This window comes from Anomalospiza imberbis, chromosome 17, assembly GCF_031753505.1.
Source record: "Anomalospiza imberbis isolate Cuckoo-Finch-1a 21T00152 chromosome 17, ASM3175350v1, whole genome shotgun sequence".
Lineage (NCBI taxonomy): Eukaryota > Metazoa > Chordata > Aves > Passeriformes > Viduidae > Anomalospiza > Anomalospiza imberbis.
This window is the reverse complement of record NC_089697.1, coordinates 14,099,051-14,167,715: the sequence shown is the minus strand read 5'-3', so window position 1 is coordinate 14,167,715 and position 68,665 is coordinate 14,099,051. Positions and strand designations below refer to the sequence as shown.

The window sequence follows — 68,665 nt, the reverse complement described above, 5'->3', positions numbered from 1 at the left end:
AGGGACTGTGGTCACACAGCTGCACTGGTGATGAGACAGGGCAAGGCCCAGCATAAACAGTCTGGAAGGAATTGTTCCTGCTCCTCAGCACACATGCAGTAAAGGAGAGAACTGGCAAAGCTTGTAGCATTTGATTTCCTTCAGATCCCTGGCAGGTCTCCATCCTGCAATACATCAGGGGAGCTGCAAGTGTCCTGTGAGATCAGGCTGGAAAAAAGGACCAATAATCACAGGAGAGGAATTTCTATTTCTGACATATTACTTACGATAAATCCTATTTTTATGATTGTGCTTGAGCTGCGTGTAAAGCATACATCTCTCATTCTAATACAGAACTGTTGAAAATGCATCTCTTGCTCTGATCAATGTGCTGATGTCACTGACACACAGATGATAGATCAGTTTTATAGAAATATGGAGAGCTATCCCTTTTGTGTCCAAAGGTAAATCATAAATTGGATCCTCCCATCAAGGCGCTCCCTCAGGTGAGCATGTGATGGGGGATGCCTGCACAGGCACATCCTTTAGTGGAGAGTCACAAACTGCAGAAGTATCAGTGCAGGTACCAAACACATCCACAATGGTTTCTGACAGAAACAGCTACAGGAGTTTTCTTCTAACTCAGAAACATTCCAAACACATGACTGTGCTCAGTCAAGAATAAATCTGTGACTCCTCTGGGAGGGATTCAGCCCAGACTGTCCTCGGGGGTACAGCCAGCACAGAGCAGCCCTCTAACATCAAACTGCTCAGCCACGTATTCTCTGGACACACAGAGCTGCTGAATTTGATTTAAGCTCCATTGTCCAGACACTGTTCTGAGAAGAGACAGACAGTGAAAGCTCCTTTCCCCTCAATTTAATCAGACTTCAAAATGAGATGAAGTTTTCCAAGCAGCTGCTGCCACAGGTACATTACAAGGAAACCCTTATATTCTGCATCCCAGCCCTTATTCCTGTGTTCACAGGAAGAATCAAACCTAAACCCAAACCTACATCCCATGTCCATGTCTGGCACCTGGGAGGACACTGGCACGGCTGAACTGGTCTGATCACATGCACTCTGTCTACATGGAAAATCATGCTTTTAATTTTGTACTATTCTCAGCTTTGCCCTTTCCTCCTCCAGACTTGAACGGTTGCTTTTCTTCAGCAAACTGTGAAAAGGCAGAGTCTGCCTTGGAGAGGGGGAAGAAACCTCATGAGCCTGGAAACTCTCCTGATGTTTTCAACAGTCAACGGCAGGAATCAATTTCTGCAATTCCCAGCACAAGGGACGCTCAGACACTGTTGCCTACCTAGCAAATAGTGCAGGCTTTAGAAAGTCAGAGAACAGCAAAGGCGCAGAGCTGAGCGGTGCTCAGGATGGGAAGGACAGACAGCAGTGTGAGGACAGGCAGCCCTCGGACCCCTACCCGAAATCACAGAGTTCTCCTGTGCCAGGGCTGCCCATCCCCACCAGCTACCGACAGTAAAATCTGCTTTCTGCCTCAGTTACCCACCCGGGACTCCTGCAGTCCCTTTTAGGGGAGTTCAGCCCTGCTCACACCCCCGAGCGTGTCCCTCACTCACACACACCACCGGTGCCCAGGACAGGTCCGGAACACACAGCTCGGACCGCCGCTGCCGCCCCCGGGTCCATCCCCACAGCCCCGGGCCACCCACGGGGCTCCCAGCGCTGCTGCGCCCGGGGACACCCGCGGGGAGCCGTGTCCTGCCCCACCCGGGCGCGGGGGTGCTCGGGGCACCGCGTCCCTCCGGAGCAGCGCCTCACCTTCCCCGGAGGAGTCCCCGGCGCTGCCCGCTCCTTTCCCCGCCACAGGAACTTACCGGGGCTCCGCGGGGCGGCGGCGGCTCCGCCGCTCGCTCAGCACCGCCGGCGACGGACAGCTCCGCTGGGCACCGCGCTGTCCCTCCGCACCGCTTGTCCCTCCCGCACCGCTTGTCCCTCCCGCACCGCTCTGTCCATCCCGCACAGCTCTGTCCCTCCCGCACCGCTCTGTTCCTCTCGCACTGCGCTGTTCCTCCCGCACCGCTCTGTTCCTCTCGCACTGCGCTGTTCCTCCCGCACCGCTCTGTTCCTCCCGCACCGCTCTGTCCATCCCGCACCTCGCTGTCCCTCCCGCACCGCTCTGTTCCTCCCGCACCGCTCTGTCCATCCCGCACAGCTCTGTTCCTCCCGCACCGCGCTGTTCCTCCCGCACCGCTCTGTTCCTCCCGCACCGCTCTGTCCATCCCGCACTGCGCTGTTCCTCCCGCACCGCGCTGTTCCTCCCGCACCTCGCTGTCCCTCCCGCACCGCTCTGTCCATCCCACACAGCGCTGTCCCTCCCGCACCGCTCTGTTCCTCCCGCACCGCTCTGTTCCTCTCGCACAGCGCTGTCCTGTCCGCACAGCGCTGTCCTGTCCGCACTGCACTCTGTCCCTCCCGCACCGCACTCTATCCCGCCCTGCCCGCGGCGCTGGCCAGGCTGGGGGACAAGGGACACCGTCTCCACCGCCACCCCTCTCTGCCCCTCAGCCCGGTCACCCCTGTCCCTCTCCCCCACCCCACTAACCGACCTTGGAGCCGCGATTTTCACAGCAAGAGAAACTGAGGCACTAAGAGGGTGTTTTAAAGCGGCACTCCGTGGCCTCAGCATTCCCGGGCTCGTTTTTAGCTCTGCTTGGCCACCCCTCTCCTGTGTCCCGAGGAAGACAGGCTGGTCACTCACTCACCTGACCCTGCAGACACTGACCACCGGGCAGGACCTCGTGGCGAGCTCTGAGGTGCTCCAGGGATATGCTCAGAGTGACAGTGGGGACAAGGACATGGGGACAGTTGCACTGAGTCTCTTCTCAGTTGGAGCTGGGTTTTGTTTTCCACCCAAAGCATTTGATCTCTCTCTGCTTGGCAAAACACGAGTCACAACCATCACTTAATTTTGTTAATATCATCCACATCAAGAGCTTTCCTCTGGTTGCCAGTAAGAAATGGGAATGATATCAAAAATCCTAACATTAATTTTTAGACCTCCAAATACTGCCAGGACTGCTGGTCAGCTTGGATCCAGGTGTCTAAATTTGCTTCAGAAAGGAAATCCAAAGCTGGAGAAAGGCACAGCAATAGCTTTGTGTACCTACATGTATGAAAGAGAATCATTTATGGACTCACCAGCTAAGTAAATAGATGCATACTGAGATTGTTATAAACTGGAAGTTATTTGTTGTTTATGTTCCAGAAATATAAAAGGCCTCAGCCAAATCTGAGGTCCCATTGTGCAGCCTCTCCACATGTCCAGAGTTAACCCAAAAATCCCAACATGCCCCAGGGAATGTGCCCCATTTTCTCCCTTTCACCTGGAAGGGACCTGAGGGAAGATGTTCAGTAACAGCCACAGGACAGGGAATTCTCAGCAGTCATGAGCTCACACAGCAGCAGCAGCACTTTCCGCTCCACACTGTGCTGCCCACCGTCACTGCACTTTGTGGGTGCATGTGCACCACTGCATTATTGCTCTAGCATGGTTTTCCTTGGGGCCTGACCTCCATCACAGGGTGTCACCGCTCCTCCCCAGCAGCACTCCATCCATCAGCCCTTCTCACCCAGCCTGGGAAGAGGGACTGAAGCCCTTGAGATAATTTAGTTCCCACTTGGCTTGTGCAGCAGGGGAGCTGTCTGAGAAGGGGAGGAAGCCCAGTGGAGATACCATGGAGCAGACACAGACCCCAATTTGCTGCTTCCCTTCGTGTCTGCAAGAGTTTTCTCAGAAGAGATGGAGGAGCCAGCGGTTTTGGAGGTGGTGGCACAGGAAACCAAACCTGCAGGAAACCAGACTCCACACGCTTGGTTGTCCATGGACCAGCTTTTTCTTCTTAAGCCTAAGCACACGGAGAGCTGTGCTCAAGCCCAGACCCACCACCCTTTCAACATTGCTTTTTATGGCAGTGTTCAAGGCACAGGGAGTCTTCAAAGGAATCCTCTTGACCTAGGAATTAACCAACAGATTGTCTTCTGGAAACCAAAACTGACCTGAAGCAGAACTCTTTGCTGTGAATCCTAGAGATGCTGGTGTAGTCTTTGTTATCTCAAGCACCTAATTTTGTTTCTTAAGCTCTCCTTCTTCATCCTTCCAGCAGCTGGAACATCTCCTTGAACAATGTCAGTTTCCAGATCTAGGAGCAAGCATTCCAAATTCCACCTCTGAAATGAAGATTATGGACTTTTTTTCTTACAAAGAACTTGAAAATGGAAACAAACAGAATCAAATTACTGTGGCTCTTCAAACTGTGTACCTGGAGTCTTCTTCAGCCAAGAGAAGCTGGCAGGGGGATGAGATGCACATGCACACACAGATGAACACATGCCAGACCTTCCTGCTCTGCCCCAGGGCTGTGTCTCCTGCTCCCCAGCTGCTCCGTGGGGATGTGGTATCACTCCTGCACCAGGTGAGGAAGGGACAGTGCAGCCCAGCTGCTCCTGTCAGAGGTGCCACGTGGTGTCCTTGCCCAGCCTTGGCTTAGCATTTCTGAACCCCAGATGGTGGGAGAAACCTGAAACTCGTATCCCTCTGCCTTTGAGAAGCCACCAGACACAGGACCCTTTCCTGGGAGCACCCCACTGAAATGCTGGCAGCAAACTCTGGCAGTGTCAGGGAAAAGAAAATGGCACCTTGAGAAGCACCGAAGTCTGGCTGAGATTGCACCTCCTGCCCTGTGGCTCTGCCTGTGCTGGAAGGCACTGACCACAAGATTTTGTCAGTGCACCAGTGTTATGAGGCGGAATTTAAATTTCTAAAACATGTTAACATCGCTAGCTGGAGATCTGTTCTGAATGTTTAATTTTTATTTATCATAGCCTAACCAGAAAATCAGCCATCAACACACAAATGGAAATGGAGCCATTATCGGACAGTGCAAGAGAGGAGATGTTCAGCTTTTCCATTAAGGAGCAGTGACAGATACAGAGCGAGAACACATTCCACTGGCAGGGAGCTCAGCTGCACCTGAGGGACCACGGTCATGTGTATGCAAATGGCAGAGTTGAGACATGAATCAATGACAGCACAGGTGTGCAAAGAAGAGATTTGGAAGCACATTGCTCTGTCTCCTACAAAGAGGATGGGAATACTTTTCTTTCTTGCATCCCTGGTTTGCTCCTGATGAATAAAGTGCCATGTACTGCAAATTGTTCTCAGTAATCAAGCCAGGAGAGGCAAAAATAAAGTGACAGGGGGCAGGGATCCAGGGCTCAGGTGGCAAAACAGCTCTAAGGACATTGTGCTCAAAAAAACATGTTATCAAAACAGTTCATGAAAGAGAAAGGCTGGAATAATCACTGTGCTGGCCAGGGAAGGTGGAGACTCTGGGGGCAGCCTTGCCCTTCATGGTGTTTCAGGCCTGTCCCTTTCCGTCACCTCCCAAGCAGGTGAGCAGCAGAGTAACGGGGTGGAGAGGAGGAACTGGAGCTCACCTGGGAACAGGAGGTGTGGGAGCAGCATGAGGAGCCAGAGGAAGCGCCTGGCAGGGCACTCCAGCACGTCAGCAGGAGATGGAAATCCAAAGCCCTGTGCAAAAGGGACACAGTCATCAGTGTGAGGGTGACCAGAAATAGCCCAGCCCCACAAAAGGGTCCCACTGTCAGCACGGGAAGGGCACAGGAGCTCCAGGCAGCTATGCTGCTGCATCCAGCATTGTCCAGGGGCTGAAAGGAGTCTCATCCTTCTGCCAAATGAAACATTAGTCCATGGATGAATTCATGGACAAGGCAGCACAGGGACAACTGGGAAGAAGCTATCTCCATACCCACCTGGATTAATGACCCAGAGAACCATCCAAGCTGTGTCCAGCATCAGGAGATCTGCAGGCAGCGAGAGGCTCAGTGCCACACACAAATGTGTCTCCAGCGTGCAGACCAGCGGTGGCAGCTGCAGGGAGGGGAGAGCCCTGAGAGACAGCTCTATTTTGAGCACTGGTGCTCTGTTATGAGCAAGAGGGGCAGCTCCAAACAACCACATGTGGGGCAGAAAGGTCTGATGTGTTCACTTACTTGGCCAGCCACATCCAGAGTCAGAACCAAAGGGGGAATCCTGCCCAGCATCTTTGTAAGGATCCACTTTTGCCTTGTTTGGTACACTTTGTGCACGGCCAACAGCACAGCTACAGCCCAAACCCCTCTGAACTATGGGACAGACTTCAGGTGAGGCCCCCAGGAGGACTCACTCCTCTGTCAGCCTTTGTATGGGCAGGAAAGCCTCGTGAGACCAAAGAAGCCATCCTAAACCATCACTCACCTGCTCACAAACTGCTCATGTGGTGCAGCCCAAGTGAATGTCTGTACTGACCAAACACAGAGTGGAACTGAAGGGGGGCTTTGGACTCCGCTCACGTGGCTGGGGTTTGCCCCTTACAGAGAGGCCCAAGGGGCTAAACACAGCAGAGACTCTGTAAGTCACTTCCCAGCTCCACTGCCTGCATGAGCAGGACACCTTAGCAAAGTGTAATTGTCCCCACTTGGCAGAAAACCTGTGAAGATCAGTTTGAGAGGTCTCCAGGCCAGGCAGCTGCAGCTAAAGCATTGCTCAGTACCACCCTTGGCTTCCACTCAGACCGCAAGAGCATTGAATTCTAGAGAGCCAACAGACAGAGAGGCTGACAGCACCAATTTCAATTGCACTCATAAAGCAGACAGTGTCCTAAGCTTTGGAACAGACAGAGCTCGACATAATCAATGAGGGCTAAAATATTTCCCTAAAAGCATGCTCCTAACATTTGACCTCAATCACAGCAGATTGAAAGGTGGGCTAGGTCAAATTTATTAAGACAAAAATGATCACCATAAATAGGCACAGAGGAAGATTCTGAAAACAATTGCCTGAATGTAAAGTGAGGTTCTCTGTAAAGCCTCCTCCCCTCAAGGACCCTCTGGTTATTTGGCTGGTTATTTGGGTGTACCAAAGCAGTCACAGTACATCACACTAATGAAATTAATCTGAAAAGCATTACTTCCAGTTCTATTCACTCGCTTTTCATGAATCATGTCACCTCCCAGGCCTCTGTTCCCCACCTGCAAACAGCATTAACAGTATTTATTTCACACCGTGTGGTAGGAGGTTCTGCTCATTACCTGTCTGTGCACGGCTCTGAAATCTGCATGCAATGGGTTTTTCAGCACTCCAGTCACATTTCCTCCTGCGGCATCTCCCAGGCACATTTTGTACCTGCTAATCCAACCCATCAGTCTGCTGTGCCTCACTCTCAAGTGACTCACAGGTGTCTGTGTCCATCGCTTCCTGTGTCTGAACTTAAAGGGAGGGGCGAAACCCCACATTTGTCTGACAAGATTTAGGCCCACTGGCTGGTGTTGTCAGCCCATATTTCTCCCACTGCTTTGTGTTCTCATCTGATTTTATCATCACTAGATTCTCCCCTAGCCCAGCTGAGGTCACACACCCATAATTTCCTGAGCACTCCTGTGCTGAAGAGGCAGCTCAGCATCTTTGCAAGTGGGTCAGGGACGGATCTGAAGGGTGACATTTAGCGAGAAACAATGCTGGGTGATGGCATTCACGTAGGACAGATCCAAGATACACATGCTGTTGCCCAACTTCCTGCCATCTGTACGCCAAACTTTCAGCTCTGTGTTAAACAGACACTTATTCCCATGCTTGTATACTTAGCAGGAGGCATGAGGTAACACATATGTTGCTCTTGAGATGCACTTCCCCCCTCACAATTTGTGCTTGTGACTGTAATGGAAATATATATTAAATACATGTATTTCTGTTCGTGTATTTGGCTTTTCAGTGCCACCCACAATTCCCCGTGCCTGCAAATTCTGGCTTCTCACATCCCACTTGTCCTCTCTGCTTTGAATGCAGCCTGTCTCTTAAAGTCCAGCTGGCCAGAGCTTAACCCTTAACTTTCAGGATCCTCTCCAGGCTAAGCCAGCCCTGCTCAGCTCCACAGCCTGACAGGGCACTGCAAAGTATCCCTGGGAGCACCTGGGGCTGGATCCCACCCGACCTCGGCACAGCAGGGTGCTCCCTCTCCACCTTCCCCTGCCATGGAGGGAGCCTCACCCCTATAGAAACTTCAGGCTGAAGCTGAGGGGAGCAGGGAAATGTGTGGAGTAGCAAGCTGCAGGTCCTGGAGCAGGCTCTGATGCTGGGAATCAAGGGTTAGCCTTGGTGGTGGAAGCCTGGCTACGAACCTGGAGAGCAGAGGGTATAAACCCCAAATACAGTTAGGCAGCACTCAAAGCAGCAGAGGAGCACCCACAGAGCCTGTGGTTATCCCGCTCACAGCAGGACACCTGGCAGCTGCCTTCAAACACCACTGCAAAGCAAACTCCTCCAGCTCACAGCTCTCTCACAGCCAGGATAAGGCTGGCTGCTGTCAGTGGTGCAAAGGGCCCCGTGTTCCAGAGGTTACCTCAAAGGGACAGATGTGCTCAGATGGAAGAGCACTCTGGTTCGGCCTTTTGTAGCTCAGTATAGCACAGCCTCCTCCCACTGCGGTGCCTCCTCCATGCCACACCACAGCCCTGCCTGCTTTCCCCAGCGAGTCCCCAAAGAATGGCACTCCTCCAGGCTGCCACCAGACACGGGGCCCATTGCACCTGTAAGTCTGATTTTCTGCAAAATCCCTGCACGTGTGCAGCCAGATCCACCAACCTCCACCACGGCTCACCTGGCGCTGCAAAGTGGAGCCAGCTCAGCCTGGCACTGCCAGCCTCACAGCAGCAGAACCCTCTGGCCCCGAGCTGCACACAGCCTGTGCTCTCTCTTAACAACTACAAAGAATTCTCTGTTTTGCTCAAAACATCGTGGAGAGACACAGGAGCCTGCATCAAGCCCTCCTGTCTCCCAGCTCTGTGTGTGTTTCCCAGCCCTGAGAGCAGCACTGCATGCCTGATACCCTGGAGTGAACTCCTTTAATTTTTGGTTTATTCTTTTCTGATGCTCAAAGTCTACTTTGAACACATACATACTTAGTATCTTATCAAGTTATTTTATTTCCAAGTTATGGAAGATTAATTTCAATTAAAAATGCATCAATTTAAATAGGTCTTTAGCTAGACTTTCAATTTGTTCCTAATTAATATTCTCTTTGAAATCTATCAACTTTCTTTGCTGCTACCTAGCTTTTCTGCGTTAGGCTATAAAACTAGTATTTCAAGGAACAGTCACTTCTGTGTTTAGTAATCAGAGACCATTATCAGGCTCAATTTTTAAGCCAAGTTTTCCTCCTCTTCTCTGAAGGACTGTCAGGCCAATAACTTTCTCCCCTTATCTTCCTGCTCATTCTACTTTTTGGCACTGGTGTAATTGCTTTCCCACATTTCTTTACTCCAGGCTTGACAGTTTTAAATGAGCCTTCCACACCTGTGGTTTTATCTAGCATTAATTCTGTGCCCTCAGTTCCTCTCCCTGTTGCTCGGATCAGGTTTAACCACGTGCAGTCAGTGCTCCCCAGCACAAACCAGGCAGGTTTGGGAGCTGCCTTTGTTTTTGGAACGAAGCTCTGATCACAAGGCAGTGCCTGACGATGGGTGAGGCAGCTCGGGGTCCCAGGCAGGGTTGGAACTGAGCATTTTCCCTAAACACAACCGCACCCAGAATCCCCTTTGCTTGCTGGCAGCAGGGGAGCTCTTGACCCAACACAACTGGAAATCAGGCTCCTGGTGGGGCAGAGCTGCTGTCAGTGCTCCAGGGACAGCTCCTGCTGCCTGGGGAGGAGGGTGAGCTCTGAACACCCTGCAGCTGAGCTGGTGCTTTTCACAAGCACCACGTTCCAGGGAGTGCAAATGGAGAAACTGGGACGTGACTTTCAGTTTGACAGGGAAGGTGTCTGCTGACAATGAATGAATCTCCTTGTGACTTCAAGCTTTGTTGGGGAAAAAAAGACAAATTCTAAGTGCCATGGAAATAAAAATACCTGATCAGTTCATTTTACCCTGTCACTCTCAACAATGCAGTGCTTGTTTTTAGGACTACTTCTCACATGTCCATCTGATTTCTGAGCAGAAGCCCACAGTGCCAAGCACTAACACAAAAATCACAGCCCCTGGCCTTTATTTAGTCATATGGAAAATATTCCACAAGGAAATAACGTCCTTCTCTGGAGAGCCTGAGTGAAAAGCTGCAGGCAGAAAAAGCAGAATCAAATCAGTGTCAAATCCACATTCACTCCAAAGACATGTGAGCATCCTACTTGTGCTCAGTAAAAGTCATTTTGCCACCAGGCTTTGAGCCTGTTGAAAAGCAGGAAATACAACGAAGGGGAAAAGGATTTTTACATCATGCTCTGAAACACACCAGAAGATGCCTACAACCTGCCCTGAGATACAGACCCAGGAGCAGCCAGAAGGCAAATACAGGGATTATACCTGGGTTTGTACCACAGCAGGAACGTTTCTGTTTGATCCTGCTGAGCAGACAGAGCTCTTGGTGGCAAAATCCTCTAGGTTTTGCACTTCTGCAGCCATGTGTTACTTCCTAGGGCCTCCTACCTTTCCCTCAAATCTTGTTTATAGACCTCACAGTGTTTCAGCACATCTCAAAAATTCTTCCTCAGCTTCCTACTGTACTGCAAAACCCCCTGCAGAGCAAGACCAGACAGACAATAGGTCTCAGAGGTATCTGAGCCATTGCAACATTTAACAGGTTGTATTTTAAGCTGTGAGCACTGGACCAGGGAGAAAGAATTTAACTCCAGCTGCAGGCAGAAAAGCTACACCAAAGACAAATTTGTGCAAAAAGTTACTAACACCTGAATACTGCACCTTCTTTCATTATGACAGAAAGCTCTTGGACAGGAGCATCATTTTATTAAGCAGCACATTGTGCTCACTGTAGTACAGACGGCAGCACAGTTATCATGCTCTATTTCACAGCATTAAAAATGAGCTGTTCTCCAAGCAGGAGAAATCTTCATATCAAAGATTCAAACACCACAGGCTTCGATGCTGTCAAAAGAGATTATTTTAATTTTTGATATGTCTCTAAGGAGTCCAAGACTTTAGGAGTCACAATGGGAAGTGAATCAGACTGTGATTCCTGAAGGAGGCAGAAGCCCTAGAGGAGGCCAAGTGAAGGGAGGTTTGGAAGGCTCCACATGGCAGACTCTTCCCAGAGCCCAGCCATGATCCTGAAGGAGAGAACACATTTCAATGACTGAGTGCTTCCATATCTGAATATTTAAATGCAGGAGTAAGAAAGGTGGGGGGAAAAGGGATTTCTGAGACTGACCTTTCAAATTTGGTCTCTGAAGATGCAAAGGTAGGACAAGGACCACACACAGACCAAACATGCTCTTCGACCCTCCATTAGTCACCCATTCTAAGTCTCATTTCTGTTACTGATTTACATGGAGAGGTTTTGTGTTCTCAGGCTGAAATTCTCCACTGGAGACCTAGGAGTGGGTGACAGAGCATCCTCTGTCAGCATGCTCTGCTCAGCTCACACCTCTCCAGCTCTGTCCTGGAGCAGCACCTGCAGCCTGTCCCTTTGCTGCCGTGGGGCACCACAGCCTCCAGCACCACTGCTCAGGGCATGGGGAGCCTGGGCAGGAAGGAGGAAACGTCCCCTTAAACAAGGTACAAAGTTTCCTGAGATCCTTATCAACACAAGACACAAAATGTTAGCTCATCCATGTGGAAGCAGTGTCTGTAACAACCTGTATGGCAGGAAACACCATTCCTGGGTGAGGATACTCCTCTGCCACTCTGTTCCCTCTCACTCCTGGAACTGAGTTTCCTACCCTGCCTCCCTTGAACTGTAGCCTTGCTGACGCCCCGGGTTTGCTGCAGCAGCAGTTCATAAATCTCCTCCCGGCTGGCTGAGCTGATCCTGCGCCCCAAGCCAGGGTCACTGTGCTCTGGTCCCCAGCACAAAGCAGCCACGGGCAGTGACCAGCAGTGACCAGCCCCAGAGTGCTGTCCACGGCTCCTCACAGGACTTCCCAGCAGAGCAGAAACCAGACACCTCCTACTCGTTCCTGCCGTTGGAACTATCCCTCAGAGCAGCTTCTGTCACTGGGGTCTGAAGAAAGAGAGAATTTGGTCTCTAAGAGGGGTTTTACTTCTCCAGGAGCGAGAGGCAGAGCGTGGGGAACCAAGCCCCTCTCCCGCACTCTCCCCAAAAAAGGAGAAGCAGAACATATGCACACAGCCCACTGATTTCTGCTGAGGTGGCCCAAAGCCAGCGCATAAAGCAGGCTGGGAACAGCTCTGAGAGCACATCTCAATTAATGCCACGGGAAACAATGCCACAGACGTCTGCAGTTTGAGGGCCAGGAACAAAGTATAAAGCAAAAAGAGCTGGAAATAGCAGTGTCCCCTCAGAGCACATCCCAAGACCAATAATGAGCCTTCACCAGCACTTCCCAAGGGTAACTGAGCTCCTGGGGAGATGTTTCACAGCAGTGCTGAGCTCACCCCTCAAGACACAAAGGCTGACCCTGAGCTGAGGAAACAGGCTTGGAACAGGAGATGGGACAGGTGCTGTCCTTGTCCCCTTCTGCTTCTGCCACTGAGTCAGCCCGTGCCAGCTGTGGCCAGTGAATCCGTACAGCCCCTCCTCCGTGGGCACACCCAGGCACTGCTGTGGCCAGTAAACCCACACAGCCGTGGGCACACCCAGGCTCCCGGTGACACGCAGGAGAGGAGGAGGAGGAGGCCTCCTCTCCATCCCAGACGGCCCGCTGGGAAGGTTCACCAGGGATGCAGCAGTCAGCATTAGTGCACTGAGATGTGAGGAGGCTGCTCCTTCTCAGCCGTGCTGGATAGCAGCATGTCTTCTCATTAACAGTTCATTTATGTGTCTGGGGTTTGCACATGTGCAGTGGTGGAGCCTCACGGAGACTGCTCCCACAGCAAAGGCAGCCCACCACAACCGGCCATGCTTTAGAAAGGTGCCTGCGAAAATTCCAGGTAAGGCACTTAAATTCAAGCACCTTGACACAAAGCTACAGAGCAGATTTTACTTACTTTGGGAGAAAGCAGCATTTTTCTCTAAGGAGTTGATGAGCAGTTGTGGGTTGATTTTTTTCTTTTTTTAAAGCAGGTTGATGATGAAAAATCTCAGAACAGTATGACTATCATGAGAATGATTTCTAAAGCAGGAAGCATGACAGCCCCACACCCACAACAGCAGAAGCAGCTGCCACACACAAGTTGCCAGGGCTGCTCCTGAGCCACTTACAGCCATTGGAACTCTAACAGTCTTCAGGGCAGAGACCTGCACAGCGCAGAGTTAACTCAAAGCCCAGATAAGACAGGAAAAACAAATGGCAGCTATTACCCAAGTCAGAAGGTATTTCACATCCTCATCTCAAAGCCGGAGCTGTGTATGATAAAGCCCAGCCTGAGCAGAAGCTCCAGAATTGCCATCACTCACATTCAGGATTTGCAGCACTCAGATCTCATCAATAAGAAATATCAATAATTAAAGCAATATCTAACCTCGTGTAAAGTTCCCTGCAAAATTACTTCAGTGCCTCACAGGCTCTGAATGTTGGAAGAGAAATTTCTTCTTGATGCCAAGGGAAAAAAAAAATCAGAGCAGGTTGTTTCATTTTTATCTGGAACGTTTCCACCTGTCCACCTTTTTCTGCACAAAGCCTTTCCACGTTCACTGCAAGTCCGTGCCTGACACAGGAGGCTGCTGGGTGTCAAGATGACTTTCACAGCCCCTCTGCTCGCCGCAGCAGCAGGAGCCAGAGCTGCTGCTGCCAGCTGCAGGGGACGGGGAGCAGGGCACCCCACGGAGCAGCAGCGAGCAAAGCCCCCGAGCCTGCTGCTCGCGGGGCAAGGAAACGCAAACGCGGCTGTCCGGAGCCTGCGGAGCACGGCCCGGGCGGAATCGTTCTGCTGCTCTGGAAAAGCCCGGGCAGCTCTGCCCGACAGCCGGGCAGGAGCCAACGGGCAGCACCCCTGCCCCGAGCAAGGCAGCGCTGCCCTCCTTCAGAATCTCCTGCGGGAGCGGATCCCGTCCCCTCCGGAGGTCAGGGCAGCAAAGCAGCCGGTTCCAAAGAAGCGACAATGCCCGAGCTCCGAGCCTGTCCCGCTGTGCCAGCAGTGAGGAAAGGGCGGCAGGGACTGCCCGCCCTGGGCGCTGCTCCCTGCTCACAGCCCGCTCGTCCCACACAGCGGCCCAGGATTAGAGCTGCCTCTCCCGAGCCTGGCTCAGAGCTGGCGGCAGGCGGCTGCCCGCCGCTGCCCTGGCACAGGGACCCGCGCTCCGGGCTGCCCCACGGAGCCCCCCGAGCCCAGCGTGCCGGGCTGTGCCAGCGCAGAGCCCCGCGCCCGAGGAGCAGCCCTGGGCACACGCACAGTGAGAGCTGTGCAGCGAGGCTGCCCCGACAGCAGCTGCTCCGCCGCTCTCCCACCCTCTCCTCGCACGGAGCAGCCTCAGCTCTGTGGCTGGCTGCAGGATTTGGGAGGTGAAGGAGCTGCTGCCGCACCAGGGGCTTTAACCCTTTGCCTTCCCCCCGGCAGTGTAAGATGTGCTGCATCCTCTTCATCTTCACGTTGGCTCCCAGTCGCTTTTTCACAGCGGGGTGCAGGAGTACAAAACCACAAACCTACTCAGTTACTGATCCCCTGACCCTACATTTTCAGACTGGCAAGACCAGTTAGAGAAAACCTTTCCCAGGGGACTACGATCAACCGTAAAAAAGAAAAGTACTTACAAACACAGCCACATCCCATGACTTTCAGAAGGAATCACAGAACACCTTTCAGAAATAACAAACAGGGACACTTGCAGCCCAATCCAGTTGCTGCTGAGATACCATGGTAATGATCATGCTAAAAGGCCCAATTCACTCTGATTTCAGAGCCAAACCAGGTACATCAAGAGTCACCTCCTGCTTTTCTCCCCGTCTCTCTGGCAGTGTATCAGTTATCACCGTGCTCAGATTAGCTCCTGTTTCTAAACAAATACTGGAAAGGGGAATCTCTTCCCCTAAAAACTTTCTACTGCATAGTTAGCAATGTGCACTAAATGCTCACAACCTACAGCCATCTTCCAGAAAACAACTTTAAGGAGCTGTCAGTTCAAATCATCACGTCTAAACTACTTAACCCTGCATGGAACCTTTAAGCTTCTGTTGAAAGCCACAGATGCAGCAAACAAGCTTAGAGGTCTGTAATCAGAGATGTGAGGCAGCAAGACAGCTTACAGGCTTGTTTTATATGCACCAGAAATATGTCAGCTCAAGAAGCATCATGGTGTGAGGCAAGATTTCCTGCAAGAATATTTTAGTTACCTGAAGCCTGATTTTTATAATCCTCCCTGGCACTTCCAGCAACCACAACAGACCATAAAACACTTGTAGGACAGGCACTTCGGCATTCACCTGACATTCTTTTTAACACAAGGAACAAACAAAAAGAATGATCTAGTTTGGAACTTGAGGAGTTATCCTGCTCCAGAGCTAGCAGGATGCAAGAGCCAGAAGGCCTAATTCAAATGCCAAAATGTGCCTCAGCAGTATCACACATCTTCTGGGAGATGCAGCTTCGCTCGGGAAGCTCGTTAGGCAAGTGCCACAGAGAGCCAAGGCTGGATCCACGGAGGGAGCTCCACACGGCCCCAGAACCTGCTGCCACCCCACCTGAGCCTCTGCAGGCTGCTGCCAGAGCGGCTCACATGCTCCACGAACACTGAGTCATGCTGCTCAGGCTGCAGCAGGGGATTTGTTTCAGCGGCCCCAGGACGGACGGAGCCTGCGAGCAGCGGCTCACGGCATGCAAACGCAGTTGGGAACAGACAGCTACATGCACACGCCACTTTAAGAAAAGAGTGAAGCCTTTTCTTAAAGGCCTCTTTATTTTTAAATTCCTTCAAAACATGAATTAATTTAAACAAATCAGATGCAAAACACCTGCATTTTAAATTCGCATATATTTTACTGTATCAATCACAGCAACCTCATACAGTAAGATACACAAAAATAGAGCATGGTATCACTTCAATTCAACACAGGTTTTACTACAGGATTCCATGACATATATACAGAGGACTTCTCTTTTTCAGAGCAGGTGTAGCCCCTGCCCTGGTCACCATAAAAATTACGTGGCATCACAGTTTTAGTAATTCACTGTAGTGTGAGGAGCCATATGGAAATTGAACTGGTGAACTAGAAGATACACTGTAGAGCAGCCAAACAGGCATGAAACTTGCAGAAGGTGAACAAAACCCAAATAACCACCAAAATTAAAACCACCCTTAGACTGCATTTTAATAGTAAAATTGTTTTTAAATTCTTCACTATATACATAATGTATCTACATTTGTGTCATATTTATATATATATATATATTTATAAAAAACATACAAGATTTAAACCTTAAAATCATTCACTTAAACAATATTCACCCCAACCTTCAGGGTCAGCAAGGCAGTACTTGCCCTTGACATTCTGCTCAGTTGCAGTCCCTTGATTCAGAATTTCCCTGATTGTTAAACACACTCTGTTCACTTTGTTTCTTAGTGCAAACTGGACAGTATCGTATTTTGCTCAGCCCTCTGTAAGACCCAGGTTTCATCTTATTTCCATAATGCTTCTGACACGCAGTTATGGCTAAAATTGTTTTAGCTATTTTACAACACTAGCCTATGTAATTTTCCCCTCTACCTACCTGAAGCCCCCCACCCCAAAAAAATGTAAGACAAACAATCATTCATGCACGTTCCTGTCACACAGGGAGTGATGGACATTGAAGTTGAGAAATCTAGACTCTAACAGTGATTAAAAACCCCAAAGTGAATCATTTCAGTGCAAAGTGGACTACAGTTTACATCTCAGCTAGAGTGCTTTACAGATATTTCAAACACATTTAATTTGCACATCAGATTAGGTTGCCTGATACTTTGTGCTAACTAGCTATAGTTGGAATAAGGGAGTTAGGATTCTTAGGGGTTTTCTTTTAATAGGAAACTAAAGTCTATTCATAACCTGGTGGTGTTTGGGGGTCAAACTGTACAGAGCCCAACACAAGGGAGGCCTGGCTCTCAGGCAGGGTTCCCAAGTGCTATAGCAAGAGACAAAGGTTATTATCTGATTCACATCCATAACTGATGGGTTCACTTGAACAGGAGTCACAAATGAGCTCTGATTTTTAACCAGGCCAGTGCTTTACTTGCTGGACTACGTTACAGACAGACTGGCAGTGAATTTGGGAGCAAGCAGAACATTGACACCTACAATTTCCATAACCACAAAGGAAAAGCGTGCACTGAGAGCAAATCCTGCAATTCTTAGACAAGACTCCACTCAGATGAGTGCCAGCCTTATCAGAGGGAAATAAAATGTCAGATTAAAATCCAAGAACTGATCAGAGCCAAGAACATCATTCTGCCACAGTGGCTATAATAAGCTATGAAATACAGTACGAGGAAAAACAAAAAATCACCTGAACAAAAAACCCAGAGAGACTTCATAGCTATAATGATTCTACCACTTTTAAGAACTCAACATATTAAATATTTATTAAAAATAAACTGTTTCCAAATCACCTATTTACAGTACAAAGAACAGTACTTAAACCATGTGCAACAGAAAGAAAATGGACACTCCAGGCATCATCTGAGTGACACAGATACAGGACCACCTCTTTAAAATACCATACAGTGAAACCCAGAAGGATGATATTGGCAACACCGGAAAATAAAGCACACATTGTCCAGATTCAGGTTATATAAGCTTGAGATAAACAACCAGGAAAGAAGGGGAGAAGGAGGAAACAAAGACAAAAGGAAGAGAGGTTATGGTGTTTGCATTTTGGAGATCAAGAAATGCAGACACACATCAAAAAATAGTCCTTGTTGGCAAAATAAGCCATTCTCGTATTTCCTGCACATTTTGAAGTCATACTTTATCAAAAACTGGCAGTGGTTTCATCACTCATAGAAAATGAGAGTCTTAATTCTCTGATTTTATTTTCAAATACTGCCTGGTTTTATTTGGGCAAGATATGATATAATAGGAAGGTATGATGTCACATTTTAAAAATACAACAGCTGCCAAGTTTTAAGGAAAAATGTGCTCTTCTCCCCCATGTAAGTTAAAAAGCAATGCTCATTTAGGAGTTACCTAAATTATAGCAGCATGAAATCTAATGGATCTGCAGCATCTGTGAAGCCACAAAAATCAAGAACTGGCACCTGATCACTGAACCATGGTTCCAAATATCTGGACATGTGATTTTGGCAAGAGGTCAGTGTGGAGTCAGAACACGAGTTAGGATAGCCCTTTCCTCTCCCCCTTCCCTTCCCAAACGGACTCATCCGGTCTATCTGTAAACCACGTGGGACAGCTGGGATGATTTGTAGTTTAGCTGGTTGTTAGGCAGGAACCTGTGCAGGTCGCTCTTCCTGCAGCACGGGTCGTAGTAGTAGGCGTTGAGGCAGGTGTCACACGAGACCTTGGAGCAGAACGTGCACGTGTTGGCGGCTCCCGAGCGGTTGCAGAAGCCGCAGCGCGAGGTGCCCGAAGGCTTGGACTTGGAACCGAACTGAGCAGCTCTGTCTTGACTCTGAGTCTGTGATGTGTACTGAGATTTCTCCCTCAGAGCCGAGGCAGGAGACAAGCCATCGCCTGGGAGTGCTTTGATGGAGTAGGAGCTCTGTTTCACTGCTGGGTACTCCTGCCTCGAGCTGAACAGGCTGTCACACTTCTGGCAAACAGAAGCGCCACAGGGTATGCCACAGTTCTGGCACTTGGAGGAAGATGTCTCTTTGGCTAGGTGGGTGCGTTTGTGGTAAACAGGGTTGGCATCACTTTTCAACAGCCATACATCAGGCTTAATAGCGTCTTGTCTTTTAAAATTTAACACACTTCTAGAATCAGGGTCAGTATATAAATCTAAGTCCTCTTGAGCAGAAAAATAGGAGCTGTAAGGGACATTTGTTCTTAGCATGCCATTGTGATGAGAGGAAGCTGGCAAGTATTCATCTGAACACCCGTGTGGGGAGCTGGACATGGTCAGCAGAGAGGGAGACGGACGGATAATTTCATCTTTAATGTCATCTTCTGCATCGACCAAAATCGGCTCCTTCCTGAGGCTCAGCGAGCTCATCAGCGGTGGTTTCTTACTCTCCCAGTAACTGTCATAGGCATCCACTGACTTGGAAGGCTTGCTGACCTTTGGCTTGTAGTAGTCCTTGGAGGCGCGCTCGCTGGCCGATTTCTGGAGCACCATGCGTGCCATGGACGTGCTCAGCGCCTCCTTGCACTCCAGGCGCCGCCGCATGGCCTCCGAGCAGCCCCGCACGTCCTCGCTGCTGTTCTTGCGCTCATGGACGACATCCACCTCGGAATAACCCTTATCCTTCACCTGCAGGTGGATCTCCAGAAGCTGCTCACATTCCACTTTGGCCAGGAAGAGCTCAAATGAAATCATTTTCACTTGAATGGCGTCGACCTGCTCTTTGAGCTTGAACGTTGTTCCCAGTTCTTGGACATAGCCCATGTAGTTCAGAATCTGCCTCACGTCATCCTCCGCTAGAGCAGACTTCACATAATAAACAAAGGGTCCGGTGTAGGTCTGAGGGGGCCGGGGGGATAAAAGGAAAACTAGGTTACAGATTCAGTGGTGGACTCGATGTTCAGATAATTCAGTGACAGAGACCATATAATTAAACACAACAATAACGACTCTGAACACATGCAACTGCCTTGGCAAGATGAGCTCCATTTCTGCATCCCTCCTGCTCAGCAGATGGAAATTCCACATGAGGGAAATTCAAAGTAGGAGAGCTTTCATTCAATTTAAAATCTTGATTAGCATAATGTCCTCTCTGGTGATTTAAATCACTCTGCTCTGCACTAACATTAGCTTTAATGCATACCGGACATGTTTGAATTTAGAGAAAGTCTTACCATGAAAGGCAAAAAGGCCAGGATTTGGGAACCACCCCATGCAAGGACAAGCTGCAGCTAACAGGAACTCAGAATTACTGCAGAGTGCCATACTCCAACTTTAAATATGCTTGAGGTGCACCCTTCTTTGTGTACTGTTACTACACAGTTTCAACTGCCAGTTTTATTTAATTTAATATTAATTCAAAAACTTCCACTAAAAGAACCCCAATAGCAGAGACACGAGTTTCTGCAAGCTGAAATACCCTCAGCATCTGGCCCACCTGAGGGATGTGCTTAGCCCAGTCCAGGCTGTTCTGAGTGCAGGCAGGAGCAGTCTGCCCATCACAGGCAAAAGATAAACCACAAAACTCAACTGCAGAGGGCTCCCAAGGGGCCTGCAGCACCCAAGCCCAGCAGTGAGATCCCACCTTTCCCTCTGGGACCCTGCCTTAGGTAGATACATTTGAAAGCACCTTAAAATCAAAACATCAGGAACTGAGCACTGACAAGCAGATCAAAGATACTCTGAAAACAACTCTTTTGCAGAAGTTCCTTCACCATTATCATACAACTTGTGGGAACCTCGGCAAAGCATCCACTTGAACACACGCCCTGGTTTAATACTTGTGTCCAGTAACAGCTGTGGCAAGAGACAAGTCAAATTCTGAGTCAGCTTGAATAAATCCAGCTTGACCACCCACCACAGTGAAAGCCTCTCCAAGTAGAAATAAAACAGTGAAGCAGGGGAGGCTGAACAACAGCCTTAAATAAGCTCTTCTCCTACTTTATACACATTCTAATTGCAGAAAGTGCTTGCACTTCTGCTCTGGGGATACTCTCATCAGCACAAACTTCACTTATTTTACACAGGAACTTTCCTATGGCTTCTGTTTACCAACTGTATATCTATCTATCTATCTATATATAATGCTATAAATGGTAAAAAGAGAAGCCTTCAAAGGAAACTAAAGAAATGTGTTCATAAAAAGAAAAATAAATCATGTTCTCACTATGGCTACATAAAAAAAGTCTTACCTTAATGTTTCTGAACTCCTTTTTCCAGGGGTACAGAAAGAGATTAATTCCAACTGTCTCAAGCATGTTGAATGCATTATGGAGACAATGTAAACTTGAGGATTTCACAGATCTCAGCGAGTTTTCAGCCATCTCGTAAAATTTTATCAGCCGGAATCTATAAAAGGGATCAATTTTGGGAAGGCAAAGTAAGGCTGCTGCTGCCACTCGCAAGTACTCATCGTTAATAGGACGCTGCTTGCTGTCAGAGGCGTTCAGTTTGCATTCGTGGAACTGTACATACTTCCTAAATAAATCGTCTTTATATTTTGTATCCATTGAAATCAGATTTTCCCTCGCGCTGGGGGCAGCTACCTCCTCTCGTTCATGGTTATTTGGCAGTGGGTTGGGTATCTGGCATTAGGGATCTTCAGCAGTGGCAACTGTCCTGGAATAAAAACTGAAAACAAACACAAGTCATGCCAGGTGCACACAGCTCAGACATCCCCTGCCCCTCGGGGCTCTAACACAGCTCACAGCGCTGCAGCTCCCTCACAGCCCCTCCAGGACTCTGAAAAGGCCCAGGAGCCACGGAAACGCCACTGTCCTGCTCTCCAATGTCATTCCCCACTCGTTTTCCAGGTCCCTGCCCACTTGGCTCATTTTGTGAAAGCATCTGCTTTTCCCCTTTGCCTCTTGTGGCACAGGACTGTCCCCAGGCTGAGCAGGTTATTGACTTTGCCTTTTGATTTCTAACATTTTCACTGACATTCCTCCTGCAGGTACCTCCAAGCTGGGGCAGCTCTGCAGCCACCTCCAGAGGACCTGCTCCCGCCTGCTGCTAACCACAGCCCAAATTCCAGCTGAAAGCTGGCAGCTGCAAACCTCACTGGGATCTTTTTGGCAACAAAGCTACACCTGCCACCTTCAGCTGGTTATGGGAACCGAGTGAAACCATTGCTGTGCTTCTGCCATGTATGCTTTTGTTTGCAGGGATAGCTGTTTTTATGGATATACTGATCTGCATTTTCAGTGCACTCAGCTCACACAATGAGCTGAAATAGCTGGTGACAAAACAATCTCCCAAATGCTGCTTTACCAGAACCAAGGTAATTAACAGGCTGACAGACTCCATCTGCAATGCCTCAGGAACTTGTGATCACAAAGCAGACCACAGGCTTTGTTTACTACATGAAATGACAAACCAGCTCTTGACCCAAGGGGAGAGGAGTTGGAAGAATTCAGTGCACTGTTTCAGATACAGTCAGTCTCAAACGGCACTTCAGAAAAGACTTCTCACCCAGTATTAACTGCAGCTGCTGGAACACCGTTCAACACTCGTGTTAACAGAAAATAGCTGTTAAGAGCAAGACCAACTGGAGGAAAGGAGCCAAAACACAAAACACCAACAACCAAGAGGCCAGGGAAACAAACAAACAACAACATCAACAGCCTGGCAGTTAACATTCCTTGATGAAAGGCTGTGCTCAGTGCCAGCCCCGTGTGGGGAAAGTTAAGTAGCAGTTCTGCTTCTCCTCCAAGGCACACGCGCTCCTGTCAAGAGACAGCCTGTGAATCACAGGAAATGTGGAGTGCTAAATTAACATCTGAGCATAAGGGCCAGGAGCAGCCCCTTCCCTCCCCACGTTCCTCCGCAAGTTGTGCAGGATGAAGTCTGTGGACAGCGACAGCAGAGTCTGTTCCTTGGCAAGAAGAGCTGCACACGAGAATTGCAGAGAGAGATCTTTGTCTGGCACGTCAGCACAACACCCCCAGGACACGGAGCGGTCCTGCGCCGGCAAGGAGCTGCATTCAGCACGACAGCTCTGCCGTCCCCACTGCCAACACCCACTACACAAAGCGCCGGGCGGCGCGTCACACCGCAGGGTCAGCGAGCCCCAGGCGACGGGAGAGCCCTGCGGCTCCCAGAGCCCCTGCCGGCCCTGACTGCGCCCCGTGCCCGGCACCCGAGCCAGGGCACAGCGCTGTGCCGCGGCACAGCCTGGCAGCCCTGCCAGGGCAGCTCCGGCACAGAGCCGCCGGCAGCCCGGCCTCCCCGTGCCCGCAGCCCACCCAGCAGCAACATCCATGGTTACGGGCTCCGCGGAGCTCACGATGCGAGCAGGCACGGATAAATATAGGTTTTAGCAGCTCCCCGACTGACAGAAGGCACAGAGGAACAAGAGCGCTCTGCTGCGAGGAACTCAGCCCACAGGGCCGCGTACCCCGGAGGAGTGAGAGCAGCAACTCCTGAGCAGAGTCCAGCGCCGGCGGCGGGGACCAGAGATCGTTCCTGACCGGGAATGGGTCCGGGGCCAAAAGCTCACCCGGGGGCACCAGCTGCTCTGACCGCGCTGCGCCACGGGGTCCTACAAACCCCGAGAGAGCAGCAGGGCACGGACGGGGCAAACGCAGCCCGCTCCTGCGCTGCCCGCCCCCGCCGCGCCCGGAGCCGCCAACGCCCCAGACCGCTCCCGGACGCGGCGACCGCGACCGGCGCGGGAGCGGCGCCGAGCGCGGGCAGCCCGCGGCCGCTCCAGGTGCCCGGGACACTTGTTGCAGAGCCGGGTCGAGGAGCCCCGGGCACCGCCCGGGCCTCGGCGGCGGCACCGGCACCGGGAGCTCCCGCCGCCCCGACCGCCCCCGCTGTGCCGCGGCCGCGCCGCCCGCCCACCGTGGCCAAGCCCCCGCTCTGCGGCCTGTCCCGTCCCTCACCGTTCCGCTCCGCCGCCGGGGCCTGCCGCCGTTCCAGCGGAAGAGCCCGGCGCCCGGGATGCTGCCCCGCGTCCCGACGCGCTGCCCCGGCAGAGCCGCGGAGGCCCGGCCGGTGCCGCGGAGGGAGCGCGCCCGCCCTCACGGCTCGGGCAGGGCCGCGGCGGCAGCGGCGGCGGCCCGGAAGTGAACGGCGGGGCGGGAGCACTTCCGCCGCGTGACGTCATCGGAGAGGGGCGCGAGGGGCGGGGCGAGAGGGGCGGGGCGGTCCCCTGGGGCCGCGCTCCGGGAGGTGCCGGGAAAGAAGCGGCCGTGGAACGGCCGCGGGGCTGTGACACCATCGGCCGTTAGGCCACCGCCGTGCCCGGAGCGCGGCCCCGCCCGCCGGCAGCTGCCGCGGGCACGGCGGCCCCGCCCGCCCGGTGCGCCCCGCCCACCGCCCGGACCACGCCCACAAAGGGCGGGGCCAGGCCGGGCGGGGCCGCGCGTGCGCGGGCCGCCCCCTGGCGGCGCGGCGGAAGATGGCGGCGGGCGGGCCGTCGCGGGCCCCGGAGCGGCGGCCGGACCCGCTGTCGCGCCTCACCTGCCCCGTGTGCCTCGAGGTGTTCGACAGCCCGGTGCGCGTCCCCTGCGGACACGTGTGAGCGCCCGCCGCCGGGCCGGGGAGCGGGGAGCGGGGAGCGGGGCTGGGGCTGCGGGGCCGCGAGGGCTGCGGGAGGAGCCGCGGCTCGGGCGCCGCCGGGGCTGAGGCTGAGGGCAGGGGCTCCGCGCGCTGCTCTGCGCCCCGGCAGCGGGGCAGGGCGGAGCTGGAGCGGCCCTAGGGGGAGAAAACGAAAGAAAAGCGGGGGAAGGGAAGGCGGTGTTCTTCTACTTTCGCTTCCCGTCTCTCCTGAGGAACGCGGGCATGCGTGGCAGGACAAGGGGCAATGGCTTCGCACCGTCAGAAGACAGGCTGAGGTTGGATGTTGGGATGGAATTGCGCCCTGGCAGGGTGGGCAGGCCCTGGCACAGGGTGTCCAGAAAAGCTGTGGCTGCCCCTGGATCCCTGGCAGTGCCCAAGGCCAGGCTGGACAGGGCTGGAGCAGCCTGGGACGGGGGGAGCTGTCCCTGCCATGGCAGGGGTGATACTGGCTGGGCTTTAAGGGCCCTTGCAGCCCAGACCGTTCCATGATTCTGTCCAGAAGCTGAGGGCACAGAGCGCTGTCCAACAGCAAACAGTTCTGGGTGTGACAGCCTGGATCCTTCATGCCCAGGAGGCAGCAGCTCCTTCTTACCCTTCTTTATCGGGTCTCAAGCCTCTGTTACTCCTTTGGGCAGAGGCTGTGCAAGGGCAGTGGGCACTGCGGGTGCCCAGTGGGCTGTCTCACCACCTCCTCCTTTTCTCCCATCTCAGCTTCTGCACGCCGTGCCTGCAGGAATGCCTGAAGCCCAAAAAGCCAGTCTGCGGGGTGTGCCGCAGCACCCTGTCGCCTGGGAGCAGAGCTCTGGACTTGGAAAAGCAAATCGAAACGACAGAAACCACTTGCAACGGCTGCAATAAAAAAGTATGAAAGTGTTTGGAAATTCAGCACATGAGATGTGTCCACCTAGGGGAAAATAAACAGCTTCCTCCTCAGCTTTCTGCAAAATCAGGTCAAAGTGTTCTGATATGTGCTGGAGGTGTTGCATATAGGCAGCACCCAGATGTTGACATTCTTTCCACAGTTTTTTGTTGTTACCTCTTCAGGAAATGTATTTCAGATGAGAGATTCTGATTTTAAGGTTGCAGTGAGACGTTGCTGCTGTGAGCAGGGGTGCATGGTGACATACCACAGACAGCAGAGTTACAGCTTAACTAACCTGTAATCCAAACGTTTTCTGCTTGGCCAGCTGGAGTGATTGGGGTTTCTGCTTTCACACTTGTGCTGAAAGCTGCTGGCGTTTACACGGTTGCTGCTTTGGTTCAGGCGTGTGGCAGGGAGCACAGGTGTGCTGTGAGCTCACTGCCGTGCTGTTGTTGCCCGCACAGATGTACCTGTCCAAGATGCGCAGCCACGCAGCCTCCTGCTCCAAGTACCAGAGTTACATCATGGAAGGCGTGAAAGCTGTGACTAAAGAGCCCCTGCACAGCACCAGGTAACGCCTCTGCTCTGCAATCCTGCCCTTCTCTGTCACAGGAAAGAATTTTGAAGTAAAAGCGGACTTCATCTCTTTGCTCAGTTTGGGTGCTGATTTTTCTGTAGTTAAAAACTGAGCCTTGATCCTGCAGCTGGCTGTGCCTAGGTAAACTCTGCTGCTTCTGCTTGAACATCTCTAAGATCAGGGCATTCTGTAGATGCAGCTGGTTTTTAAAATACCTTGGTCTCCTGATTGTACTCACCCACAAAGGAGGAAAGTGGGGACTGGTGGCAGTGCGCTCTTGTGTGTGGCTAGTGGGTGGTACCCTGGCATGTGAGAAAAAGGTGATAAATGGCGCCTAGAACATTTGCAGAAAAACTGTGATTCAGTCTAAATACTGAGTTCCCTAAAATACTGTTGGGAGTTTACAAACCGATTGCTAAAATGAGCTACATAAATTATTGCCTTGAATAATGTGTATTTGTAAATAACCTTTTCTCCCCCACAGGAGCTTCCCGAATCGCTTCACCTTCCCTTGCCCGTACTGCAGCGAGAAGAACTTCGATCAGGAAGGGCTGGTTGAACACTGCAAAGCTTTGCACAGCATGGATGCAAAACAAGTGGTAATAAAAAGTCTTGGTGCAAGAATTGCAATGAAGTCTGGTCTTAAAGCCCTTTGAAACAATGAGTTAGAGACTTTTGAGTTAAGTATTTGTAATTTCTGCTGTCCAGAAATTACTGTGCTGTGCTGGTCATGCCTCTAAGCCTGGTGTGGTTCTGCTGTCACCTTTCAGTGGCTCTCTGGTCTCCACACCCACTGCATCTGGGCCACATCCTCTTTTCATCCTTGAAAAATGGCACACATTCAAAGTTAATTAGGAATAGCAAAGTAATAAAATATAATTTTTTTTAAAAGTCAGACATTTAATTTTCTCTTTCTTTTTCCCCTTGTTTTCAGCAAGAAGATACTATTAACTGCTAGGGGAAATGCTTGCAAAAAATAGTGTATAATTCTATCTGTGATACTTCCTCTTATGTAAGAGGAATTGCAAAACATGAAACTGAATTGGAAACTTCAATTTTTCTGGGAAGTTTTTTGGAATTCCAGATAATTCAGGAAAATAAGGCCCCTTTTTTCTCTTGGAGAGAATAAACTTTGCAGAGAAGACCAGGGAGAAATAAAATTTCCTGCCACGGTGAAATAAAGGCTGAAATCTTCTAGAGCAAGAGGATTTAATGAGTTCTGATTTTCAGAATGTGGGAGAAGAGTAAGGCATTCCGTTTTGGGGATCTAAGCCATGAATTAGAATTATTCAGGGTTATCTGAGGCTTTTGCATTAAATGTCCCAGCAAGTCATTGGCCATCACTTTGCATAGAGAACAGTGACAGCACAAGCCTTGAGCTCCACTCCCCCCGGGCTGCCCCTGCCCTTCTGCTGCCAGCATTTAAGCACTGAAGCATTGGACCTGACTGGCTTTTCTTCCTTGAAGGTTTGCCCAATTTGTGCCTCAATGCCGTGGGGGGACCCCAACTACAGGAGTGCTAACTTCATGGAGCACCTGCAGAGGCGACACCGCTTTTCCTACGACACCTTTGTGGTAGGTGTTCGCTCCCCTTGCGGCGCAGCCGGGGGCTCCTGGAGCTCCCTGGGCACTGCTGTGCAATCCCAGCCTGTCCTGGCGTGCCAGGGCTCAGGGACCTGCAGCTCCTGCTGCTGCCACATGCTCTGAGCAGCGGGGCTGCTGCAGAGAAGGCGTTTCTGCCTCTGTTCCAGGATTACGATGCTGATGAGGATGATATGATGGCACAGGTTTTGATGCGCTCTCTGCGGGAGAAGTGATCCAGCCAGAAGATTTACTGCAAACCCAAGCTTCCACGAGGGGGAAATGCCCAGCATCCTTGCACTTCTCCCTGCACATCCCAAGATTAACTCAGGCATCAAGAAGTACAGAAGACTTTAATCCTATCTCAGTTTTAAATCCTGGTTTGAGATTTCTGTATCATTCAGTCTTTTGGTATCATGGTCTCTGACATTCAGCCCTGTCAGCCCCATTTTTCTACTTGCTTAGACGCAGTTTCATTGTAGATCAACACGTGGGAACCAAGGCTTTTTCCTTTACCTATGCCTATAGGTTTCTTTGGAAATTGTGTTTATTTAACTGCCTAAAATCAAAAACATTCCAAATGGAATGGCCTGAACTAGTTAATAAATATCTTCCCAATCTCATTTACCTATCTCAAGTGATTGTGTGTGAGGTGTACTGGTAGCTCTGTTCCCCTTTAGTGAGACTTCAGGTGCTAACTGTAACTGTCAGACCAGCTGTCATTTAAGTGACCTCTGAGACATGTGATTCCATAATGTTTCCCAGTGTTTCAGTCCTTACAGGCAGCCTCCCGACTGTATGGAAAACATATCTTCAGTATGAGTGTTCAAACTGCAAACTTTCCTAGGAAATCTTTGCACTGCGTAAAAACTAGTTCAAAGTACTTCAGTTCTATGCATGATGATTACTTTCCTCCATACTCTTACTATAATTTCTAGCCTGGAAAATGATCTTTAGTGTTGGTCTTAGTTAAAATGCATAATTTTTTAACTATCTTAGCAAATATTAATCAAAATTGCTGGCTTTATGATTAAATTGGTGGGTTTGAAACTGGTTTCCTAGTAATTTTAAGCCTTATGCTGATAGGGGAATTCAGAAGGTTTTTTTCAATACCTCGGCTTTCTATTTAAACTAAAATTTTCATATGTATTCTTGGGTTTTCCATCTCTCAAGACAAGCTGGTGGGAAAACTTAGGAGTAATTCATAGCACTGGCATAGCACTTCCTTTCTGCATCACAGATTTTATCAGGTATTTTGAATTCCTGTTCTTCATTTAAATGTTCCTAAAGTGGCTGAAGCTGTGCTTGGATTGTTTGCCATCTGGCAGTGTGTGTGTGCAGTCAGGTGTAGCTTTCAAGGAAAAGTAAAATATAGCCCTGAAAGCAGGACAGTTCCAGCCCCTAGTCTGTGGATACTCAGTGCTCAAGCCTACGCTTTTACCATGAAGATTCCTTAATTCTAATGTGATGCTTTCGTGAAGTTCACAGTGGAGCTGCTGAGATCTAAGGCACCTGACCAGAACCTGTAAATCAGAGTGTTGAGATGTCCAATGCAAGCGTTGTAATTGGAGCAGTGGGCCTGCACCACCCCAGAATTGAGTACTAATTCATAGATTGGAGCAGTAAGCTCCTCCCATCGTGCTCTGCAGACGGCAGGATAGCCTTACCCTGAAAATAATGAAACGCACTCCAGCTAAAACCTCCTGATTCAACCTTGTGTCCAGCCAGACCTCTGGCACCTCTCCGCTGCCCTTGGGGTTAGTGTTTCTTCCCCGTGGTAGGAGCAGTTACACTCTCATCCCTGAGCCCCTCGTGGGGACTGGGACCCCAGTGCTGTGGGGCTGGGAGACGTGGAACCTCCTGGTTTTGTGGGGAAAGTGCTGTGTTTGGGGTGGTTATTGTAATGCTTGGCCTGCAGGGAGGTGGCGGGCTGTGGGGACTGTGGGGGTCTCTGGGGTCTGGTCACAGTGCAGTTTGGTGATGCCCATTGCCAGGAATGCAGATTCCTCTTCTGTTCTAAGTGCACTTCCATGCAATTCTGATAAAATGATTAAGGAGCAATTAGAAGCTTCCAAGCAATTACTTTGTCATGTTTTTGACTTTTGGAGACAAATTACAAATAAAGGCCGTTTAATTTATAAAATCCTACCTTTGTGTCAGCTCTTGTCATTTCTTCCTCGTGGTCCTCGTGTTTCCTTTGAGCACCCAGAGTGTTTGCACTCCCTGATTGATTTAAAGCCAGGGGCGAGAGGCACCTGTGTGCTGTGCTGTGCACAGCCTGCACTCATCTGGTTTGGGTGGTGGGAAAACCCTTAGTGTGGAACCAACTAGTTCGGGCTTCCAAAGGCCGGGAGCGTCCCTGGGAAGGGTGCCGTGCTCGGCCGGGGCTGCTGGCGCCTCGTCAGCAGCCGATCCTGCAGCGCATTGTGGGGATAATGCAATCGGGCCAGCCCGGACCTGTGAAATTCCCCTTGTCTGGCACAAGGAGTCCGCCCGAGGAGCGCAATTAGCGCAGAGAGACACAATGGGAGGAGCCGGGCTTGCAGCTGAGCTGTTCTATCAAATTTGTCTCCAGACAACGATTGCTCTTAATAGGTCTGATAAATTGTCAGCATTCATTTCCTAGTGCACGGGCATTGCTGCATGTGGAATTGCAGCGCTAAATCCCCATGCAGGATGAGATCTTGCCAAAGTGTAGGTGCTGTGTTCCAGGTCTTCGTGTCACCTGACTGAAAAGAGAACAGCAAATTTTCTTCAAGGCCTTTGCCCAGCCGTACTGGACACTCACTGGTGAGCCCACCTCAAAAAGGATTAACCAACCAAGGCTGTGTTAAGTCATGGAAAAGTGAATGAGGGATGTGTTTGCAGTCCTAAAGCTTAAATATACTGAAGTTTAAATATACTAAAAATTACAGTGGAGCATTTGCCTGTTTTGGGGGTGGGTTTGTGTTTGTTTTTCTGACACACAGCTTTGTGTTACAGTTGCATTGGTCTGTGCTTCATTCAATTTTATGGGCAATTTACATTATTATTATTATTATTATTATTATTATTATTATTATTATTACTATGTGGTACAAATGAGGACTGTTGAAACCACTATGAAAACTCGCTTTTCCTTCCTTACTCCTTCCCCAAAGCTCCAGAAAATACTCAGCACTTCGTGAAAAACAGATGTCATTGCTACTGGCTTAGATCTCTCTTCTAGCTCTTCTCACGTTTATTCTGTCTTTACAGATGCTGGGGTTTAAACAAATAATTCCGTGGAGCTTCTGGGAGCTGCCCGAGTGCCCCGTGCAGTGGGTGAGGCCCCTTGCCCAGCCCGAGTGCCGCGGGTGAGCCCCGGAGCAGCGGCGGTGGCTGCTCGGTGCCGCTGACGGCAGAGGGAGGTCTTGCATCTCGGAGAGAGCGGGGCTCGCTCCTCCCGGCACACTGCTCGGCCCCAGCCCCCTCCGCCGGGCTCGGGGGGCTGCCGTGGGTTTCAGGGAGCTTCTCCAGCCTTGCCGTGAGGGTTCACACCCCGTCCCACGGCCAGAGCTTCTCTTTTTCCCACCACAGCCTCCCTTGGCGGGAGGAGCTCTGCTCTGCAGCCAGATATTCAAGATGCTTCATGGAGACGTGGGGCCAGGGAAGTAAAAATAAGGTTTTTTTAGCAGACTTGTTGCTCTGGAGGTGGTTGAAGTGTATTCGTGAGCTCCTTGGGCCAATCCTTGTGCATCTGGAACTGGAGCTGTGCCAGGGGCTGGTGGCAGGTCTGCTCCGAGCACCTTGGGGTTCAGCTGATGCCCTCTCTGATGGTGAGGGTGGGGCAGTCGAGAAACTCACTGCCACTTCCAGCCCCTGAAGCACTGCCGAGCTTCCCCTCCCCTGCGTCCTGCTCTCTGTCCCCGTCATGCTGGCTCACGGGCACGGGTGGGTCAGGTCGCTTTCTCCCTTGATCTTGTTTTTTCCCCTAGCACAGGCAAGTTTCCACATGCAGTGGTTGGAACAGATCTGATTATTACCATTTCAGAAAGAACCCAGGAGTCGGCTTTGCTTCTTGAAAGAAAACCACCTCGCCGTGTTCCCCGTGCAAGTGTCCCCGCTGTAACCACATCCGCGGCAGGTGGAGGAGCGCGGGGGGGCAGCGGCCAGGGCCGGGGGAGGCACCTGCACAGCCCGGGGCTGCCGCCCCCGGCCCGCCCCGCCCCGCGGGAGCAGCACCTCGCACCCCCAGAGAACGGGAGGACCTGACCTTAGTGATTGGTATCCCCCGAGGCCTTCGGGGGCACTTTCCCCCCTGAACTTCAGGCTGATCCAGGGATGGGTTTCGCAGATAAACGCCTGCCGAAAGCCACGGGCAATTCGGCAGCAAAAGAGGGATGATCCAGTACCAGAGCACATGGCTGCAGGGGAAGAGTTTGCAAATGCGTCTGGTCTGGGCAGGATGCGCGTGGCTGGCAGGACAGGCTTTCCAAGCTGTTCCTGCCCTGAGGAAAGGCTGACGGTGAGCTCAGTCCCTGCGCTGCAGCCGTACCAGTGGAAAGCTTTGCTCCCACTTCTGCATTTCGTCTCGCTGTGGCTAAACAGTAAGATGCGGTCAGCAGGGGCTGGCGCAGCGATGTGTGACGGCTGAGTCACGAGTGGCCCAGCACATGGCCCTTTTCCGAGTGGCAGGGCCGGAGGAGGCATTCCCCAGCAGGACCTGCTCCTCCTGCGGCAGCCGCCAGCAGCTGCCTTGGCCCGGAGCTGAGCGCGGCTCTGCAGCAGGTGCCTGGAGCCGTGCCCCGAGCCCTTCCAGCGGGGAAACCCCCACGTGAGCCCGAGGGCCGGGAGGAGCTGGGAGCGCAGGCTGCGCTGTCTCACTGGTGCATCTCTGCTCAGCGCTGCCCCAGCACCCGCCAGCCATGCCTGGGCACCTTCCCATGGGCACGTGGCACCTGGGCAGCGGGAAGCCACAAGGAAGCGAGTGCCTCAGCGGGGCTATGTGACCCGCCCTGCCAGGGGAAAGGAGTCAGGGGAAGGCAGCAGGGAGGAGAACAGAGAGCTTGCTGGGGGGACGGCTGCGCTGCCCAAAACCTTCCCAGCAGAAAAGAAAATGTGTCGGGTGCTCCTGACCCCAGGTAGCAGGAGGGATTCACCGAGGGCTGTGCCAGATCCATCCCACTGCTCCAAAAGTCACTGCCTCTTCCCAGAGGACTATTAACCTGTGAAGCGTGCTTCACCGCAGGGCTGACCCAGCGGGCACGGCAGAGGCTTGTCCCACCGTGCCCTTTAGCCCAGAGCCGTGGGGAAGGGAAGGACAGGCAGCAGGGGGTGCGGGGATCACCGCCAGGCACAGCGCCTTCCTCCAGCCCGCACGGCCGCTCTGCCCGAGCTGGGCACGGGTTGTGGGTCAGTCCAGGCTTCCGCCCCCTCCGGAGCACCGGCCCGAGCCGCGGGAGAGCTGCCCGTGGAAACACCCGGAGAGAAGCCAGGAGCGGCTGATGCAGCAGCGGCGGCGGCGGCTCGTACTCCGGCACCGGGCGGGCAGCGCGGCCGCACCGTGGGAGCGGCCCCCGGGCTCCGTCCCCTCGGCTCGGCCCCCGGCGGCGGGGCCGCCACCTGCCCGTGCCCGCCCCGCCCCGTCCCGCCCGGCCCATTGGCTGCGGCCCCGGGGGCGGCCCCGCGCCCGCCCCGCGCCGCGCCCCCGGCCCCGCGCGCATATCAGCGGCGGCGGCGGCACCGCGGCCCCGCGGCGGCGGCGGCACCGGGGCTGCAAGATGCCGCGCTCGTTCCTGGTGAAGAAGCACTTCTCGGCCAGCAAAAAGCCCAACTACAGCGAGCTGGAGAGCCAGGCCGGTGCGTGGACAGGACGGGCCGCGCACGTGGGGTGGGGCGGGGGATGCGGTGCGGGATCTCCCTAAGGCTCCACACAGCAGCGGGCAGGGACTGACCGACTTCATCAGGGTTGCGGATTTGTTTGTTCGTTTCGGTTTTGTGCGTCTCGTGGCGCGCGATCCCGTGTCCCAGGACGCTGAGCCGCTCCCTGGTACCCCGGGGATGTCGGTGGCACCGGTAGCTCCCTCATGGGGTGCACAGGGGTGCGTGGGGAGCGCCCTGTGCCGGCAGCGTGCGGTTCTCTTCACCCCATCCCTCGCGGCAAGGCGGGCAGGGGCGCGGGGTCCCTGTGGTGTGAGGCCGGTCACCTTTGCCCCGGGGCGGACTGCGGCTCTGGGCTCCCGTGGGGCGAGCTAGGGTGGGTCCCTTTGCTCCTCCGGCTCAGGGGTGCGGCGCGGGGCTCCCGAGGGATGGGGTCCCACTCAGCCCGTGGGGGTGGGTCGGGCCCCGCCGCCCCCGTTCCGGGAGCACCGCGGGCTCCGCTGACCGCCGCTACTTCCCGCAGTGCTGGCCGCCCCGCTGCTGTACGAGACGTGCCCGCTGCCCGTCATCCCCCCGCCCGAGGTGCTCGGCCCCGGAGCCTACTACCCTCCGCTGGTGTGGGACGCGGGGCTGCTGTCCAGCCTGTTCCCGGGCGGCCCGGGCAGCGAGGCTGCGGGCGGCGCGGCCCCCGCCCTGGACCTGACGGCGCTCTCCAGCGAGGACGATGAAGGCAAGAGCTCGGGGCCCCCCAGCCCGGCCTCGGCCCCCGCCGCCGCCGAGCGCTTCCGCTGTGCCCAGTGCGCCAAGGCGTACTCCACCTTCGCCGGGCTCTCCAAGCACAAGCAATTGCACTGCGATGCCCAGGCCAGGAAATCCTTCAGCTGCAAGTACTGTGAGAAGGAGTACGTGAGCCTGGGGGCTCTCAAGATGCACATCCGGAGCCACACGCTGCCCTGCGTCTGCAAGATGTGCGGGAAGGCCTTCTCCCGGCCCTGGCTGCTGCAGGGCCACATCCGGACGCACACCGGTAACGTCCCCTCTGTCCCTCTCCCTCCCTCCCTTATCGCCTCCCGCTTCCCTGCTCCGCTGCCCCAGCGAATCGGCGGACCGGGTGTTATCTGGGAAGATAAGGGCTTCCCAGACCCTCTTGGCACATCTCTCTAAAATGTCCTTTAAATATCCTCTCGGCTGGAACGGAGCGCAGGGTCAAGGCCCAGCCTGTTAATCTGTGCTGCTGCTGCTGCGAGTGCAGGGCCGGCCCGCCAGCGACGGCACATGCTTCGCCAAAATGCCATAAAGTGGGGCTGACTGCTGGAGCCCCCCTCCCGCGCACTGCCGTGCCCAAAGCATCCCTCCCTGCCCACAGCGAGGGCTCCCAGCCGGGGCAGAACCTCACGGCAGCTGCCCAGCCGCCGCGCAGTCCCCGAGGCGGTGCAGAGCCCCGCTCCCGGCACGGCCGCTGCCGGGATGCGCCCGGCGAGGCTCGGCGAGGCCTCGGGCAGGTGCTGGAGGCACCTGTTGGCGCGGGGCCGGGCGCGCAGCTGCAGCCCACCCCGCTGCCGCGGCCGCCCCGACAAAGCATCTCCCGAGCATCCTTTGTGGGGCCGTGGGACGGTGTAATTGTGACTTGGCACTGATTTCACACCCTCTTAACGTACTAAAGATGATGGCTGAAGGAAGCCGGGTAGACTTAATTGTGCTTTCCAAATTGAGCATACACATTTGTTTCCTCCAAAAGAGTCTTTCTGGGAGGAATTCGCCCTGGCCGGGCTTTTCAATGCGAGCCGGGCAGGAGAAGGGGGAGCCCAGGGCTCGGCAGAGGAAATAGCTCCACTCACCCTGGGCTGGCGCCTCGCAGCCGCTGCCTGCTATGATATAATTAACACACAGCGCTCGGCTTTCCTGCCGTGCCGCGGGCTCCTCGCTTGGCTCCGCGCAGCAGACGAGTATCGTGTCTTCGTTTGTCCGTGCGACTGCCGTGCTACTTGCAGATGTTTCCAGCATTGAATTTCCGTGGTTCATAGGAAAGGTTTTTCAGGAGCAATCAATTCCCAAGCTGGCAGTTCTCCCCCCAAGCAATGCTGTACATACCCGGCTTTCCCCCGAACAATAACAGCCAGCACTTCTTTTCACTGTGCTCTGCACAAACTTTGGCTAATGAATGGCTCCTTCTTTGATATTCCCCATGTGTTGATGCACTGGTTAATTGGGAGCGTTTCTCTTTGTCCCATAGGTGAAAAGCCCTTTTCCTGTACGCACTGCAACCGGGCCTTTGCTGACCGCTCTAATCTCCGCGCCCACCTGCAGACCCATTCAGATGTAAAGAAGTACCAGTGCAAAACCTGCTCCCGGACTTTCTCCCGCATGTCGCTGCTCCACAAGCATGAGGAGACAGGCTGCTCTGGCTCTCGCTGAGGACTCCCCACGCCTCTCTCATCACAAATACCCATATCATAACTAGTTTCTGTAGGAGTTAGTTTCCTCCATCGCCATTGCAGTGTGCACCGGGCTGGACACTGCTCCTCTGGCCCTTGGGACCCTCACACTCCTCACTTGGTGCCTCCAGTGCAATGCAAGAGCCCGATCGTGAAGTTTGCTGGGTTGGAAGGGACACGTCAGGATCATCGAGTCTAATTCCTGGCCCTGTGCAGGACATCCCCAGAACCCCACCGTGTGCCTGAGAGCATTGTCCGAACGCTTCTTGAACTCGGGCTTGGTGCTGTGACCACTTCTCCCATCCTGGCATCCGGGGGTGCAGGCCTGCACTCTGCCGAGTGTGTGAAACTCGGGGGTCACGGTGCTGCCCCAGCCCCTCGGCAGGTGCCCCCCTGGCCAGAGGCACTCGGCACCTTGCGGGGCTGGACCTGCACCCTCACCCCGCACCGGTATGGAACACTGCGACCATGTAGCTTGGGGGGGTTGGGGGTTTTGGGTTGGATTTTTTTTTTTTTTTTTTTTTTTTTTTTTTTTTTTTTTTTGTAACACCATAACCACTTGGTAACATTTAAGAACCAGTATTTTTTTAATGAAGGACAAGACACTCCCCCCGTACCCCGAGTGTATATAACCCGCCTGTAGAAGGTGTAACTATGCAATAATACAGTATCCCAGTAGTTGTGAAGCAGCTGCTTCTCCCCAGCACAATGACAATTTGCAATGCCTGCGAGATTAACAGTGTCCATGAAAGGCGGGGGTAGCCATGTAGCCATTTCAAACCCCAGCCCTGTTTACAGAGCAGCTATGCACTCAAGCACCTGTTAATATGACTCTTAACAACTGCTTTTCAAGAGAACTGTGACTAATAGCAGGCACTTGTCAGCTGATACAATGGTGGCCTGTCCCAAGGCTGTCCATCGACAGGTGTGTGCCAAAAGCCCTATTTATGGGTATTGACAGGTGCCTCCTGAATGCATCTTTCTTTGGACATTGTTTTCATGGAATCATTACAAAGAGGATGTTTACATTTCAAAGGTACACTGGTATTTATATTTTTGTGCCACAATTTTGTACTGATGAAACTTTTTATATAATGATATACAATTTATTGATATTCAATAAAATCGTTAATTTATAATAGGGTTTTGTGGGTGCTGAATATGCAGCTGTAAGCGGGGAGCGCTGTGCGGACGCGGGCGCTGGGCTCAGCTCTCTTCCCAGCCGGTGCTCTTGGCCTCTGGCTGCAGGTGACCAGAAAGAGGCATTTGCCGGAGGCAATGTGTGGAGCAGTTGCCTCTCCGGAGAGGAAAAGTCAGTTCCTGCCAGGGCGGGGGCGGCTGTGCCGTGGGGCGGGCTGGGGGTGCAGCGATCTCCCAGGTCCTGTGTGGAAAGCACAAGAGCTTGCCGTGTCCCTCCCAGCCTGCTCGGGGGGGTGCTGGTGTCCCCACGGAGCTGCTGGAGCCCCTGTGGCTCTGCCGTGTCCCTGAGCAGCCTGGGAGCAGGTCCCTGCCGCAGCCCAGGGCCCCGTCCCTCTGGCGTGGGGGGGATGCCGCTGGCTCTCGGCAGGACCCCGAGCCTCGCCAGGGCCGCCCGCAGCTCCCGGGGGGGTGACCCGATGTGGGTGGTGCGGCAGCAGAGCTGACACATGCCATTGTCACCGCAGAGCTGCAGCGCAGGAGGGGCTGTCCCCCGCCCGGGGCACCAGGGGCCAGGCGCTGCGGGGTCCTCCAGTGTCTGCTCCGCGACTCCATAAGGAAGCTGCCAGCGCCCCAAACCACCTGCCTTGCACCTTCCCGGCCTGCCCCAAATTTGGGGTGCTTCAGGGACTGCAGCCAGGCTTACTGCCTGCCTCCCCGGGGGCTGGGATTTTGTCCTGTCCACATTTCCTCAGTGCCATCTCCCGGACACTGCTTTCAGGCGGGGGACGAAAGGACACGCGTCCTCAAGCTCTCATCCCCCTGCAGCCCGCGGGGTCCGCTCCCCGTGCCTCTCCCAGGGCTGTTCGGGGCAGGAAGATGTGTGTGGCTGTAAAATTCAGCAGAGCTGCTGCTCGGCCCTTCTTTAATTAAGAGCTCACCCGGTATAAACTGACTTTCCCAGCCGAGTTGGACTCATTACTCGATTATTAAGCAGGGCAGGAAGTTTTGGGTTTGCTCTTGTGTGTGCTTTTCTTCCTTTTCCCAACAGGAAGCGGGGGAGGGGCACTAATTACTTTCAGCTTTCTATCCATAAAATCCTGGAGCCGCAAAAGCAGCTAAACAGTTAAAAAAAAAAAAAAAAAAAGTAAAAAAAGACCAATTTTGGGAAGGGACCACCTGCAGGAGCTGGAAAGGAGAGTCGAGGAGTGGGTGCGCTGGGAGCAGCAGCCCCGCAGCCCCGGCCGGGTTGGCTTTGCAGCACTGACAGCAGCACCAGGGCCCCGCACCGGCCGTGCCCTGTCCCCGCCCACGTGTGCCCGGGCTGCCACCACACGGGGACCCCGACCCTTTCCCGTGTCCTTCAGGCTCTTGCTCCATCCCGCACTGGCACCCACCGGGGACCCCTGCCAGCTCCCTCTCAATGGGCTTCAACTAATATTGGTCAGGCCGGCGGTGAGAGCTGTGAGAAACCTCCTCCTCAGCAGGCTTTGCTGCTCTCAGTTGTGTTCCTGGCTTTGTCCAGCGCCTGGCTGGGACGCCAGGCTTTTAAAGGGAAGGTATAAACCGGGTGGAGAGCAGCCTCGGCTCGACTGACAAATCCCGCAGGCATTCAAACACAAATGCAGCCTTAAAACACTGGAAAAAAGAAATGCTGCCTGTTCTGAATCACAAAAGCACAGCCCACTGGCACTTGGGCTGCTGCTGCATCTGCTTCTTGCCCTGCCCAGCACCCTGTGCCCTGGGGACACAGCTCTCAGGTGATGGCCCGCCCCTTGGGCCAGTGCCTCAGGCCTCCCCAGGTGTCGTCCAGGTCTGGACCAGCTGCTGTCCCGTCGCAGGGTGATGAATGTGGTCCAGATCTCTCCTTTTCTGACTAGCTGCTCAATTTACTACTGCAAAAGTATTTATTTTTCTCTACCTGAGAGGTGTTGGAGTGAGCAGAGAGTCGAGGACCATGGCCAGGACACCTCTGGGTCCAGCTCAAGCCAGCTCCACACATGGGTCACCCGTCCGGCCTTCCTCTGCCCCTGCAGAGCTTTGGGGCTCCGTGATGGAGAAATGCACCGGGGAGCTGGGCCTGAGGATGAGTGGCAAGTTCTTTTTCATTTCATTTTCTGAAGGAAAGCCGCAGAGCAGCAGCCCTGGCAGCAGTGCCCTGCCCTTGGTCCCCTGCGCTCTCCCGGGCAGCCAGCGCCGCTCAGCGAAGCCTGGGGGGCCGTGGCAAGAGCTCGGCAATTTCCCCCCTCTCAGTCTAATGCCCCAGGAGCCAAGGTCCCCGTAAAGCCCGGCCAGGTAGCGCAGGCTGCGCTCTGCGGTGGGAGCGGGGGCGGGGGCAGCCGGCGATTAGCGGAGGAACCATTTGGTGACCACCTTGTGTGACCATCTGTAACAGATTACGGTGTCAGCGCTCGTAAAAGCCGCGATTCAATCAAGCGCCCGGCAGGTAGCGGGGCCCCGCTGGCCGGGCCGCGGCCCGAGGTGCGGGCGGTGCCGGCTCCGGAGCTGCCGCGCTGCCGAGCGTTTGAACTCCGCTGCTTCATTTCCACGGCTCTCCACGGCACCTTTAAACGAGCACGCACGTCCCCTCAGCTCCTGGAGCCCTTTCAAAGGCTCCAGGGAAACCACAAAGCGCCTTTTCTTCCCCGAGAGGACTGGTGTTCCCCCCCTCCCTGACCCGATGTAGAATTAAGGGTGTTGGGAAACTCACCCTGCTGTGGGAGCCCCCTGGGGCAGACCCATGTGGAGATACCGGGTTGAAAAGGGCTTTAAGGCTTCCATGCTGCCGTTTGAACTATCCTGTCCTGTCTCTGCAAGCAGCTGGAGCATCCCAGAGGCCATGAGAAGGAAAGCAGGAGGATTACGCATATCTTTGCAAAGACTAGGCTTCATCTCCTCAGTCATTTGGGAGCTGCAGTTCCCAAAATTTCCTTTTTCACCCCTTTCTGCCCCCATCTCTCCCAAGGACAGGCGTGAGGCACACCTGGTCCTTGCACTGTGAGGGTGAAGAGGAGCTCTGGGACTCCCAGAATGCCTCCTCCCACCTCCAGAGCAGTAGAAAGTAAGAAATTTCCACTTTCTTCTCGTGTGACTGCAAACCTATCTGACAGGAATGTTCTCATGATTCTGTGATCTCCTGCATGCCCCACAGCCTCTGCAGGAGCACTTCCAGCATCTGAGTGTGCAGCCCCCAGAGAAGGCAGCCAAAGCTCAGCCCTTCCAAAGTGCAGCAGCCTAATCCTTCCTTTGGCTCTTACCTTAGCTAGCAAAAGCTGAGCAAGCGAACGGGAGCCGGGCAGGATCCAGGGGAAGGCTCGTTCTTGAAGCAGTGGCTGGGCAGCCGTTCCTGATTTGGGGCAGGGAAGGATCAGAGCTTCGTGGCAGAAGCTGGGATGGCTCGTGGGGTGGCCAGCAGGGACAGCGTGGGTTTCCCACTCGCTGTAGCTGGGATGCAGGAGCCCTGGCGAGGTGGGTGAGATTTTCCCTGCCTGGCAGGTGCCGGTGCAGGGCCCAGCCTGTCAACAGGCAGTCCCGGTGAAAGCCTCTGTCCATTAGCAGCTCGCCATAAGGAGCTGGGCTCACAAACAAGCTGCAGGTGTAGCTATTGTTTTCCTGCCTGTGGGCTATTGACATGAGCAATAATCTCAAATTAATCTTTAATCGGATGATGAACTGAGAGCGTGGGGCTGGGGAGGTGCGAGCCTTCCCAAGCAGATAAAGCACCGCAAATGCAGAAGGAAGGGCCGGGCAGCCCTGGCGAGGGGCCATGAGGCTGGAGGGCTGAAACAAAGGTGATGTCTCCTGTGGATGCAGCTGGTCTGGGTGGCAGCTCCACCGTGGTCTTGCACTGTCTGCACTCACCTTTCCAGGTGAGGGCCCCCAGAGCAGGGGGGCAGGGGCACAGGGTTGGTGTCCACCTCGCCACAGGGCTGCAGCGGCCCCAGCACGGCACAGGCCACCTGCCGCAGAGCTGGTGTGGTTAATTCCTTCACCTGGGGATGGGCACTGGCACAAGGGCCAGCAGCACACGCACAGCAGTGTCCTCGCCACAGTCAGAGGGGCCAGAGCAGCCTGTGCCCGCTCTGCAATAGCAATGCTGTGCTGGAACTTATTGGAGATCTGCCTAGAAAATCAGCAGAAAGTATTTTAAATCTAGCATAATATACATCCGTATGGATCACCTTCTGTTTTACTGGGCTCCCCGAAAGCAATGTGAGGCCTGTTTTACTTTTCCCAGTAAAAAGGCTCACATTTCACATGGAGGAGATTGGCGGCTCCCGAGCTAATTAGCCCGGGTTTCCCTCCACCTCCGCATTTTCCACGCAGGGTTATGCTGGCGACACTTTGTCTGTGGCTGCTCCGGGAGGACGGTGCTGCACATTGAGCCTCCTTTGCCACGATGTGCCGGAGGCAGAGCGGGGCAGGGCGAGGAAGTGGCGGCGTGTTGTGGCACGGAGTCACGGCCCGGTATAAAGCGCTTCAAGGGCCTGCATTATGTCATTACTCAATTAGCCTGTTGGTAATAGCACTTCATTAGAGAGACAGCTCCTATTCACTGGCCTTAATCCACTTTCTAAAGCCAGAGCTAGAGCCATTGATCGCTTTTCCCGCTTTCCTGATGAGGCAGAAAGTGGTTTTGGAGAGTGGGGGGAGTGACCCTGCTGCCGTGGCCAGGAAGCCTCCTGCCACTCTGAGAGGGGTGGCAGCAGGCAGCCCTGGCAACTCGGGGATGGCAGGGAGGGCAGAGCACCTGCCCTTCTCAGAAATCAGCCTATTAATCGGGGAACAAGTGAGTTTTGGTGTCGAGCCATCGGTGGCCGCAGGACATGGCCTCTCCCCAGCCCATGCCAGGGATGCTCCTGTGGGACCAGGAGGGGATGGGCATTGCCCGGCCAGCCTGAGCCTCGCCTCGGTCCGCGGGGGCCAGAAGGAAAAGCTGCTCGTTTTATTTCGTTTTTATTTCCTCCCCCGCAGGCTCTGTGACATGCAGTCCTTGGGGGAGCCACAGCAGGGTAGGAAGTGGTGCGAGAGCCGCAGGCAGGAAGCCGAAGTGTGTCAGGAAAGGATGTCAGGGACCGAGGGACGAGCAGCTGCCGCGGAGCTGCCCTGCCCGCCGGCGACTCAGGGCTGAGCGGGGCAGGAAGCACACAGAGCCCTTCCTCTGTCTGTAAAGGCATCTGCTGCCATTCCAGGTGGAGCCAGAGCAGACGCAGAGGTGCAGGGAGCCCGCAGGGTACCCCCAGCCCAGGGCAGCACCGCAGTGCTGGGAAATGCTCCCTGTGTCCTGCCCGTCCAGTTGGCTTCAAAGCCTGTGGGGTCCTGCAGCGACCTGTTCTCCCAAGTCCCCCCACCACAGTGGCCAGAGCATCCTCAGGTGTGGTCCCATGGCTTGGGACCTCAGCCTACCACAGCCTCATCCACACACATCCACCTTCCCCAGGGCTGGGTGCCTCCTTCGTGCTGTGTTGCCATGGGAGGATCACTTTGCAGCAATAACCTTCCATCATTGCTTCCACAGAGCTGGAGGGCAGCAACGTGGGGCCCACACTTGCTGGAAAAATTCATAGTTATTGGTAGTTGTGACTCAGATGAGGACCCGAATGCAGACGCTCTGGTAGATGGCAAATGGTTTCCTTCAAATGGTCTTCAGAGCATCCCAGGAGCTAAAGCAGCAACTGGCACGTGCCTGTGGGACAGTCCCTGCTGGCTGCTGGGCAGAAAGGGAGGGCTGGCACGTCACACACCGTCACCCAGTGGAGACGTCAAATCTTCCACAATTTAAGCAAACACCTTGTTTTCATTCAGACCTTTCTGCCATTTCATACTGCTGGCTACTTCTCTCCAAAAGGAAATAGCTGTCCCATAAATAAAGGGTGGTGGGAGGGAGCGTGGGGGTGGCTGTGAGGAACCTTTTCCCGGCATGTTCCAGCTCAGGGCTGGAGAACACCAGGGCAGACATGGTCTCTGGTACAACGTGTGCCAAGGAACCGCTCGGGCACGGCCACGCCTGGGGCACCCCCGGCCTTCCCCTCCTCACCCCCTGCATGCTCCCCACGAGCCCCTCCCAGCCAGCCCAGCTGGGGGCTGTGCCGAGGGCCAGCCCTGCGATGAGCCCTGGCCTGGGGCTCCTGGGCACTGAGCTGTTCCTGCTGCAGCAGGAGCCTGGGATGGGAGAGACCTGCAAAACTCCACGTGGCACTGCGGGAGGGCAGCTCAGCAGAGCAGAGAGCAGCTGGGTGGTGCAGGTGTCACATTCCCACTCCTGCTCTGCATCCTTGGTCATGGCAATGGTCTCCACATGCACTCTTTCCATGCACAGTGGGGAACATCACAGCGCAGCTGCAGCCGTAAGGAGCTCTCCCTGCCTGGTGCTGGGGAGCTGGTGCACACAGCAGATGAGCCAGAAGATGAGCAGGGGCACCAGGACTCTCCCAGGGACCCTCTCCAGTCAGGGCGCAGCTGGCTCCTGGTGGAGGACAGAGACGAGAGGTGGTGCCCACCCCGGGAAGTGCCTCCAGCGGGTGTTTCAAATGGCCGTGGTGCCCGGCTGCAGGGAGGATTTCCACTGCACCGTGATGGACTCTTCACATGGGCCTGGCTGCTGTTGGGCTGTGTGGGATCTTGCCAATGTGATCTTGTTCTGAGGCAGAGACCTGAGCTATCCCAGCTGCTTCATGTTTGGCTTTTTGCTCCCTGTGCCCCATTTTGCCCCCATTAGAGGGGTTGGATGTGGCAATGTCTGTCAGCCAGAGCCAGACTCCTGGGGCTGGGATGGTCTGCCGAGCAGGATCTGACCCCAGCCCACACCACGGGGATTTGGCATGGCCTTTGGTGGCTCTGCAAGGGAGGGCAGAGGTGGATGCAAAGCATCCCCTAAAGCAGAGAACACTTTGATCCGTGTGCAGCCCTGCCTGCTCCTGCCTGTGCGTTTCAGGTGCCCCCTTGGGCTTTGCTGGCGAGGCCAACGCTGCTCAGTGCCACCAGGGCAGCCAGCCCTGCTGCTCCCCAGGAGGGACAGCTGGCAGCTGAAGGGCTCATCCCGCAGCCATCACCCCGTGCCTGCTTTACGACAAGGAGCCCCTCCCAGATCAAAGCGCTCTGAGGTTTGCCTTGAGCAGCTGAAGCGCTCTCAGAGGGTGACCTGCTGCTGTGAGCAGCCCCCGGCCATGGGGATGGGCTTGTCCCCACCGTGTCACTGCCGCCTCTTTGCCACTCATGCTGCAGGCAGGCACTCAGCTGGGCCTGTGGGCCCTTGGCATCCCCACACTGAGCTCCCCGGTGGGCTTGCAGTGGAGCTGGGGTTTGCAGCAGAACTGGGTTTGCAGCAGAACCAGGTTTACAGCAGAACTGGGGTTTGCAGCAGAACCGAGTTTTCAGTGCTCCCTGCCAAGGCCAGAATTGACAGCCTCTTGCTCGGCGTCACCCGTCCTTGCCTGTGGACAGGGGGTGATGGCAGCGCTGGCACCGTGCTGGGGATGGTCGCAGTGTGGGAGCTGAGGGGGTGACAGTGAGTGGCTTCTCTGGGAGAACATGAAGATCTTGGATGTCTGTTATCACTGAGGACCAGGGAAAACACTGTGATTAAACAGAAGGAAAATAATAATGGCTAATGCTTCCAAAAGTAATTTGGGGAGTCTCAATTTAGAAAGCCAAAATTGAGCTCCCTTGAAGAGACAGTTTTCCAGAGGCTTCTCCAAGACGTCTGGAGGAGTCATCCGTCGTCTGGCACCAGCAGAATTTGCCATTTCTAGGAGCTGTGGCTGGGAAGTGATCGTTAAGATTCCAGCCTGGCGCTGGGCTGCCCGTCCCCACACAGAGGAGCTGCCCCACAACCCCTGCAGCTTTGGGGCGCCCAGGCTGTGCCAGCGGCACTGGGCTGGTGTTACCCCGGGCTCGGCATGTTACCATGAGCGAGCTTTCCCAAAACAGTCCCTGGCAGCCCTCCACGCTGCTGTGCCAGGCCAAGTGTCCAAGTGTCTCTGAGCTCGCTCCCAGCTTCCCCGCAGCCCCGGTGGGAGGAGGAGCCTCTCTCCCTCTGCCCCACTCCCCCTGCCCAGGGCAGGGCCCCCCCTCCCCTGCTGCTGCCCAGCTCTCCTGATTCCCGGCTGAAGGAGCCTGTGTACATAAAATTAGCACCCTTGCAGGAGGCTGCCAGGGAGGCCTGCCCTGGGCCGCTGCAATGGGAAGCAGATGCTCTGTGATTAAGCCCACATGGGCAGGGCAGTGCTGTCCCCCGAGCAGGGCCGCAGTGCCCGGACCAGGGACTGGGGGCACGTGCCTGAGCAAAGGGGAGGGATGGCTCAGGATGGGAGCCAAGGCGGGGAGCAGATGGCCAGGGCTAGGAGGGCTGGCAGGATGGGCCAGGGGAGCTGCTGCTGTGTGCCCACGAGTGATGCCCAGGGGGAAATGGGCTCGTACACCAGCACAGCTCCCTGGGGGCAGCACCCCACGCTTGTGGGAGCCAAGCTGGACTTTTTGGCTCCATCAGGCTGAGAGAACTGGGTGAGATGAGGGTTGGGAGCTGCAACCCAAGAGCTCATGCTGCCAGGGATGAAACCCTGGAGGCTAGGAAGGCAAGAAGAGCCATCCCCAGAGCAGCTCCAGCACAGCATCCCCAGCTAATGCCATTTGCAGCCCACTTGTGGCATCTGGCTCCAGGCAGCAGCTGGAGTCCTTAGCTCAGCTCCGGCTCCTGAGACACTGCCTCTCCTCCCTGCAGCAAGGGCTGCAGCCGGGTTCCAAAGTCCAGGCCCGGTGACCCTGTCCGGGCCCCTCTGCACGGAGTGGAGGTGTGGGTTGTTCTGCAGGGAAAGCCCTGCACCGAGCTCCGTAACCTGAGCACCGTGTCCCAGATAACATCTAGGCTAAGGGGGGCGGTTTGCCAGGTCAGGTCGCAGGGGGCTCGCTGACCCCTCTGAACACCAGCCCAGGACCCCGGGACCAGTGGGCGAGGGAAAGACACTCATTGGTACTGCCAGCTTTGTTTCTTCTTCTTTTCTTCCCTTTCATGGTTTTGTCCCTGAAGGGGGGAAGTCCCCACTTATCTCCTGCCCTTTCCAGCCTCCCCAGTGTGGTTTCTCCAGCCTCGCAAGAAGGGATGGCCATTTCTGTTTCTTCTCAAGGCATTTTTCCACCCACCCTCTCTGGCCCTGGTGGGAATTGTCAGCTTTGAGATAACAAGAAGGATGGATTGTCGTACAGGATGTTGCATGAAGCCCAAGTGCTATTTGCAGGCAACTTTAATAAGTAATAATAAGGAGAGAGAACTCCAAAGGAAGTAACCTGGTACAGCAGACAAGGCAGATTTATCAAGGCAGGGAGGAAATACTCCCCAGAAATGAATCTGGCATGAGTTCCTGCACACCAGTCCCACGATCCTGTCTGCCACCACAGGCAACTCTTATCTGAAACAGTCCAGTGTTTAAAATAGACTGGAAAATAAATAGTCTTCCAGCACGACTGATCCTCCAGAGCCTGCAGTTCATCCCAGCAGCATTTACAGTTTTCTCTGGAGTGTTTCCGACATGTACTTCAAGACCTTCCAACTCTTTTCTCCTCCCCTGCTTGTGACATTAATGAACCTTTAGGGATTCTTAAAGCACATTTTATGTGGATATATTTTTAAGCAGGAGAAGGAGAGCGGTTCCCAGCCCGGGCTGGATGCAGAGTGGCTTTGTGAGGCGCCCTCCAAACAGGAATCCATCAAGCGCCAGGGCTAAGTGTGGCTGCGGCAGCTTGCTCGCGTGAAGTTGTTTAATGTTCATTGTTCACAGCTGTGTCACCCTAATAGAGTATTTTATTGTTTTTCCAGTTGTACTTAAACCCATCATTCATTATCCTGCCCAGCCAGCGAGTGCCTCACCTTAAATTGATGACACCAGACAAAATGCCTGGTCAGAGTTTCCAGTGTCTCCACCACAACTGGGACTGGCTCCCTGCCACCCCAGACCCTGCCAGAGCAGCTCAGCCCCTGTGAGTGACCTGGAGGACAAGGGGGACATGGCCACCAGGAGCTCTGGCTCCCCGTGGTGCGGCTCATGGGGAGCAGGGGCTGTGGCAGCAGACCTGGCACGGGGCACAGGGTGTCCCTGGGCTGGGACGTGAGCCCAGGCAGACACACCCCGAGGGACCAGGGTGCCAAAAGCCACCCACTGGATCATGGGGAGGACCAGGTTGGGTGGCAGCAAAGCCCCTGGGTCACCCCTGCCCTCCTGGAGAGCGAGTGCCCGGAACCATTGCCCTGGCTTGGCAGAAGCAGCAGTGACCAGTGACCAGGGCTGGCAGAGGCAGAGGGGAGGCCCCAACAGCCCCAGCTCTGGCAGCAGTGTTGCCTTACACAGGTACTCCTCACTGGCTCTGACAGCCCCCAGATGAACCTTTTTGGCCAGCAGAGCCACCTCCTCATGCTGTCCCTGTGTGCCAGACTGGCCTGCCCCACGTCCTACCCCGAGCCCCCACAATGCCCACCTGCCCACAGGCCCATACGTGACAATCTCGTGTGACAACAAACTGAGTGACCGACTGTATTTGCTGGAAAACAGCCTCTGGCAGGCAGGGAAGGTTTCCTGCTCTGTGTAAGGCCTGACAGACTCTCTACAGTAGTTAAAAGGGACAGCATTAAAGAAAAAGAACTTAAACAACCCCAAAGTGAAGGGCCTGTAATTTATTTACTCCCCTCAATGAATACTGGTTGCAAATCACTGTATAAAAATAACTCCTTTCTCCAACTTTTGATCTCTGATATTCCTGTATTTCCCTGGGGAAAATGTAAATCTATGAACTTATTACTAATGTTTCCTGTCCCTGACAGTGGAGCCAGTTGATATTTTACTTGAGAAGCTGAAGAAAAAAAAAGTAGCATAAACTTAATGACTGCAGACTGTTTCCAATCTTAGTTTCACTTTTCAGATGTAGAGTTTCCATCTTACAACAGGGAGAGGGAGATTTTAAAATAAAACATGATTTAACTTTAGCCAAACTTCCTCCTAGTGTTTATGCTTTTGGCTCGGGGTTTGATCCAGTTAAAGCTGGTTCCCTTTGAAGCAGCCCCGGCTCATCACTGCGCACCGTCACGACGGCTTGGAAATTGTCTGTTCCGCTTCTGGATCCCAGTGCCCCGGCCTCTGGCTGCCTCGTGGCCTCTGCCTTGCCCTGCCTCGGGCAGCAGCACCCAGCTCCTGCTCACCCACGCGGGCAGCGGGCAGGGTGGGTGACGGCACGGTGGCACCTGCACTGGCTGGCATCCCCTTGGCACTGCTGGGTGCCCGGCTTGGCCACGGCAAGCCTGGCTGGAAAAAGGAGTTCCGTGGAACTGCTGCCCCAGCCACGGTCCTTTTGGGCACGGGGACGAGCGGCAGAGGTGGCCGGGCCGCAGCAGGAGCAGCCCGGCCCGGGCGGGGAGCTCTCCTCCCGCGGGAGCAGCTCAGGAGCTGCTCCGGCTTCAGCCAAAACACAGGGAATAAAAGAACTTTAGTGGGGTCTAAGTTGAGCTGTGCACCCTGGAGGATTCCTGGCTGCCTCTGTTCGTGTCAGATAAATAGCCCTGTGACTGCAGTAATGTTTAACATCCCCTCTCATTATCTCTCTGGCATCCCGGGCTCCTGCAGGGATTGCAGCCAGGGCCCAGCCACGTCTTCCCCCCAGTCCCCATCCTGCTGGCTGGGCTGCAGCAGCACTGAGACAGCCATCCCACCGCTTCTGGGGGCATGGTAGGAGACAGCTGGAAGCACCGCACTTTTATTTTCATTTCCTCTCATGTAAGTACAGCTCAGCACAAACCCACTTCCCAGCCGTGGGCAGCCCACGGGGACAGGGCCACAGCAGGTCCTGGCAGCACCCACGGGGTCCAGCAGCACCTACAGCTCTGCACAGCCCCCGCCACACACCAACCAAGCTTTCCTCCACTGATCCTTACATACCTAAATAGGCCAAGGAAGAGAAGGAAGAGCCCTGGGAGGAAATGGCCCATCCCCAGCAGCTCTCAGTACACATTTCCTCTGCCAAGTGGCCAGGAAGGACTCGAGTGGATAGTGGGGCCATCTCCATGCTGAGTCCTGGAGCTCTGGCTCCTGTTCCTATTTTCCAGCAGGGAGCCCACTTTGACGTGCCATGGTGCAAGGAACACATCAGCTACCCTGGGCTTCAAGCACTTTTTTTACCATATCCACCTGGATCTACAATAGCCAGAGAGGCCCCGCTTCCAAGGCTGCCAGGCTGTGCTACAACCACATGTGGGCTCATCCCCCAGCCGTGGAATTCCCTCTGAGGCCATAAAGTGAGCTGGGAGCCTGACTGCATGGGTTTGGGATGAGGGTGTGATTTCCCTGGAAGGTGTGGGTTAGCAGCCCAGGAAGTGGGGAGGTGTCACCGGGCCCTCTCAGGGGAAGGCCTGGCTGCTGAGGAACAAAAGTGAGAATTCCCCTCCTGGCTCCCAGCCTCAGTGGCTGGGAGCCACCTGACAGGAGCAGAGGAGCAGGAGTTCAACCAGACGAGAGGTCTGGGATGTTCAGGCTAATACAAGCTGGGGCTTTTGCTGGTGCACTGGTCACTTAGAGAACTTAGGGTTTCACAGGCACCCCCTCTTCAACCCCCGAGGGGGCACAGGGAACCTCAAGTCATCTGAGAGGTTTTCATATTTCCCCACAGTAAAACGCTGGCCGTGTAGGTGGAGCTGGGAGCAGTGGGTGAGCAGGGACCCCACTGCACCCCGGGGTCTGGCCAGGGTGCAGCCCCTGCCCCACAGCCCCTGCAGCCGTGCGGGCCATGCAGCCCGACGCTGAGTGAGCGGGGAGCTGGAAAGTTTCCGACATACCAGCGTTAGCAGGAATGTTATTTACTGAGCCAGGGAGAGCTCCGGCAGCGGAGAGCGGCTCCCGGCCGGCTCTTCCCCATGTATGGATGTGGCCCGGTGTTACTCAGCAGGATGCGGCACAGACGGAGGCACCGGCGCCGGGCACGGCTCCGCTCGCGGGAAGCGCTGCGGGACGGCCCCTCCCGCGCCCCGGGCTGCCGGCCGGGCTCTCGGGCCACAAGGGCACCGCTCACCCGCCCGAGCTGTGCCGGGGTTGCTCCTCGGGATCCCCTCGGCTCAGCAAGACTTTGTGGAAGCGAGGGGACACAGGTGGGACGTGACCACCGGCACGTGGCCCTTGGGGATGCACCAGGGTGAGGGGAGGCTGCCTTCCCTGGGAGCAGGATGAGAGGAGCATCACGCCGAAAAGAAACCCAAACCCGCCCTTTCCCTTAATAAGCCTCGTTCTGCTCAAAGCAAATATTTTTATAAAAGTGGGATTTCACTTCCCATTTGTATTTCTGACATTTGTTGAAAACTGACAGCATGTTCAAAGGGAAACACTGTTTCCCGAGCCTGTGGACTTTTCCCAGCCCCAGCGTGGTCCGGGGAAGCCCGTCCGTGTGCCTCCTGCGCCCGGGGCTGCCCGCAGGTGGGGGATGCCCACCGTCCCCAGCCTCCCTCCACCCGCTCGGGATAATTATTGGTCATAGAGGGGCGGATTCCCTGAGTCACGGGCACATCCGAAGGCCCCGCTTTTCTCCCCGAGGGCTTCAAAGGCTTCGCAAACAGGAATAGCTGCAGCCCGAGTTAAGTCAACAGAGCCTCCTCTGCCGCGGGGGACGGGCATGGGCAGTGCGGGTCCCAGCCGCCCTGAAAGCACGCCGGGTTGTCCTGGCTGGTGTCCACCCTGCACGGACAAGCAATTAAACACAGGCACTTTTCTTCTCCCGCGTCCAAATTCTGTTGTTCCCCCCCGTCCCCGTCCCTTGGATTCTCTCGCTGCCTCCCCTGCACCACCGTCCCTGGGCTGCTGATATTCCTGGAGCAGCCCCCACCGGCACCGAGAGCAGGCGGAAGGGAGAAGCGATGGAATTAGCCCTGAGCAGGAGGCACCGTGAGGGTGGCTGAGCAGATGCGAGCGTTTCCCAGCGGTGACTGGCCGGGGAAGTTCAGCGTGACTCATGAGCTTCCCCGGGCTCTGAATCGCAGCATTGTGCTGAGAAATCACAAACACGCTGGCACGGTCCCGGCACGGCAACATCCCTCCTGGGTGCCCGCGGCACCGCAGCCTCCTCGGAGCCCCGAGGGGAGCGGCTGCGGGGGAAAGCAGCAGCTCCTCCCGAGGCAGCCGCCTCCTCCGAGAGCCGGGCTGGCTGCTGCCACCGAGCGCTTTGGCAGCTCAGAGATCCCAGAGCTCTCAGCCGGCTACTTCAGAACGCCTCTCTTTTCCTTGGCATCCCGGGAAGCAAACACACTGCACAGGCAGCCGTGCATACGTGTGCTCCCTCAGCAAACAAGTCGGGGAAAAAAAAGAAGCCAAGAGGAGCCTTCTCGCGGCGCCCCTCTGCCAGCACCACACCTCCCCGCGTGCCGAGTACACAGTTTATTTTCCTTCCCATTAAAGTCTCCCCACCAGCCTGGCTCTGGGAAACTCAATTTATGCGCAGAGCTCTGGGTATATTATTGCTAGCGAGAACAGAGCGGGGCAGTCAGCGCGGAGGCGGCTCCGGGGCCGAACAAGCCGCTCTTTGGTTTCGCGGCGGCAGCGCCGAGCGGGGACGGGAAGTCCCCGTGCAGACAGAAAGTCTGGGGCTCCGCCGCCACGGCCGCGGCCACCGCGGGGCCGGCACGGCCATGGGGGCTCGGCGGCTGCAGCCCCGCTGGGCAGACCGAGGGAAGGGGGCTGGTCCGGGGCTGGAGCCTCAGCCCCCCTCGGGGCACGGCCCCAGCGGCACCTCCTGCACATCCCGGGATAACGCTGGGGCTCCCCGTGGCGCGGAGAGTGGAGTCACCCTCTGCCGGCTGGGCGCTGCACGGCACAGCTAAAAGAACGGGAGGTCAAGGGGTGGAGAGATGAGGGGTGATGATTCGGAGCACCCCCAGACCATGGCCTGTCCCAGTGAATGCCCTGGGGGGCCGCGAGGACGGGGCTGAACACAGGGCAGATCCCTGCACAGGGCATTGCCAGCATTGTGCCAGGTGCTTTCCAGCTCTTTCTGTGTGCCTGAGCTAGCTGCACCAGTACCTGCTGTACTTTCCCCCAGCAGGGCCGGTGCAGTGTGGGGAAAAGCCACGTTCGTGTTTCTGCCACAAGATCCCACCTGGCCTCCACCACCTCCTCCTACCCTCTCCTCTTCTACGCCCGCTGCATGTGACCTCAGACAAGCTAAATCCCAAATCCCGGCGTGAGCAGGAGGTGACCTGCCATCCCCACAGCTGGTTTTTCCTTGCTCTGCAAGGTTACAATAGCTCCTTGTTCCTCTGTGCGCCCCACTCCTCTCCTGTATCACATCCTACACTGCCGCTTTGCAGTGACCTCATCTTTCTTATTTTCCATGCCTCCTGCTGAAACCAAGGCCACATTCTGTGTCCCAGCCTCTGCCCCGTGCTGTCTCCTGGGGGTGCTGGACTGGAGGGGGTCTCCAAGTGCCTCCTGCCCCCTTGTCCCAGCACCCACAGGGGCCCACACAACCAGAGTGCAACCTGGGGAGGTTTGCAATGGGCTAAAGGGCCATCTGTGAAATCCATTTGCAGCTTTTTCCTGCATTTTTAACCCCTTTATCCCCACCTAGCCTCAGTCTGCCCTGGGATGCTGAGCAGCTCCTCCCAGCTCCAGCCTTTTCTCTGGGGCACATGGTGACTCTGTAGGGTCTGCCCCATGAGGGACCTCACCCCAGATGTATTTGGTGTCAGGCATCTCTTCTGTTTCACAGACCATAACTGACTTGGAAATCCATGCATCAAGGCTGCTTGGTGGCCCTGCACGTGGGGTTTTTCTCGCCCAGGTGGTTTGGGTCAGCTTGGTATCTCAGTATTATTTTGGCTTCTCAACATGGCACATTTCCAGGGCACAAATTCTCTTCTTCTTGGGAACCTTTTCTGTGCCCTCTCCACCCCCGTCTCTTTCATGTGGTGTTCATGGGCCTGGTTTGCATGAAGCAGGGGAAATCACCAAAGGCTTTCATCCCCTGGGGCCTGCGACCTTCACACGCATCCGGGCTGTGGTTAGCCAGAAGAAAACTTTTGTGGCAGCCAAGGGCTGGTGAGAAACCAAGAGAGCTGTCCACTTCTGGCTGTGCTCATCCAGCCCAGGCTGCTGCCCAGGGGAAGGGACTGCCCAGCTGTGCTGAGCTCCCGGAGAGCTGCAGGGCTGGATGTTACACCAAGATCAGCCTACATGTAGGCTGAGGGACGGTGACAGGGACAGGGCTGAGCTGCCCCCCTTGGGTGCCACACACTCAATTCCTGCATGCCTGGAGGAGCCTCCTCGGGGGCACCCCGGGTGCCTCACTGCCTGTGGCTGACAGTGCCGCCAGGGCCGTGACACGGACCCTTTGGCAGGAGCTCCAGCACTTGATTGCTCACACCCTGGCACAGGAGCAGCTGAAAGCCGTTTGCCTCTGAGCTTCCCACTGAAATGGGACCTTCCTCTTTCTCTGCCCTGCTCAGGCAGAGCTGTGGGGGGAAGGTCTTGGCTGCCACAAGGGCAGGACAAACCAGACAAGAGGGGACAGAAGCACTATCCCAAGGACTACACCCTGTCTCTGTGCCAGGGGTGCTCCAGCACGGCAGGACCTCGCTGGGGAGATGCTGTACAAAACCCCCTCCCAACCCCTGTGCTGGTGAGCCACAAACGCAGTGATGTTGCAGGACTGTCCCTGTCTCACCAGGGCAGGCAAACACGGGATGTCTCCTGTGTCCACCTGGTTAATTATTCTGAGACTTTCATGTTCAAATCACAAGGCCTTGGGAGCCCCACAGACAGGGGGCCCACCTGTGGCCCCACCTTTTGTTCCTCAGCTGGTGCCCGTCTGGCGCCCACTCTGCAGCCAGGAGCTCGGGGAGATGTTTTGCTGAGGGCGTCAGCCTTGGAGCAGGGTGGCACATGCCTGCGAGCACCGGCATGAGCTCACGTCTGCCGGCAGCGACACAGCCTCAAGTGCCTTAAGTAGGTGTTGAAAATTCGGAGTTCCTTTCAAGAAGCTCTCGGGGTGGGAGGCAGCGGCTGCAGTGATTGATAGTGTGCCGCGGCTTCTGGCCACCGGGGTGCTGCTGGGGGCTGCAGCGCGGGCGTGGAGGCTCCGGGGGGCACAGCTGTGGCCACTGAGACGCTCCTCGGGCCCTCAGGACCCAAACACAGGGCTGGCAGGAGAAGGCAGAGGTGCCTCCACATCAGGCAGGGGTGCTTGCGGACACCTGGCTGACTTGGCACTGCACACCTTGTGGGAGGTGGGTGGCCACGCTCTGCAGTCCTGCTCCGTGCAGCCCGGAGCCCAGGAGCTGCCGTGAGAGCTGGGTACAAGTTCTCCCCCACTGCCTGTGGTGGTGTGTCCTCAGGAGGCTCCATAGCAAGAACTGCCTCACCTTCCTCTGCTCTTGTAGTTGTTTGAGGTTCACAGGTGGTGCTCAGAAACTGCCCCCTGCATGGCTCACTGCCAGGTCCCCACTGTGGGGACTGTGTTTGGCAACTGGAGCTGGGCTGGCTCTGTGTCTTGGGCCCCCAAAATACAGGAAGAAAACCAGACCCTTCCTATGTGATGCAGCCTGAGCAAGCGTCTGCCTGAAAGGATGGTGGGGTTTGCCTGTGAGGGCAGGGTTTGGGCTGCACACGGATGTGGTTAATGTGCTCCCAGGGAGGTGGCAGGGACCCCTGCCCAGCCCAGACTCTCACCTGGGGCTGGGATCACAGCCAGGAGAGGTGGAAAGCAAAGGTGAGGAATGCGCAGTGCGGAGCCGTGTGAGCCACGGTGTGTGGCAGGATCAGACCTTCCCCCGGCTGTTTCACACCGCAATTCCCACATCCAGCTGGCAGCTCCGGGCGCAGTCCCGGCGCGCTGGGGGATCGTGGTTTGCGGCGTGGAGGGATCCCCTGCCCCTGCAGCCTAGGGAAGGCGATGTGCCGGGGGAGGACGCCGAGGGAGAGTCATTCCCCAGCCAGGCCAAGCCCCGGGATTTCTGGGCTGCTCTCCACGCCTTTCCGTGCGCCGGGGCTGCTGGCTCCCAGCGCAGGCTGTTCCCAGCCTCGGCGCCTGGCTGCAGCCCGAGTGCTCCACAGCCAAGAGCAGTCCCCGTCTGCGCCGGCCCTCCTCAGCCCCGCTGTGCTGATAACAGCCCTCGTGCAAGACACCCGAGCCGGCCGGAGCCTGGGGAAGCCGGGCCCCGGAGCAGGAGCTCCGCAGAGCCCCGCGGGCTCCCTGCGCCCCCAGGGCTGCGGCTTTGGGCCCCTTGCCCGGGGCACAGGTGGCCCCGAGGGGCACAGGTGGCCCGGAGGGTCCCAGCCCCGCGGGCACAGGAGCATCCCCTGCCTCCGGCAGTGCTTGACCGCAGAAACACCTCATGGCACGGAGTGCCCCCACTGCCCTGCGTCAGCTTTACATGGGAGTTTTGGGGGGTACCCTCTCCTTCTGAGCAGCAGGAGCTTTGGAGTGAGCACTGCTACCAGAGCTAGCAGGAATGTTTCAGAGAAATGGTGTTTCTTTAGAAAGAAAGCTGCGATCAGTATGGTGGGGAAAGGTGGATTTTGATTCATTTCTCTACTTGAAAATATGGCCCCACCATTGGAGCTCTATAAAAAAAAGTCAAATTTTTTCCAAGTCCCAATGATCTCTTTTTTCCCCATGAAATATAAGCTAATTAAATGCACTTAAAAACATTCTATATGTTCAAAGTGAAAACAAGTATTTCAGAAGTGTCTGAATGAGGGTGGAAGAACTGACCAAGGCTGATCTAATCCAAGACTTAGAAACGTGCCTTGAAATTTCATTTTCTTCCACCTTTTGAAGGGGAAATTTTCAGAACCTCTACTGTTCTTCTGTGTAGCCAGCTGACCTGGGTGTTACAGCAGGTATTTGGTGTCACTTGTACTGCTCTGAGGGTACCAGGGTGAGCAGAGTGGGCACAGCCAGACACCTGTGGGATGTGGAGATAGGGTGACAGGGACAGATGGCTCAGGGCCAGAATGTGGCACCTGGGGCCACCTCTGCAGCTCTGGGCTTGGGGCAGCAGCTGCCTGGGCTTGGTGGAGGAGGTGGGGGTGGGAGATAGGATCCTGGGGTCCCTTGGGACACTGGGGTGCTCAGGCAGTGTGGGTGCAGCCCCTAGGGCCTGCTGGTGTGGGTGAGGGAGCAGAGCAGCGTGGGGATCCCAGGGACCTGCTGGGGCCCGTGCCGGGCACGTTGGCTCAGGTTGTCAGCAGCAGAGGTGCCCTGTTGGTGGATGTCTTGAGGGCCAGCCTGGATAAAAGATGGTTGTAAGTGCAGCCCAGACTTGACATTGTTTATTAACAGACATTTTATTGCAACATCTTGGGCGCTTTCCAGGCAGTTGTATGGCAGCAGAAAGCTCGGTGGAGCAGGCAGCGGTGCCTGCCCTCCCTGCAGGGCTGCACAGCAGGGTCAGGGCTGGCCCTGCCGGCCCTGGTGTCCCCGCTGTGCCACAGCACACCAGCAGGACTGGCACTGCACGGCAGAGCTCCTGGCTGAAACCCTGGGTTCGTGGTGGACTGGAGCAAAGACCCCCGTGCCTTGAGCTTGTCTCCCCAGACCCTTCACATGGTGACAGCCCCACTGGGAACCTGGCTGCTCCAGTGCTCACCACGGCCAGGCTGTGGTGCCTTCATGGGCCCCAGTCCCACGACCAGGTGGGTGACACCTGCTTCAATATACACCTCAGCAGGTCAGAATAGAGCAGATTTGGGGCTTTCCAGGCCTTTCCTGCCCCCACTGCCCACAAGTGTATATCCACCAGGTCAGACCACAGGCACGGGAACCCAGTGTTGTCCTGGGCTGTGCAGAGGGACAGGTCAAAGGAGCTAATTCCTGTGGGGAGGGGATGGATCCAACCTATGAGGACCCTCCCACCTTTGCTGGTGGAGATAAACATCCCAATAAACATGGGCTGATGCAATTATCACATGCAGGGAGACACCAGCCTGTCTCCCTCCTGCCTGGGAAGGGGGAGCGGCAGTGCCTGGGGGGGCACTGGGGTGTGGGGGGGCCCTTGGGGACCTCCAGATCACCCTCCCTGCCGCCCTGTTAATATCCAAAGTGGCTGTGATAAGAAGCAGTTGCTGGGGCCGCAGGTGGGAAGGTGTCAAGTCGTACACACGGAGCTATAAACAGTGCGTGCCCATAAACCAGATCAAAGCAGAAAGAGTTTATTTTCAGAAGGTCTGCTTCCTCCGCAGAGCCTGCAGACAAAGAGCTTTTGGGGGAAGGGGGAAGGAGAGGGAGGAAAAAAGGGGGAGAGTTAGAGGAGGGGAAAGGATGGAGCTGGCCCTGCTGATTTCTGCCGGGTGGATCTCGCACTCGCCGCAGTGTGAGCGGCTGCCCTGAGGGACGCTGCCTGGACCTGGCAGGTTCACCGGCTGAGAGCAGCTGGTGCCGAGGGCATGGTGGTGGCTCAGCCTCCCGCAGTGTCCCTGGAGCAGCTGTGCCCCACGGGGTGCAGGGCTGTCCCCCCCAGGCCAGGGCGGGCTGGGCTCCTGTGGGCAGCCAGGACAGGGCTGCTCCCCGCCTGCCTGGAGCACCTGAGCTGTAAGTCACAAGCCCTTAAGCAAACTATTGTGAAACCTTGTTGGTTTGCAGAGCCTGTCCCCACCCTCCAGCCCCCAAATCACAGGGCTCAGCTACTGGAGCGCTGCGGGGGGAAGCGCGTGCCCACCTGCTCCTCGTGGTCTCTGCAGGCAGCAGGAGCAGGAAATCCCAGAGGGGGACGGCAGCCGCATCAGGTTCTCCAGCAATCGGAGCTCAAGAGGTCAGAGAGCAGATGCTGGGGCTGTAACGAGTGCGTGTTAGCTCCGAGGCCTCTGTATCCTGTGCTGCCTGGCCCACCTCACCCGCTGATTTAAACAGAAAATTCCCACTCCTTTCCCACTGACCGACTCTGAAATGAACCAGATGAAGTTTGAGACCTCAGACTTGTTCAGTTTGGGTTCTAGATAAAGACAGACCTCTTAATCTACTCACCCCCAGTGCAGCTGGGCACTGTAGCTGCAGGCTCCCACCACAGAGGGTTCGCAGTGCACTTTGCCCCTCCTTCACACTGGTGCTGATGGGCTCAGCAGACCAGATCCTGACCACCCTTCTCCAAGGGGAGAGCAAGAGCTTCTGGGTCTGCTCCAGCCCCACCAGCACATTGTTTCCAGCAACACTTTGGTGTCGGGAGGCACCAGAGCCATGTGCTGTCTTGTGCTCTCACAGCCTGGTGCCTCCCAGCAGGCAGGGTACATCCCAGGGGAACAGCCCACATCAGGAATTGGTAACATCTGCTCCCACGCTGCCAGCACCTCCTGCATGCTGCCCGCTCTGGGGTGCTGCCGGCACGTCCCTCTGTCCCTCTGCTCTCACCCTGTGGTGAGCACCAGCCATGCCGGCGCTGTGCCCACAGCACTGCAGGGGCACAGGGCCCTCCGTGGTTGTCTTAACCAGCCTTGCCAAGGGCAGGCACAGATCTCTGGGAATGTCACACTGGGCCTGTAACAGGCTTTGTCCCATCCCAGCAGCATGGGAGCTGTCGTGCTGATCCCACAGCCCTCTGGCAATCCTGGGTGGGGTGTGCTGGCTCCTACCCTGCAGGGCTCCCTCCCACAGGCCTTGGGTTTAAGCCACAGCAGTTAAATGCCTAGATTTTTCCAGGATTGCTTTTCCTGCAGCCCCCAGCAGCTTCCTGAGCCTGTCTTTGGGGTGAAGTAAGAGTACTGGGCTCACTTTCCCCGGGAAGGCGGCAGCACCGGTCCCACACCACCCTGGCAGCACCTGCTGCTGTGCTGGCCGTTACCTTCCCACTGACAACCGCGGCGAGGGAAACACATTGCACGGCCTTCAAGGGAAATTTCACTCTGGTTTGCACAAATATTTATCCCACCTGTTTCCTGCCTGGGCCAGCTCTGGGCCCGGAGGACGCGCTGGGTCACAGGCAGCAGGGTGGAGGAAGCGGTGGGGAACCGGCTCCTTCTCACACAAAGACCTTTGCTCTGCAGGGCTGTGCGGGCTGCAGCGGCCGTTCCTCTCCAAAGCAGGACAGGATGGGATATCTGCAGGGGAAGGGCAGGGTGAGGGCATGGGGTGCTGCATCTCAGCTGCAGAAGTAAGAGCCCCAAACTTGTCTTTGGTTTGTTTTCACCCACTCTGGAGCATCTCTGGGGAAAAGTGAACAGCCTGGGAAACCATCGTGTGTTCCTGGCAGGGTGTTTCTAACGGCTGTCACCAGTCAGGTTTTGAATGTCCCTGTTTCTTCATCCTGAAGGGGCCCTTCTCCGAGCTGAAGTGGCTCGGACCTGGAACGGTCGCAGGGCTCCCCAGTCTGGATCCCCTTCCTACCCCATCGTGTGCTCTGGCTACCGCGGAAATGGCCGGCACCGGCACCTGCAGCTGCTCACGGCCAGCCCTCGGTTTGCATGGGACACAGGAGATGCGATTCCCTGGCGCGGAGCTGCGGGGATGGCGCGGGCACCCGGAGCCGCCGGTGCGCGGCGGGCGCCGCATCCCCGGCAGCCGCGGGGCACCGCCCTGCTCAGGAAATCCCTGGCCACGGAGCCGGGAAGCACGGCCGTGCTATTCTTACCCTAGCCCTCGCCTCCCTCCCGGCTGGCTGCGGGAGACAGGATGCGGGCTGATGGCTCCGTCCGCGGCAGCGGCGGCGTAAGGAGCCTGGCTCCGGGGTGTCCGCCCTGTCCCACCCCTAAAATTAGCACGAGCCGTCCCGCGGGCAGCTGTTTCCAGCACAGCCCCGTCTCCCTCCGGGGGGCTGCTGCAGCCTTGCTCACCCCCTGTCCCCCCATCATCGCCGCGTTTCCCCTCTTTTCCCAGCCAGCCCGTGATTCACGCGCACAGCTCATGGAGCCTCTCTGGAAAGCCCCGAGGAGCGGCTCAGGGACACATCTGCGCGGCGACACTGTCGCCAGCGGCACCCGCGCCGCCGGGCCGGCCAGCACCTGCCCCGGGGCCGCATCGTCACCTTCCTGCGCCCACGCCATCGCAGCTTCCACCCTGCAAAGCCGTGCCAGCCGCAGGCACCGTGCCGGGCGGAATGCTGGCAGGAAGGGTTTGACTCATGCTGGAGTTAATGAAAACAAAACTCTGCAAATAAATAGCATTCGCACCGTTTCCTTAGCGGAACGGGCCCCTGTTTCCTATGCCGGTGCTCCTCGGGTGTTTCACCTACAGGGGCTGACCCTGCTGCCGTGGAGCCCCTCTGGCGCCAGGGCTGTGCCAGCCAGAGCCCTTTCCACGTTTATCCTTGGCTGAAGAAAGTGAAGGTGGCGCCTGTGCTGGCGTCCCTGTGCCCGGCCGCCGTGAGCACCCCCAGACCCGAAGGGTTCCATCGCAAACCCGAGCCCCAGCCTGGCTTGATATCCTGGCAGTCTCCAGCCACGTCCAGCGGAAACCTGGGTGCCACTGGGGACTGGCCTGGGCTGAGTTTTGAGTGAGATAGGCTGTTCCTTGGGCAAACATTTTGATTTGCAGTTGGAGGGGAGCACAGAGGTTTTACAGAGTGGATCCCCACAGCTCGGGCTGGGCTTTGCTCCACAGCATTCACACCCAGGACCTCCCACTGCCCACGCTGGGCCCTGCCAGTCCAGCCAGGCTCTGTTCTTTTGGCCACCTGTAATCCATGCCCACAGCTCCCTCGGGAGCGGGCGGGGCTGGGGGATGCTGAGGTGCTTGTAGTGGGGCCGGCAGCTCCACACCCTCAGCGGATGTGCTTTTTCCCAGGATCACATCAGTGTGGATGGAGAACAGAAATCAGGACTCAATATCAGCTGTTCCCACCCTAGTCCTAATTTATTTATTTACCACTTAAAAAAGACTGAATGAGACTCTGACAGCAGAAATCCCCACGGTGTGCTGTGAGAGCAGCCTGACCCAGGGTGGGCAGTCCTGCACCCAGGCTCACTCCAGGACCCTTTTCTCTCACCCACGTTAGCAATCCGGTGACAGGGTGCGTGGTTGCCGCAGGTGTGATGCACAGCCAGCCCTCTTCTCCAAAGCCCTGCCGAGGATGCTCATGGCCAGGGCTTCTCCGAGCCTCTTCCCAGGGCAGCACAGCAGCTGGCAGCGGTCCTGGGGAGCAGCAGCCCCCCGGAGAGGCTGGAGAGCCCCAGGCGTTTCCTGCTGAGGCAGCACATTCCCAGAGGGAGGAAAGGTCGTGGCTGGGGCTGTCCTGGTTTCCGCTCCCGCTCCCAGCGCGGCCGTCAGCTGCCGCGGCTTCCTCTGGCTGCTGCCCAGCCTTTGCAAGGTGCACCCCAGCCCTGGCCCCGGCGGTGGTCCCGCTCGCCGGGCCCTCACCGGGAGCGAGCCAGCCGGGCCAGCAGCCGCGTGTGGTTCTTTCTCCCGCGGGTGGCTGGGCAGGCACAGCTGGGCTGGGCAGGGCGAGCAGCGCTGGCCGCTGGCCGCTGGCCGCTGGCCGCGCCGGACGCGGGTGGCCTCCCCGGTGACACACGGCCCGGCGGTGACAGACACGAGTCTCTTCCCTTCGCTCCCCCCTGTCCCCAGTGGAGCTCCTCAAACACCGTCTGCATTCACCTCAGCTCCCACGGCGCGGCAGCGGGGCCGGGGCTGGCAGGTGGTGGGAATGATGGGCGGGATGGGGGCTCCACGCGGCACCGCAGGGATGCTCCCTCCTTCTCACTCCCAGACTGCCATTTGTATCCAATTGTATTTTGTGCCATTCAAATGACCGCGTCCCGTAATGCATTGCATTCACAATGTATTTAGCACATCATTTAAAGGAACATGTGAAGCAGAAGTGTCTAGCACAGTTCTTAGTATAAACATTGAAGCAAAATAAACCAAAACAATCATGTGGAAATGAAACTACGAAGCTTATTAAAAAAAATCAGGCGCAGACCTCATAGTGCCAAAACCCCCATTAGCATGAGTCATTTCAACCCTCCCCCAGGGAAAAAGCACCGAAAAGCTCATGTCCTGGTGAAGTGTTTCACTTCTGACTGCCCAGGCAGGTGGGTCCCAGCACCCCAGAACTTCCCCTCCAAGCTCAGGTGATGCTCATTTAGTACCAAGGCAGAAGAACCCCAGGTCAAGCCCACTTATCATCCCTGGCCAGTGATTGAATCAGCCACAGGTTTTTCTTGTGTTTCCGAGTATTGAACTTCCCTGGAGGGCAATTTACTCACAAAACCCATTTGTGTCATAGGTTTTAATTGTAATTTGTAACAGACTACAGTAAAGTGGGGGCTGACAGTCCCTCGCGGTCCCTGCAGGTGGGTGTGTGCAGGGGCTGCCACGGGACCCCTGGCCGCCGCTGGGGCTGGCAGGAGGGTTTATCTCCCTGCTGTTATCACTTCCTTTCTCCCGGGCAATCAGCCGGGAGCCCGACCCTCTGCAAACTGGGGATTTAACAATCTCTGCAAGCAGAGGGGGCTGAGGTAGGAGGGCTGGTGTGTGCCCACGTCCCCTGGAGCAGGTGAGCAGTGGCAGCCAGAGGGCTCTGGGGTGGGGGCCCAGGATGGACCCACTGTGTAGGCTCCCATCCCCTCCCCAGACAGGGAAACTGAGGCACACACAGCCGCATGCCCCACGAGAGCCTGTGCCAGGGGCTGCTCTGGGATCACATGGCTGCCCCCAGCCAGGGCTTCAGCTCCATCTTCCTGGGGAGAGAAAAGGACTCACTTGAGCTTCTTCAGCACCCAGAACGTGTTTACTCTGGCTCCGGGTTAATATATACGGTTTACTCATCTGATAGGGAGATCAACGGGCAGAGCTGGCCCTGGACAAGGACGTGACAGGTCTCTTTTCTGCCTGTTTCAAAGCCTTCATCCCGGCAGCAGCATGAGGCTGCCCCTCGTTATCAGCAGCCAATTAAAGCATCTGAAATTCAGGCTGAACATTTTTGCACATTTTTCCATCAAACCCCTGCCTGCTTTGGGAAGAGGTGCTGAGGCTGAGTCTTTCCCAGCACCCCTGCCTGAGCACACGGGAACAGGAGCAGCTCCGTGGGCAGGCTGGAGAGGAGGGAAGGAGCTGTCCCCTGCACAGCCAGGTCAGGGCTGCACCTGGAGGAAGGACAAGCTTTGCCCAGAACATCCTGCCCAGCTGTGCCTGGCAGTGGCTGCGCCAAGTTCAAGCTCCTGGCTGTCCCCAGCCACACTGTGCAGCCTGAGCAGCCCCTCCTGCTCCTGTCCCCGTCCCCATCATCCTCCCCTGATAACACTGGGAACGATAGTCGTGGCAGAGGCAGGGCCAGGGCTTAGGGGGCCAGACAGGTAAACCAGGGAGGGACGAAGACAAACACAGCCAAAAGGGCTCCTCCAGGCCCAAGGCCAGGGCCCTTCCATGGATTAGGTCCCCTTGTGCTGGGGTGAAGCACGTGTTTACCAAAGCCTCGCTGTCAGTCCCAGCAGCCCTGAGTGCAAGAAGGAGCTGTGGCACCCCACGTGTGCCATGGGGCTGGGGATGGGGCCCCTCCCTGCCCTTGCTCCCGGTCTGTGCCAGCTGCCAGCTGTCCCCCGCCCCAGCAGGACCTGCTCCACTCCTGTGCCAGGACAGTGCTTCACCTGCTCTGCTGGCAGCTGGAGGGGGCCCAGGGGTGGCTCCCCATGAAGGAGGACTTTCCTACCCCTCCAGCTGCTGGCCCTGGCTGCAATCACCACCGTGCCCACCCAGCCACTTGCCTGCTGGGGGGGAGTGAGGTGGGAGTGGGGAGCACCCGTCACACAGCCTGGCAGCTCCAGCCCTGGCTCGCACTCCGAGGGGCCGAACATCCCCTTCCTGCACAGCCCATCACCTCCAGCCAGCCCTCATCCCCACCAAGAAATGGGCTGGCTCTGCACTCTCCCCTTGCTCTCTCTTGGCAGATAGTTTGCTGACGTCTTGTAACCGCAAAGCAGGTTGATTTGAATTTTCCATGGATGGCTCAGAGTCACGGATAATTCATTATTCACACCTCTCTAATTAAGCTGCTGGCCAGCAGGCCAGTCAGGGCTGAGAGCAGCCACATGTCCCCAGGCCAGGGCAGGTCAGCAAGGTCCAATGTGGCTTGAATTTGGGCTAGGGTGTCGCTCGCCCTTTGCTGCACATGGGACACAGGGCTGCTTTGATAAGCAAGATCCCAGAGCTGGGGGGTCTGAGAGCAGCGCAGAGGGAAGGGCAGCAGCCTTTTGGGAGTGTTCCTCCAAACCTGGAGCCCAGCTCAAATTCCTGCCAGAGCCTTTCTGCTCCCGAGGAAGGGCTGGACGTGGCACAGCCCCGCAGCAGTGACTTGGAGCCTTGCAGGCGTTCAGTGACCGCAGAAGGAGCTCGTGAATCTCGCAGCCAGTTCTCCGGGGCTCACACCGGCTGCCTTTGGCACCGAGGCTCGTCCCGCTGAGACCACGGTCACGGTGCTCCCGCTCAGCTGGGAGCGAGCAGCTCTGCAGATGAGGGAGCGCTGTGGGTGCAGGGAAAGGTGCAGGACGACGGGCTGCACGGGCGCATTCCCCGGAGCATCCCCCGAGCCGAGCCGCGGGCTCCGGGCAGGGCGCCGGGGGCCGCGCGTTCCGAGCCCCGCTGATGAGAACTCCAAATGCAGTCGGTGGGCTGCTCCGCAGGCAGCTCCGCGCCGCCAAGGCAGCCAGGGCCATTTTAATCATTTCCAGATTTGTGTGGGAGGTCAGGGCCCTGGGGTGCTGCTCCATGTCAGTTTTATAAACACGGCAGTTTTTCCAGATGGTCTCTGGCTCCAGCCTGGCTAGCAGGTTGATTGGGCCAGACCAAAATAACAACAGGTGGAGAACAGGCCATGACTGCCTGACGCTATCTCCCTTTTCCATCTATTCCCCAAATGATTTTTTTTCTTTGCAGAAAACAATTAAGTTTTGCAGGGGCAGGGGTGGGAGCAGCGCCGGGCTGCGAGCTGAGGCCCCACACCTTCACTGCACGTGTGGGAGCAGCATCTGCCGTGGCTGCTGAGGCCAGGGCAGGGCCGGGCTGGATCCCCTTCACTGCCGGCACAGACACCGCCGGGCTTCCAGGCACCCGGCACTTCTGCAGCCCAGGATTTTCCTCCATCCTCCCGAGGGCTGCCTGCGTCAGCAGATCAGTTGCACACCAGCAGGCTCTTTCATTCCCCCACATCCCCTTTTTTAGCCTGAGTTTTACAGCGAGATGATTTTTAAAATATTTTCTATGAACTCCCAAGGAAATTTAGAGCCAAATGGGCATTGTGGCAGCATGCTGCCTGCACTCCTCATTTCTAGGCCCAAGAAGGAGCCCTGCATGCCCAGGTGCTCTGTGGGTGGCCAGGGTCCATCTGAGGCTGCCGGACCTGGTGCTTTCCCAAGAGTGCCAATCCACCAGGGCCACTCAGAGCAGGGCCAGCTCCCTTCCCTCCAGCTGAGGGATGTGGCAGCGCTCCGAATGGATGCTCAGAGCCCCAGGGCTGAAACGCCAAACAGCACAGATGCCAGCTTTGACTTTGTACAGGAGCAAATGGGCTCCAAGGCCCCTGTCCCTCCCTCACCATCACCCCCGATGGCAGCAATGGGAGCACCACTGGCTCTCTGGGCACAGGCAGCACTCAGAGCAGAGCTCGTGGCACGGAGACCTCTCCGAGCCCAAAGGATGGAAAAACCACGGCTGTGCACTGGCAATGAGCAGAGCTGCTCCCACTCGTGGGAGAGAGCTCTTTCATATTTCCCACTCGCCCTCGTGCTGATGTCTCTCTGCTGGCCAAACCTTCCCTTACAGGGGAGGAAGCTTTGGCCAGAGGTTGTAAACTGATTGTAGGCGTAAATAAAAGAGTTGCATGTGCAGCCCTGCAAGCCAAGCCCAGTACCCTCCCTGCATCTGCACCTCGCCCCACGCACACACCACAGCCCTGCAAGAGCACGGGGCTGAGCTGAGCACACTCAGGACCGGGGGAGGAGGAGGAACAACATTTCCAAGGACTCTGCTCAGAGGGAGGTTTTGCCCAGCCAAGGGGACACAGCCCACCATCCCCTCTGTGCCTGTGGTGCAGCTCTGCCTCCACCTCCCGCATCCAAAATCCTCAGCAGCATCCCTTCCTCACTCCGTAGCACCAATCTGGCATCACTCATCTTTCTTTCCTAAACTCAGGCCAAACCTTAACTGGCCCAGCCCTGCCACTGTGTGACAGCTGGCTCTGACACCTCCCTTCAGCCTGCCCTGATTCCTTCCATAGGAAGGAATTTGCTCCTGCACACCAGCTCCAAGGATTGCATGTCCCCCTGTGCTAACTGCACAATCCCAAACAAAATCTGTATCAAAGGCCTGCCGTGCTGCAATTTAGCATTTAATTTAGTCCATGGCTCTTAATGGAGAAGACGCTCCATGCCATGACCAACACAAAGCACTGGCAGGCAAAGGGCCCTGGCTGAAATGCAGCCAGGCAGGGGAAGCAGCTTGGGCACGTGCTGGAGGTTTGGCAGCGTGGCCATGGTGCCCGAGGGGAGGATCCTGCTGCAGGATCAGGATCGGGGTCGTTACTGGGCACTGGGCGTGTGCCCAGCGGCTCTGGGGCAGTCCTGCCCCCAGCAGGCAGCAGCCTGTTCCCAGCCTGCCTCCCCGCTCTGGTAAGAGAGCAGGGAATTAGAAAGGCCTCACCCTGTTTCCACCAGCTCCTAAAATGGAAGTTTGGAGCTCTGGGCAGTGGGTCTGGACAGTTTTACTCCTGCAGGCAGGTAGGCAGTGAATCTGGAAACCCTCTGTGGTGGGAGCGGTGGCAGCAGCGCAGGGACTCACCTCCCCCAGCCCTTTGTTTAGGAATCCCATTTCTGCCATGTCTAAATATGCCCTAATCCTACAAACAGTTCCCCTCCAGGAGAAGGAACAGACCTTAGGCTGATTTTTCTCTGCAGCCATTTGCACACACCTGAACCCTTGGGATAACAATGAAGTGGCTCCAGCATGGCCCCTTTTCCCCTTGGATCTTACCTTCCTTTCCACAGCCTGAAGGTGTTATCAGCCCTGTTTGCAGGTGGGAAACCGGAGCTGTGTTTCAGTGATGGAGGAAACCTGGTCTGAGCACTGTCACTGCACGATGCCAAGGGCAGATCCAGCGCCAGGGTGTTGGGCACGATCACACAGAGGGAGTTGTGCACTCAGAATGTTTTGACAGGTTAACTTTGTCCAGATGGTTTTTTTGACAGTGGATATCTCACCCTCTGGTGTCAGCCCAGCTCTTGCCTGCAGATGGTGGCAAACCCCCCAAAACCACTCAGCCCAGAGCCCTGGGAAGTGTGGCTCCAGCTCACCTTGGGCTGCACCTCTGCAGGGCACAGCGTGTATGCCCCAACGATTCCTTCTCCTGTTCACATCCTCCTGGATGCTGACACCCAGAAAGAGGTCTGGCAAAGCCTGTATTTTCAGGCACAAGGAAATTGCTTGCATAAAGTCATTGGGTTTCTTTGGAGGATTTGGAAGTTCAGTAACCAGAGAGGCTACAGGCAGCACTACAGGAGTTCAGCTGGAAGAGACATGCTGTAGATCTTTCTCTAGGACAGTGTTTGCTGGCAATTGCATCACTTGGGAAAAAGAAATGGAGGGGATAGGGAAGGAAAAAAATACTGTATTGGCAATAGGGACATTGGATAGAAAAGGACCCCAAGGCCACATGAAGCCAGGAGCAGCTCAGGCACCTTCAGCTGCCTGGCAGTGCTGCTCCCACAGCCTGGCACGGCGACAGGGACCAAGGGCCAGCGAGCACCACGGCACTGCTGTGCCCTGACCCAGAACTGGCCAGGTCAATATTCTTGCCTTCAGGAGCACTCCCTCCTGGGCCCTGTGCTCCCAGGGACATGTCAGGCTCCAGAAGAGCAATGTCTTTAACTTGGCAGTTTCTGGACAGTCTCTCTCCCTGGCATCCACATTTTATTATCATCTACGCAGGCAGTTTGTTCCTAAAATGCATGCACTGAACCTGCACACACACAGTGGGGGATGGGGCTCCAACACCAGCAGACGTGTTTGGAAGTGCCAGGATGGAAAAATGTCTCGGATGCCAGGTGAGGGAACGCCGGGAGCAGGGAGGGCTCCTGGTCCTGGGCTGTGCTGGGATGGCACAGAGGTGTCAGCTGCCCCCAGAGCGTGCTCATCTGCACACTCATCTGTGTGTGCTGCACTCATGGAACCTGCCCAGTGCTGGCCCAGCCATGCCCGTGTCCGTGCCAGTGTCCATGTCCATGTCCATGTCCATGTCTATGCCCGTGTCCATGTCTGTGTCCATGTCCATGCCTGTGTTCATGTTCATGCCCATGCCCGTGTCCATGTCCATGCCTGTGCCCATGTCCATGTCCATGTCCATGCCCGTGTCCATGTCTGTGTCCATGTTCATGCCTGTGTTCATGTTCATGCCCATGCCCGTGTCCATGTCCATGCCTGTGCCCATGTCCATGTCCATGTCCATGTCCATGCCCGTGTCCATGTCTGTGTCCATGTCCATGCCCGTGGCCATGTTCATATCCATGCCCATGTTCATGTTCATGCCCATGCCCATGTCCATGTCCATGCCCGTGTCCATGTTCATGCCTGTGTTCATGTTCATGTCCATGTCCATGTCCATGTCCATATCTATGCCCGTGTCCATGCCCGTGTCCATGCCCGTGTCCATGTTCATGCCTGTGTTCATGTTCATGCCCATGCCCGTGTCCATGTCCATGCCTGTGCCCATGTCCATGTCCATGTCCGTGTCCATGCCCGTGTCCATGCCCGTGTCCGTGCCCGCGCTCCTGCACAGCTGACAGCCAGAGCTCTGTTTGTGCACGCACGCACACACACACAAACACACACGTGTGTGCATCTCCTGAGCTGGTTCAGCGCTGAGGGGAGGAAACAAAGGCCAGGATCCCTGTGGATAAGCGGGAGGCAGAGGAAGGGCAGGAGCAGCCCACACACCGAGCCACCCGTGGGCAGCCCCGCCGGCCGGCGTTCCCAGGCTGCTTCCAGAGCGCGGGCAAGCGTCCCGCACTGCCTGCACCTGGCTGCTATTAAGCATTCAATCAAAAA

At 55.8% G+C, this 68,665-nt stretch overlaps 3 protein-coding genes across 3 annotated transcripts; 2 read left to right on the top strand and 1 right to left on the bottom strand.

The window, feature by feature from the left end:
* Positions 1-15,775: 15,775 nt before the first annotated feature.
* On the bottom strand, positions 15,776-21,336 carry SPATA2 (spermatogenesis associated 2). Its single transcript, XM_068208099.1, has 2 exons — positions 20,886-21,336; positions 15,776-19,533 (listed from the first exon to the last, which is right to left on the bottom strand). The coding sequence occupies exons 1-2, from the start codon at positions 21,201-21,203 to the stop codon at positions 18,280-18,282; spliced, it is 1,572 nt and encodes a 523-aa protein (XP_068064200.1). The 5' UTR covers positions 21,204-21,336; the 3' UTR covers positions 15,776-18,279.
* Positions 21,337-24,054: 2,718 nt separating this feature from the next.
* Positions 24,055-29,426, top strand: RNF114 (ring finger protein 114). Its single transcript, XM_068208106.1, has 6 exons — positions 24,055-24,216; positions 24,970-25,120; positions 25,585-25,691; positions 26,182-26,296; positions 27,165-27,272; positions 27,449-29,426. The coding sequence occupies exons 1-6, from the start codon at positions 24,098-24,100 to the stop codon at positions 27,512-27,514; spliced, it is 666 nt and encodes a 221-aa protein (XP_068064207.1). The 5' UTR covers positions 24,055-24,097; the 3' UTR covers positions 27,515-29,426.
* A 3,555-nt stretch (positions 29,427-32,981) lies between these two features.
* On the top strand, positions 32,982-35,709 carry SNAI1 (snail family transcriptional repressor 1). The gene is made up of 3 exons (XM_068208105.1): positions 32,982-33,098; positions 33,643-34,146; positions 35,353-35,709. Exons 1-3 carry the CDS (start codon positions 33,020-33,022, stop codon positions 35,532-35,534), a joined length of 765 nt encoding a protein of 254 aa, XP_068064206.1. The 5' UTR covers positions 32,982-33,019; the 3' UTR covers positions 35,535-35,709.
* The last annotated feature ends 32,956 nt before the right edge of the window (positions 35,710-68,665 follow it).

Bases quoted from the DNA above. Each gene is read 5' to 3' on its own strand.
- SPATA2 (XM_068208099.1), bottom strand. From the start codon at position 21,203: ATGGATACAAAATATAAAGACGATTTATTTAGGAAGTATGTACAGTTC. The intron at 19,534-20,885 runs GTAAGACTTTTT...CGGCCCCCTCAG, and splicing joins AGGAGTTCAGAAACATTAAG to ACCTACACCGGACCCTTTGT.
- RNF114 (XM_068208106.1), top strand. From the start codon at position 24,098: ATGGCGGCGGGCGGGCCGTCGCGGGCCCCGGAGCGGCGGCCGGACCCG. The intron at 24,217-24,969 runs GTGAGCGCCCGC...CTCCCATCTCAG, and splicing joins CGCGTCCCCTGCGGACACGT to CTTCTGCACGCCGTGCCTGC. The intron at 26,297-27,164 runs GTAATAAAAAGT...TCTTCCTTGAAG, and splicing joins GCATGGATGCAAAACAAGTG to GTTTGCCCAATTTGTGCCTC.
- SNAI1 (XM_068208105.1), top strand. From the start codon at position 33,020: ATGCCGCGCTCGTTCCTGGTGAAGAAGCACTTCTCGGCCAGCAAAAAG. The intron at 33,099-33,642 runs GTGCGTGGACAG...TACTTCCCGCAG, and splicing joins CGAGCTGGAGAGCCAGGCCG to TGCTGGCCGCCCCGCTGCTG. The intron at 34,147-35,352 runs GTAACGTCCCCT...TTTGTCCCATAG, and splicing joins CCACATCCGGACGCACACCG to GTGAAAAGCCCTTTTCCTGT.